Genomic DNA, 68,004 nt, shown 5'->3' with positions numbered 1-68,004 from the left:
AGTTCTGGGGCGGCCCCGTCTGTTAGCGGGCCGCTCCCATGGGGGCATAGATTTGTTTAGAGCCCAGTGAGGCTCCAACGAGGCGGGCATCCCGTATTTTGAGTCCAGAGGGGACTCCACCGCCAGCTCATATTATTACTTCAGAGCCGGGTGGCTCCAACACGTGGGCAAGTTTGTTTTAAGAGCCTAGAAGGCTCCAACGTTTGGCCCCCCTCATTTCCTTGAGAGCCAGGGAGGCTCTAGCCCAGCATTAGTTGCACAGAGAGCGCCAGTGCGCTCCACAGTACTTTGGGGCAAGCCCCTTTGCTATATTTGCGCACCATTATTTTAGGAGCCCGTGCGTTCCATGGGGACATGTCATTTTCGAGCCTAGGTGGCTCCAACGTTCTGGATATTTTTTCAGGGGCTAGTGAGAGCCCCTGCCTACTATGTGCCTTCCCCAGCTGCGCAGCACTTAGTGCCAGCTGCAGCGTTTAGGCCCTTTGCTTGTCCCCAGCTGCCCAGCAAGTAGTGGGCAGCTGCTACGTTTAGGTTCTGGCGCAACCTGGACTATAAGGTGATTTTGGTGCTAGGAAATGTACGGTGTAGTATGTTTTGCGCACCCTGTGTTCATGCTTATGGTGCTAGGAAATGTACTGTGTATAGTATGTTTTGCGCACCCTGTGTTGTGTACCTCTAAATGTGGTTAGTTCTGCCTAGGAGGTTGTTTTACCTTGTTTAGGTTGATGGTAGGGAGAATGTACTTCCCTGTGTTATGTACGCCCCTAGTGTAGGTATACTTAGGTGGCTAGGTCTAATACGTTAGACCAATGAGAATTGCATAATGTGATTTATGCCCCTGTGATAGATGCAGGATAGGTTTTATACCTGATGCTAGTGTGATGACGCTGAGGTCATTGTTGCGCCAGTAGAGACTGGTTGTGCTCTACAGTTACTTTGTGTTATGTTCTACGTTTACTATTGGTGATTTGTGCTATGTTCTAAGTGCTAATTCCTGACAGTGGTCCATGTGGCCCTGTCCCCTGTATATATAATCCCTTGTAAATTCTGCCCGTGCCTGTTGGCACATTGTAGAGTGTGTGTTTTTATCTAATGTGTTGTGTATAATACAAGGGCTATTTTTATAGAATACCTTGTGTGGAGTTTCCTTTGTGGTGGGCCTTGGGTGTTGTTGCTGGGTGCGCGCGCAAACGCTTTACACATCGCCTCAGGGATAAGCCTGTCTGCTTGTGCCAAGCTACCAAGGGGGTGAGCAGGGGTTATCTTTGGCGTGCAACTTCCTTGCCCTGACTAGAGTGGTGGTTTCTGCCTGGCTTTGGCGCAAGCCTCAGCCAACCAGAAATCCCATTTCTAACATTGGTGATCAGCGGTGGGATTTGGACTTGCGTTTGCGCTGTACCGCAGCAGCAACTGGCCGCACTACAAAACTCTGCATTTAGATAAATCACATGGTATAGGGATTATTGTTTTAAAGTTTGCTTTTAAATGTCATTTCTTTGGAAATGTGTTCTTGTGCACTGTGAGTTAGGTGTCCCTAGCTCGGGAGGGTAGATCATCCCCCTTAGTGCATTGTGTTTTCTGGATTCACCAGAGGGTGGGATCCAGTGGTGGCAGCAGATGTGTGTCCAGTGCATGTATTCCCATTCCCAGTTCCCGGGGTAGTGGTACCTGTGTCACGTGGTAGTCAGGTTGAGAAATCAGGGGCGGTAGAAACTGTCTTACCAGTCTTGGGAGGGGTTTGGGGATGAATGTGTAATGCGCTGGATGAATGTGAATGTCCCATTCCCAGTTCCCAGAGTAATAGTACCTGTGTCACGTGGTGGTCAGGTTGAGAAATCAGGGGCGGTAGAAACTGTCTTACTAGTCTGGGGGGTGTGTATGTGGATGAAGGGTGTGAGTTCTCTGAAATAAGGAGCTTGCTGGTTGATTGGGTGTGAGTTCTCTGGGATAGGGAACTTGCATTGGGGAGTGATTCCAAAAGTAGTGGCTGAGGTGTCTTCCAGCCCAGCGTGGTGGAAGAGGTTCAGAGTAGCCCAGCTAGGTCTCGGTGTAGGGGCTCACGGCCTGTCTCTGCGGAGAAGGAGTGGGTGGGACTGCGTGTCTCCAGGTGCCCGAAACCCAGTGTCAGGGCCTGGATGGTTTCTTTAGGGAACATCGGGTCGGGGGCCTAGGCTGTACCAATAGGTCATTTGAGGAGGATCTCCCAGTGTCTAGAGGACGTGGAGCGTCTGTAATCAGACCTCCAGTAGTCCTGGTGTCTGGCGGTACCGCTCCAGTTGGGAGGGTGCAGAAGTCCAGAGGGAGGGGTGAGAGGGGGAGGGATTTCCCAGTGGGAACCAGTAGGTCAGGGACCAGCCGGGAGGGCTGTGTCGCCACTGAGTGACCGTGGTGTCGCCACTTCTGTCCTGGGGGGTCTGCACGCACTGTCAGATGGACAGGAGGTCGTGAGATCAGCGCCAGGCAGACTGTCACACGACCCATTAGTTATGGGTCACCCTCGTTAAGTCCTGGTTCGCCAGGCATCTGACCAAAGGGTACGTCCCTCGGTTGGGGAGCCAGTAGTCGGTGTTTCCGGATCTGGACGTAAGGGCGGCTGTAGTCCTGAGGGCAGGTGGGGCTCATCTTAAGTGAAGAGACCCTGCTCTACAGTGGAAGGGGGTGCAGAGGGAGGGAGTCCTCGCCTCTGACCCCTTGGATCCCAGGTGGTAGACCAGTTGGTGGAGAGAGGTCCTGAACTGGTGGGAGAGTTGTGTTCTGGTGGGTGCTTCCCTGGGAGGGTGCGGAACCCCAGAAGTAGAGGTAGGGTGGGGCATTCTTGCTCGTGACCTCTGGTCAGCCTGTGGGTGCGGACCCTAGGTTGAAGGATCAGTGGTAGTTGGGAACTACACTGAGAGGGAGAGTGGAGAATGGCTTGTATGCCAGGGGTTACTACCCCCCACTCTGGGTTTGGCAAGGACCAGTGGTATCTGGGTGGCCTAGGGCCTGGTCCTGGCCGTGGACAACTAGGTAGTACCAGTGGGGTAGCCTAGTTGGGCCTGAGTTCTTTTCGGTTGTTTTATTTCAGATGGAACCATGTTGATTGAGAATGGCGTAGAACCGGAGAGTGTCCCTGCAGTGCGGGCCTGCGTCCGTGTTCTATCGCCCCAAGCAGGGAAGACCATCACGGTGGTGATTGGTCTGCCCTGCGTTTTGGCTGGAAGGGGGTTGTGTTGGACTTGGCCCTTCTGGCAGGTTCACCCCTGAACTTTTTGCTTTTTATTGGTAACTTGGTGTGGTGATTGATTTGGTTTCTGCGCACTTTCCCTGTGTCCCAGGGTAAAGTGCGTGCGTGCTGACTGCATGTGGTGAGATAGGCCTGCCCTCCCATAGGAATGCATGGGGAATGTATGTGTCCCTAGTAGTTCCTGATGCGTGGGGTGTGCAGGCCCGAGTTTGGTATGTGCGGACTCGTGTGAGTGAATGCTGCGCGATGATGTGTGCGGCTTGCATGTACCTAGTGTGGAAGTGCCACTTCTAGAAGTGGGCACTTCTGTGTGCAGTGTGTCTGGCGTGCGATTGGCTGGAGCTGGCTGGTGAGCCTGGCTCCAGGAGTCTGGTTGGGTCTGCCCCAGTGGTGAGTGTGAGATTAGCATGCTGATGGCTGGGGAGGAGTACACCCGGGTCCTGAATAGGGCAGGGTTTTCCCCACACAATGCTGGCTACACCCCCTGTGGTGCGACTGACGACCCTAGCCCTGCCAGTGAATAGAGTGAGGGGCTGAGCACATCAAGGGTGCTCCCCAACCAGCTGCGACTGGTTTTCCCCCTCACCCTGAACCCAGAACAAAGGGATTTGGTGTATAAAAAGGGGCTGTGTCCCCTTACAAAATGTTCTTGTTCTAACTCGAATCTACCAGGGGCGTGCTGCTGCTGGGGCCCAGGGGAAGGCTTGCCTCCCTGGGCCCTGCCCAGCCCCTGGATGCCAGATGGACTTACTGGACCTTTTTCCTTTGCTGGGAGCTGCTGTGCTCCAGTTTCTTGATGCCTCCAGGACTGCTGGGACCTTTGGCTCTTTTTGTTTTATTGCTTTTGCCCAGGGCTTTGCTATAGTCCTCCTGCGCCTGAGCGCTGTATTCTGCTTTTTAAACTGGCCCAGCGGAGGGAGAGCGTGGGCTTCGCAGCGCCTAGCTACAGCCCCTGTCGGAGGGAACCCCCGTGGTAGGGATTCCCCATGATACGAGACCAAGCGGGAGCCCACTCCGCTGGTTATGCTGCCAATTACTTTTTATTAATTAGCAGGTGCCCACCCTGCTTTATATTCCAATTCCGAGGGAGCCTACCCCTCATAGTGCCTGTTAGACCTGGCACCTTGGCGTGAGTCTCCCTTCCTCTTTTTGTCGCTGTGCCTCATGTGTTTTTATGGTGTTGGCCGCTCAGCGCGCTGTGCCACTGCCAACCAGTGTCGCGGTGCGAGTGCTCCCTATGTAAATTGTATATGTTGGTTGGATTCCATGATTGGATTGTTTGATTTACTGTCAGACCCCAGTAAAGTGCGCCGGGGGCGCCAGGGCATGTAAAGGCGAACACCGCTGGTGGGCTTGCAGCACTGGTTGTGCCACCCACAGAAGCGGCCGGTAAAATATGTCTGAGGTCTGCCATCGCAGAACCTGCGTGCAGTCTGGTACTGACATGCTGACCAGCAAGTGCCCACACTTGCCAGTCCCTAAAACCTTCCCTTAGCTGCATGTTAGTCACCCCTCTGGTAGGCCCACGGGCAGGGTGCGTTGTAAGCCTAAGGTAGGACAAGCCCGGATGCGTGGCATGTCCTAGTAGTGAATTACCGCCATCTTGTTGTTCACTACTGCAAGGCTACCCTGTTCTCATAGGCCAGTATGGGCGGCCTGGATTATTACACCCTATGATCCTAACCGACCCAGGGAACATGGTAGAAGATCGAGTTTAGTATGCCTGAACTCGGAATAATAAGGTACATCTTTTCGCAAGGTTTATTTTAATATTCCGGGTTTGCAAATGCCGCTTTTAGAAAGTTGGCCTTTGCTTGCCTAAACCTTTCAGCCGCCTCTGCATGATGTGTATCTGATGTCTGGCTGGTGTGAGTGACAGGGCTGGGGGAACCCAGATGGGCAGGGCTAGGTAGCCTGGTATGAATAGGACGATCGGCAGGTAGATGGGTGGGAGGAGTGCTCCTAGGCTCTGAATAGGACAGTGCTCTGCTACCTCAATGCCGGCTCCGCCCCCTGTGGAGCGTCTGATGACTCTGCCCTGCACTCTGAAAGGAGAAGCCTGCATCACGTAAACAAAGTGCTCAGAAACCGGACTGAACTAGGCAAGGGCCCCCCTGGCCTGGGAGAACAAAAGATTTGCTGTATAAATGGAGGAGCCCTGCTCCTGAGAAACTAGATCCGCTTTTGACCAAGAAGAATCTCTGCCTGAGGAGGAGGCACCGGGAAAGCTGTAGGAGGAAGACTGTCCCTATCCTGGGGGATTGGCCTGCAGTGGTGACCTTGCTGCCAAAGGAGAGAAGAGAAACTGTTGCTGAAGACTTTTACCTTACTTTTACTTTCAAGACTTGTGCTTTTCCAAAACGATCTCCAAGGGCTTGGAACTGAGCTTGCCCCCTGAACTGAGCCCCAGGACCATTGGGCTCTACCTGATCTTCACTCGCCTGCTGCTGGACTGTGGTGTCCTTTCCCTCGCCGGAGCTGTGACCCTCGTGCCCCAGTCCCTCCTTGAGCCGTGACCAGGTCTGCTTAGCCGCCCCCTCCTTGGGAAGAGCCTCGCTCGATCGGAGCCGCTGCCCCTACGCTGTGCTGGGCTGCCCCGTCACCTCGCTCGTTGGAGGCTCGCTGTGCACCTTCACCCTCCCGCCGGAATCGGCGTTTGTGAGCATCTCCAAGCCTCGGACGGCCCGGACGCATCTGCGTGCCCGGCTGCCCCGCTTTGTTCACCCGCCACCTGCAACACCCCGCTCTTGTCGTGAGCCTGAAGATCAGACCCCCCTCGTGAAGTGTGGGAGCCCCGGACGCCGCCTCGCTCTTCTGTCGAAGAGCCGCTGAAATCCCGCACCCGCCTTTGCGTCAAGAAACAAGGTACTGTACTTACGAACTCGACCGCGAGCTCGCATCGGATCCAGGGTCCGCAACGTTCTTATTTCCCTGTCATCTGCTGTGTGCTCCCTGGGCGCTGCCTCAGCCCGAAGTGCGCTGAGGCCTACAGTTACCTTGTGCCCGCCTAAAGAACTTTCCGTAACACAAAGAGAACTTTACCGTACTTCCAAGAATTGTGGCACCATCAGTTCAACGTTACTGGGCCTTGTATTTGAATCTGCTGAAAACTACATAAAAGCTTATTTTTATATACTTCCTGATTGGTGTCCGTTTGTGGTGCATGCAAGGGGTTTACTGTATGTGTAATTGCATTTGCTTAACCGTGTACGCCTGAGACTTAGCCTAGACTGCTCGCGCCACGCACCTAGAGGGTGAGCAGGGGTTATTCTGGGGAGTCATCCTTCGCCCTGACGAGAAGTAAGGGGTCCCTGCTTGTTGTGGGTTCTCACCTGCGTCAACCGGAGCCCCCTCATTTCTAACATTGGTGGCAGCGGTGAGGATTTACGGATTTGCATTTGTGGTTTGCGTATTGTGAATCACTGATCACCACGTAGTGAGAGCAGACCAGTAACACAGCCACAAGGCTAGCATTTGTTTTTGTTTTGCCAAGAGTCTCCGTAGCTAGAGCCATGCCTGGTTCACTTTCAGCCGGAAGGGCGGCTTCCATAATCTCTGGATTTGAAGACGTAGATTGGGAGGAAGACGCACTTCAGAATCGTACCAATGAAGACTTGAAAGGTCTTTGCTCCAAGTTCAGGATTGCCCAAACTGGATTGAAAAACAAGACCCAATTTGTGAAGGCGCTGAGGGCCTGGTATGAGTCAAAGGCACCAGAGAATCAGGTGGAAGTGGTTCCACCAGAAAGTGTCCATGAGTTTGGCAGATGTCTGTCACCAGAAGAGTTGGCGGACAGGGCAGCAACCCGGGCACACGAGGTGGAAATGGCCAAACTTCATGGGCAGATGGATATGGAAAAACAAAGATTAGCCATGGAAGAAAAGAAACTACAATTAGAGCATGACATGAAGCTGAGGGAGCTGGAGCTGAAAGCAAAAAGTTTGGAGCTTAATCCCTCTGGTGGCAGCACACCGCCAGTACCGGCGGAACCAAGAGTTTATATTCCCAAGGATGTAGTGAAGGAGTTCTTCAGGAATGACGACATCGGGCAGTGGTTCAGAGCCTACGAGGTAGCCATGTCTTCCCACCGGGTCCCTGAGAAAGATTGGGGAGCGGGGTTGTGGGGACAGTTCCTGAGTGAAGGGCGGGACACACTGTTAGATTTACCTGCTGATGTTCATAATTCTTATGCCCATATGAAGGAAGCGTTGATGGCTAGGTATGGGTTGACCCCTGAGTTATATAGACAGAGGTTTAGGGGTTGCACTAAGATTCCCAATAGTACATATGTGGAGTATGTGACTTTCTTTTGCAGAGCGCTGGATGGTTGGGTAAAGGGTAGTAAGGTAAATGATTATCAAGGGCTTCTTGATTTAATGGCATGGGAGCACTTGTCCAGTAATTGTTTTCCTGAGCTACGCCAGCACCTGATCGATAGTAGGCTGACTAACCCTAGGAAGCTTGCTGAGGAGGCGGACCGCTGGGTCAGTACCAGGGTCCACAAGGGTACCGTGGGAGATTCCGCCAAAGGTGGGCAGGGTCCCCAGCAGAAGAGTGGGGGGGACAGGGGTAAACAGAAGCAGTTCCAAAAAGGGCCCCAAAATAGTCCCCAAGGGAACCAAGGGAAGGGTTCTCAGCCTCCCCCACCCCAGAAACCGACCGGGGCCCCGACAGGTCCTCCTGTTCCAAAGGGGCCCGTAAGATGTTACAGGTGTAACAATTTGGGGCATTTTGCCTCTGATGTAAAGTGTCCATTGTTTGGTAAACCAGCACCCACTGGTGCTCCATCCCGGCAGGTGACTAGTGTAGCCTTGGGGGAGGAGAGGGATGTCCAAGGTGGGTGGGGTCCCGCAGAGATGTCCCTGGTCTCGCTAGGAGACCGTGAAGTGGTCCCTCCAACCCAGCTGCCTGAGAACACTAAGAAGTACAGGCAGTGGGTGACCATAAATGGCCATAGAGTGGAAGCTCTTAGAGATACAGGAGCCAGTGTGACAGCTGTCAGGTGTCACCTGGTGTCTCAGGAGCAGGTGGTCCCCAATGCATTCTATCCCGTTGTTGCCGCTGACAACACAGAGAGACACTGCAAGGTGGCTCAGGTTCCCTTTGAGTGGGGGGGGGTCTCTGGTACTCTTCATGTAGCTGTCAGGCCCGCCATGCCTGTAGACTGTTTGTTAGGGAACGATTTGGAGAGCTCACCTTGGGCTAAGGTGGAGCGGAGTGCTCACCTGGAGATGTTGGGTATGCCGGATTGGGCGTGTGTCACCACACGGTCCATGGCAGCCAGTAGAGGTACTCAAGAGGTCCTGGAGCCTGAGAGGGAGGCCCAGGAACCGGCCTCAGAGAGAAGGAGCAAGGGGCGCGGGAAGCCGGCCCCTGAAGTTCCCACGGTCCCGGAGGAAGCAGACCTTGAGGGGGATGCCCTGGAGCCTACAGGGGAGCAGGTAGCTGAACTGGGAGACCTGCCGGAGCTGACCCATTGGCAGCAGGAAGGGGGTCCCACCAGGGAGGACTTTTGCAAGGCACAGAAGGAGTGCCCTTCTCTCGTGGGTATGCGGCAGCAGGCTGCAGACCAGGCCGCAGGTGATCAGTCAGGATCACATTTCGTTTACTGGGAGAACGACCTCCTATATACAGAGCCTAAGGTTGCTGAGCCTGGGTCAGCCCGTGCGCTGGTGGTACCCCAGGACTTCAGAGCCTTCCTACTGGGGCTGGCTCACGATGTGCCATTGGCAGGGCATTTGGGGCAGGACAAGACCTTTGAAAGGCTTGTCACCCACTTTTATTGGCCTCAAATGCGCAGGAGTTCAGATACTCACTGCAGGACATGCCAGACTTGCCAGGCAAGTGGAAAGAGTGGAAGGAAGCAGAAGGCTCCACTCCAGCCATTCCCTGTGGTCGGTACCCCATTCCAGCGAGTGGGGATTGACATTGTAGGGCCACTGGACCCCAGGACAGCGATGGGCAATAGGTTCATCCTGGTCCTGGTGGACCATGCCACCCGGTACCCGGAAGCCATTCCTCTAAGGACAGTGACGGCCCCCGTGGTGGGACGGGCACTGATGGGAATTTTCTCCCGAGTGGGATTCCCTCTAGAAGTGGTGTCGGACCGAGGTACCAATTTCATGTCCAAGTACATGAAATCTCTTTGGCAAGAGTGTGGTGTAACCTACAAGTTCACCACCCCTTACCACCCCCAAGGAAACGGGTTGGTTGAGAGATTCAACCGAACCCTCAAAGGCATGATAATGGGCCTAGGAGGAGCCATGAGGCGTAAGTGGGACGTCCTCTTACCATGCCTTCTCTTCGCTTACCGTGAGGTGCCACAGAAGTCTCTGGGGTTCAGTCCCTTTGAGCTTCTGTATGGTCACCCAGTCAGAGGACCTCTAAGTCTGGTCAAAGAAGGCTGGGAGCAATCTCCCAGGAAGCCTCCCCAGAATGTATATAGTTACATGCTGGCCTTCAGGAATCAGACTAGGCGATTCAGGCAACTTGCTGAGGCAAATCTGGAAGCCAGCCAGGAGGAGATGAAGCGGTGGTACGACCAGAATGCCACTCTGGTAGAGCTTCAGCCTGGACAGAAAGTATGGGTCTTGGCCCCCGTGGAGCCGTGTGCGCTCCAGGATAAGTGGACCGGTCCCTTTGAGGTAATGGAGCGCAAGAGTCCTGTTACCTACGTGGTGGACCTGAAGTCTCCTAGGAACCCCTTAAGGGTCCTACATGTCAACCGCCTCAAGCCCCACTTGGAGAGGTCCCAAGTGGGCATGCTCTTGGCAACAGATGCTGGAATGGAAGAGGAGACGGAACCTCTTCCTGACCTCCTGTCAGCCAAGGAGCAAGATGGGTCAGTGGATGGTGTCATCCTCTCTTCCACCCTGACCCCTGAGCAACAGAATGATTGTCGCCAGTTGCTGGGACAGTTTTCTGACCTGTTTTCCCTGGTCCCTGGTGTCACTGATTGGTGCGTCCATGATGTGGACACTGGGGATAGTCCACCTGTGCGGCACAAGGCCTACAGGGTGACTGACAGGGTGAGGACCTGCATCAAGGAGGAAGTCTCCAAGATGTTTGCCCTCGGGGTAATTGAGTCTTCTATCAGTCCTTGGGCCAGCCCCGTGGTCTTGGTCCCAAAGGCTGCAGCGCCGGGAGCCACACCCGAACTCCGGTTCTGTGTGGACTACAGAGGACTCAATTCGGTCACTAGGACCGACGCACACCCCATCCCCAGAGCTGATGAGCTCATCGATCGGCTAGGGGCTGCCAACTACCTCAGTACGTTTGACTTAACGTCTGGGTATTGGCAGATCGCCTTAACCGAGGGGGCCAAAGAGAGGTCAGCATTTTCCACCCCAGATGGGCACTACCAGTTCCGGGTTATGCCATTTGGGATGAAGAATGCCCCTGCCACCTTCCAGAGATTGGTCAACCAGGTGTTGGCTGGGCTGGATTCGTTCAGTGCAGCCTACCTGGATGACATCGCAGTGTTCAGCTCCACTTGGGAGGAACACTTGCGTCACCTCTGGGAAGTGTTGATGGCGCTGCGCAAAGCAGGCCTCACGATCAAGGCGAGTAAGTGCCAGATCGGGCAGGGTTCCGTGGTGTACTTGGGACACCAAGTTGGGAGTGGCCAGGTGGCACCCCTTCAGCCCAAGATAGAAACCATCCTGAATTGGGAGGCGCCCAAAACCCAGACGGAGGTGAGAGCCTTCCTAGGTCTCACCGGATACTACAGGAGGTTTGTCAAGGGGTATGGCAACATGGTTGCCCCCTTGACAGCGCTGACTTCGAAGAAGCAGCCCAGGAAGGTGATCTGGACTGACACCTGTCAGAAAGCTTTTGAGGCCTTGAAAACTGCTATGTGCACGGCGCCCGTGCTCTTGGCTCCCAACTTCTCCAAAGAGTTTATCGTTCAGACAGACGCTTCAGAGCATGGTGTGGGGGCTGTTCTTTCACAGATTAATGAGGAGGGCCTAGATCAACCCGTAGCCTTTCTTAGCAGGAGGTTACTTCCACGGGAACAAAGGTGGAGTGCTATTGAGCGTGAGGCATTTGCTGTGGTCTGGGCGCTGAAGAAGCTAAGACCCTACTTGTTTGGGTCTCACTTCCGGGTTCAGACGGACCACAGGCCCCTCAGATGGTTGATGCATATGAGGGGTGAGAATCCAAAGCTGTTGAGGTGGTCCATTTCCCTACAGGGTATGGATTTCACGGTGGAACATCGCCCTGGTACAGATCCCGCCAATGCTGACGGTCTGTCCAGATTTTTCCGCCTTAGTGATGAGGAACTCCCTGGGGTAGGGTAGTTCTCCCCACTTTTCAGCTGGAGGGGACACGTGTTAGACCTGGCACCTTGGCGTGAGTCTCCCTTCCTCTTTTTGTCGCTGTGCCTCATGTGTTTTTATGGTGTTGGCCGCTCAGCGCGCTGTGCCACTGCCAACCAGTGTCGCGGTGCGAGTGCTCCCTATGTAAATTGTATATGTTGGTTGGATTCCATGATTGGATTGTTTGATTTACTGTCAGACCCCAGTAAAGTGCGCCGGGGGCGCCAGGGCATGTAAAGGCGAACACCGCTGGTGGGCTTGCAGCACTGGTTGTGCCACCCACAGAAGCGGCTGGTAAAATATGTCTGAGGTCTGCCATCGCAGAACCTGCGTGCAGTCTGGTACTGACATGCTGACCAGCAAGTGCCCACACTTGCCAGTCCCTAAAACCTTCCCTTAGCTGCATGTTAGTCACCCCTCTGGTAGGCCCACGGGCAGGGTGCGTTGTAAGCCTAAGGTAGGACGAGCCCGGATGCGTGGCATGTCCTAGTAGTGAATTACCGCCATCTTGTTGTTCACTACTGCAAGGCTACCCTGTTCTCATAGGCCAGTATGGGCGGCCTGGATTATTACACCCTATGATCCTAACCGACCCAGGGAACATGGTAGAAGATCGAGTTTAGTATGCCTGAACTCGGAATAATAAGGTACATCTTTTCGCAAGGTTTATTTTAATATTCCGGGTTTGCAAATGCCGCTTTTAGAAAGTTGGCCTTTGCTTGCCTAAACCTTTCAGCCGCCTCTGCATGATGTGTATCTGATGTCTGGCTGGTGTGAGTGACAGGGCTGGGGGAACCCAGATGGGCAGGGCTAGGTAGCCTGGTATGAATAGGACGATCGACAGGTAGATGGGTGGGAGGAGTGCTCCTAGGCTCTGAATAGGACAGTGCTCTGCTACCTCAATGCCGGCTCCGCCCCCTGTGGAGCGTCTGATGACTCTGCCCTGCACTCTGAAAGGAGAAGCCTGCATCACGTAAACAAAGTGCTCAGAAACCAGACTGAACTAGGCAAGGGCCCCCCTGGCCTGGGAGAACAAAAGATTTGCTGTATAAATGGAGGAGCCCTGCTCCTGAGAAACTAGATCCGCTTTTGACCAAGAAGAATCTCTGCCTGAGGAGGAGGCACCGGGAAAGCTGTAGGAGGAAGACTGTCCCTACCCTGGGGGATTGGCCTGCAGTGGTGACCTTGCTGCCAAAGGAGAGAAGAGAAACTGTTGCTGAAGACTTTTACCTTACTTTTACTTTCAAGACTTGTGCTTTTCCAAAACGATCTCCAAGGGCTTGGAACTGAGCTTGCCCCCTGAACTGAGCCCCAGGACCATTGGGCTCTACCTGATCTTCACTCGCCTGCTGCTGGACTGTGGTGTCCTTTCCCTCGCCGGAGCTGTGACCCTCGTGCCCCAGTCCCTCCTTGAGCCGTGACCAGGTCTGCTTAGCCGCCCCCGCCTTGGGAAGAGCCTCGCTCGATCGGAGCCGCTCCCCCTACGCTGTGCTGGGCTGCCCCGTCACCTCGCTCGTTGGAGGCTCGCTGTGCACCTTCACCCTCCCGCCGGAATCGGCGTTTGTGAGCATCTCCAAGCCTCGGACGGCCCGGACGCATCTGCGTGCCCGGCTGCCCCGCTTTGTTCACCCGCCACCTGCAACACCCCGCTCTTGTCGTGAGCCTGAAGATCAGACCCCCCTCGTGAAGTGTGGGAGCCCCGGACGCCGCCTCGCTCTTCTGTCGAAGAGCCGCTGAAATCCCGCACCCGCCTTTGCGTCAAGAAACAAGGTACTGTACTTACGAACTCGACCGCGAGCTCGCATCGGATCCAGGGTCCGCAACGTTCTTATTTCCCTGTCATCTGCTGTGTGCTCCCTGGGCGCTGCCTCAGCCCGAAGTGCGCTGAGGCCTACAGTTACCTTGTGCCCGCCTAAAGAACTTTCCGTAACACAAAGAGAACTTTACCGTACTTCCAAGAATTGTGGCCCCATCAGTTCAACGTTACTGGGCCTTGTATTTGAATCTGCTGAAAACTACATAAAAGCTTATTTTTATATACTTCCTGATTGGTGTCCGTTTGTGGTGCATGCAAGGGGTTTACTGTATGTGTAATTGCATTTGCTTAACCGTGTACGCCTGAGACTTAGCCTAGACTGCTCGCGCCACGCACCTAGAGGGTGAGCAGGGGTTATTCTGGGGAGTCATCCTTCGCCCTGACGAGAAGTAAGGGGTCCCTGCTTGTTGTGGGTTCTCACCTGCGTCAACCGGAGCCCCCTCATTTCTAACAGTGCCTGTTCGATGTTATAGCGGGAGCCAACCCCGCGTTTCACCGCCGCGGCCGGGGAGAACCGGAAGTCAGGTCGCGGGCTGCCTGACGTGGGGCGGGACTTCCGCTTTCCAAAGGAAGCCCCGCGCCCACGGAGTCCCCCGGAAGCCGGCCCAGAGAGGTGCGTCGATCCCCTCAGCGGAGCTCTCGTGAAGTGAGAGCCCCGCGTTCAGAGGAAGCGGAGCGTTGTATGCTCCATCGTCGGCCCCGCAGGAGTTGAGGCGGGAGCCTACCCCGCCGTGAGAGGCGCGTCCAAGAGAGACGGTGAGTGAGGGCTCTAAAGGGGTCCGGGCCGCCTTTCGCTCCCGCCGAGGAGGGAGCCGATACCATTCTAAAATGCCTGTAAAGGCACTGAGTGCAAAGTTCTGGGGCGGCCCCGTCTGTTAGCGGGCCGCTCCCATGGGGGCATAGATTTGTTTAGAGCCCAGTGAGGCTCCAACGAGGCGGGCATCCCGTATTTTGAGTCCAGAGGGGACTCCACCGCCAGCTCATATTATTACTTCAGCTCCAACACGTGGGCAAGTTTGTTTTAAGAGCCTAGAAGGCTCCAACGTTTGGCCCCCCTCATTTCCTTGAGAGCCAGGGAGGCTCTAGCCCAGCATTAGTTGCACAGAGAGCGCCAGTGCGCTCCACAGTACTTTGGGGCAAGCCCCTTTGCTATATTTGCGCACCATTATTTTAGGAGCCCGTGCGTTCCATGGGGACATGTCATTTTCGAGCCTAGGTGGCTCCAACGTTCTGGATATTGTTTCAGGGGCTAGTGAGAGCCCCTGTCTACTATGTGCCTTCCCCAGCTGCGCAGCACTTAGTGCCAGCTGCAGCGTTTAGGCCCTTTGCTTGTCCCCAGCTGCCCAGCAAGTAGTGGGCAGCTGCTACGTTTAGGTTCTGGCGCAACCTGGACTATAAGGTGATTTTGGTGCTAGGAAATGTACGGTGTAGTATGTTTTGCGCACCCTGTGTTCATGCTTATGGTGCTAGGAAATGTACTGTGTATAGTATGTTTTGCGCACCCTGTGTTGTGTACCTCTAAATGTGGTTAGTTCTGCCTAGGAGGTTGTTTTACCTTGTTTAGGTTGATGGTAGGGAGAATGTACTTCCCTGTGTTATGTACGCCCCTAGTGTAGGTATACTTAGGTGGCTAGGTCTAATACGTTAGACCAATGAGAATTGCATAATGTGATTTATGCCCCTGTGATAGATGCAGGATAGGTTTTATACCTGATGCTAGTGTGATGACGCTGAGGTCATTGTTGCGCCAGTAGAGACTGGTTGTGCTCTACAGTTACTTTGTGTTATGTTCTACGTTTACTATTGGTGATTTGTGCTATGTTCTAAGTGCTAATTCCTGACAGTGGTCCATGTGGCCCTGTCCCCTGTATATATAATCCCTTGTAAATTCTGCCCGTGCCTGTTGGCACATTGTAGAGTGTGTGTTTTTATCTAATGTGTTGTGTATAATACAAAGGCTATTTTTATAGAATACCTTGTGTGGAGTTTCCTTTGTGGTGGGCCTTGGGTGTTGTTGCTGGGTGCGCGCGCAAACGCTTTACACATCGCCTCAGGGATAAGCCTGTCTGCTCGTGCCAAGCTACCAAGGGGGTGAGCAGGGGTTATCTTTGGCGTGTAACTTCCTTGCCCTGACTAGAGTGGTGGTTTCTGCCTGGCTTTGGCGCAAGCCTCAGCCAACCAGAAATCCCATTTCTAACACTCTGGCTCTAGAGCAGCTCTGCTGACCTGGTTCTCTGGCTCTAAAGCAGTTCTGCTGACCCGGTTCTCTGCCTCTAGAGCAGCTCTGCTGACCTGGTTCTCTGGCTCTAAAGCGGCTCTGCTGACTTGGTTCAATGGCTCTAAAGCAGCTCTGCTGTTCTGGTTCTCTGGCTCTAGAGCAGGTCTACTGACATGGTTCTCTGGCTCTGGAGCTGCTCTGCTGACCTATTTCTTAGGCTACAGAGCAGCTCTGCTGATCTGGTTCTCTGGTTCTGCAACAGCTCTGCTGACCTTGTTCTCTGGCTCTACAGCAGCTCTGCTGACCCGGTTCTATGGCTCTAAAGCAGTTCTGCTGACATGGTTCTCTGGCTCTAGAGCAGCTCTGCTGACCTGGTTCTCTCCCTCTAGAGCAGCTCTGCTGACCTGGTTCTCTCCCTCTATAGCAGCTCTGTTGACCTGGTTTCTCTGGCTCTACAGCAGCTCTGCTGACCTGGTTCTCTGGCTCTAGAGCAGCTCTGCTGACCTGGTTCTTAGGCTCTAGAGCAGCTCTGCTATCCTGGTTCTCTGGCTCTAAAGCAGCTCTGCTGACTTGGTTCTCTGGCTCTAGAGCAGCTCTGCTGACCTGGTTCTCTGGCTCTAGAGCAGCTCTGCTGACCTGGTTCTCTGGCTCTAAAGCAGCTCTGCTGGCCTGGTTCTCTGGCTCTAAAGCAGCTCTGCTTACCTGTTTTCTCTGGCTCTAGAGCAGCTCTGCTGACCTGGTTCTATGGCTCTAAAGAAACTCTGCTGGCCTGGTTCTCTGGCTCTAGAGCAGCTCTGCTGACCTAGTTCTCTGGCTCTAAAGCAGCTCTACTGACCTGGTTCTCTCCCTCTAAAGCAGCTCTGCTGACCTGTTTTCTCTTGCTCTAGGGCACCTCAGCTGACCTGGTTCTCTGGCTCTAAAGCAGCTCTGCTGACCTGGTTCTCTCCCTCTAAAGCAGCACTGCTGACCTGGTTTCTCTGGCTCTACAGCAGCTCTGCTGACCTGGTTCTCTGGCTCTAGAGCAGCTCTGCTGACTTGGTTCTCTGGCTCTAGAGCAGCTCTGCTGACCTGGTTCTCTGGCTCTGAAGCAGCTCTGCTGGCCTGGTTCTTAGACTCTAGGGCAGCTCTGCTGAGCTGGTTCTCTGGCGCTAAAGCAGTTCTGCTGACCCGGTTCTCTGCCTCTAGAGCAGCTCTGCTGACCTGGTTCTCTGGCTCTAAACAGTTCTGCTGACCTGGTTCGATGGCTCTAAAGCAGCTCTGCTGTTCTGGTTCTCTGGCTCTAGAGCAGCTCTGCTGACCTGGTTTCCTCCCTCTAGAGCAGCTCTGCTGACCTGGTTCTCTCCCTCTAAAGCAGCTCTGCTGACCTGGTTTCTCTGGCTCTACAGCAGCACTGCTGACCTGGCTTTCTGGCTCTAGAGCAGCTCTGCTGACCTTGTTCTTCGGCTCTAGAGCAGCTCTGCTGGCCTGGTTCTCTGGCTCTAAAGCAGCTCTGATGACCTGGTTCTCTGCCTCTAGAGCAGCTCTGCTGACTTGGTTCTCTGGGTCTAGAGCAGCTCTGCTGACCTGGTTCTATGGCTCTAAAGCAACTCTGCTGGCCTGGTTCTCTGGCTCTAGAGCAGCTCTGCTGACCTAGTTCTCTGGCTCTAAAGCAGCTCTGCTGACCTGGTTCTCTCCCTCTAAAGCAGCTCTGCTGACCTGTTTTCTCTGGCTCTAGGGCACCACAGCTGACCTGGTTCTCTGGCTCTAAAGCAGCTCTGCTGACCTGGTTCTCTCCCTCTAAAGCAGCTCTGCTGACCTGGTTTCTCTGGCTCTACAGCAGCTCTGCTGACCTGGTTCTCTGGCTCTAGATCAGCTCTGCTGACTTGGTTCTCTGGCTCTAGAGCAGCTCTGCTGACCTGGTTCTCTGGCTCTGAAGCAGCTCTGCTGGCCTGGTTCTTAGGCTCTAGGGCAGCTCTGCAGGCCTGGTTCTCTGGCTCTAAAGCAGCTCTGCTGACTTGGTTCTCTGGCTCTAGAGCAGCTCTGCTGACCTGGTTCTCTGGCTCTGAAGCAGCTCTGCTGGCCTGGTTCTCTGGCTCTAAAGCAGCTCTGCTGACCTGGTTCTCACCCTCTAAAACAGCTCTGCTGTTCTGGTTCTCTGGCTCTAGAGCAGGTCTGCTGACCTGGTTCTCTGGCTCTGGAGATGCTCTGCTGACCTATTTCTTAGGCTACAGAGCAGCTCTGCTGATCTGGTTCTCTGGCTCTACAACAGCTCTGCTGACCTTGTTCTCTGGCTCTACAGCAGCTCTGCTGACCCAGTTCAATGGCTCTAAAGCAGTTCTGCTGACATGGTTCTCTGGCTCTAGAGCAGCTCTGCTGACCTGGTTCTCTCCCTCTAGAGCAGCTCTGCTGACCTGGTTCTCTCCCTCTAAAGCAGCTCTGCTGACCTGGGTTCTCTGGCTCTACAGCAGCTCTGCTGACCTGGTTCTCTGGCTCTAGAGCAGCTCTGCTGACCTGGTTCTCTGGCTCTGGAGCTGCTCTGCTGACCTATTTCTTAGGCTACAGAGCAGCTCTGCTGATCTGGTTCTCTGGTTCTACAACAGCTCTGCTGACCTTGTTCTCTGGCTCTACAGCAGCTCTGCTGACCCGGTTCTATGGCTCTAAAGCAGTTCTGCTGACATGGTTCTCTGGCTCTAGAGCAGCTCTGCTGACCTGGTTCTCTCCCTCTAGAGCAGCTCTGCTGACCTGGTTCTCTCCCTCTAAAGCAGCTCTGCTGACCTGGTTTCTCTGGCTCTACAGCAGCTCTGCTGACCTGGTTCTCTGGCTCTAGAGCAGCTCTGCTGACCTGGTTCTTAGGCTCTAGAGCAGCTCTGCTGGCCTGGTTCTCTGGCTCTAAAGCAGCTCTGCTGACTTGGTTCTCTGGCTCTAGAGCAGCTCTGCTGAGCTGGTTCTCTGGCTCTAAAGCAGCTCTGCTGACCTGGTTCTCTGGCTCTAAAACAGCTCTGCTGGCCTGGTTCTCTGGATCTAAAGCAGCTCTGCCGACCTGTTTTATCTGGCTCTAGAGCAGCTCTGCTGACCTGGTTGTATGGCTCTAAAGCAACTCTGCTGGCCTGGTTCTCTGGCTCTAGAGCAGCTCTGCTGACCTAGTTCTCTGGCTCTAAAGCAGCTCTGCTGACCTGGTTCTCTCCCTCTAAAGCAGCTCTGCTGACCTGTTTTCTCTGGCTCTAGGGCACCTCAGCTGACCTGGTTCTCTGGCTCTAAAGCAGCTCTGCTGACCTGGTTCTCTCCCTCTAAAGCAGCTCTGCTGACCTGGTTTCTCTGGCTCTACAGCAGCTCTGCTGACCTGGTTCTCTGGCTCTAGAGCAGCTCTGCTGACTTGGTTCTCTGGCTCTAAAGCAGCTCTGCTGACCTGGTTCTCTGGCTCTAAAGCAGCTCTGCTGGCCTGGTTCTCTGGATCTAAAGCAGCTCTGCCGACCTGTTTTATCTGGCTCTAGAGCAGCTCTGCTGACCTGGTTCTATGGCTCTAAAGCAACTCTGCTGGCCTGGTTCTCTGGCTCTAGAGCAGCTCTGCTGACCTAGTTCTCAGGCTCTAAAGCAGCTCTGCTGACCTGGTTCTCTCCCTCTAAAGCAGCTCTGCTGACCTGTTTTCTCTGGCTCTAGGGCACCTCAGCTGACCTGGTTCTCTGGCTCTAAAGCAGCTCTGCTGACCTGGTTCTCTCCCTCTAAAGCAGGTCTGCTGACCTGGTTTCTCTGGCTCTACAGCAGCTCTGCTGACCTGGTTCTCTGGCTCTAGAGCAGCTCTGCTGACTTGGTTCTCTGGCTCTAGAGCAGCTCTGTTGACCTGGTTCTATGGCTCTAAAGCAACTCTGCTGGCGTGGTTCTCTGGCTCTAGAGCAGCTCTGCTGACCTAGTTCTCTGGCTCTAAAGCAGCTCTGCTGACCTGGTTCTCTCCCTCTAAAGCAGCTCTGCTGACCTGTTTTCTCTGGCTCTAGAGCACCTCTGCTGACCTGGTTCTCTGGCTCTAAAGCAGCTCTGCTGACCTGGTTCTCTCCCTCTAAAGCAGCACTGCTGACCTGGTTTCTCTGGCTCTACAGCAGCTCTGCTGACCTGGTTCTCTGGCTCTAGAACAGCTCTGCTAACTTGGTTCTCTCACTCTAGAGCAGCTCTGCTGACCTGGTTCTCTGGCTCTGAAGCAGCTCTGCTGGCCTGGTTCTTAGGCTCTAGGGCAGCTCTGCAGGCCTGGTTCTCTGGCTCTAAAGCAGCTCTGCTGACTTGGTTCTCTGGCTCTAGAGCAGCTCTGCTGACCTGGTTCTCTGGCTCTGAAGCAGCTCTGCTGGCCTGGTTCTCTGGCTCTAAAGCAGCTCTGCTGACCTGGTTCTCACCCTCTAAAGCAGCTCTGCTGTTCTGGTTCTCTGGCTCTAGAGCAGGTCTGCTGACCTGGTTCTCTGGCTCTGGAGATGCTCTGCTGACCTATTTCTTAGGCTACAGAGCAGCTCTGCTGATCTGGTTCTCTGGCTCTACAACAGCTCTGCTGACCTTGTTCTCTGGCTCTACAGCAGCTCTGCTGACCCAGTTCTATGGCTCTAAAGCAGCTCTGCTGACCTGGGTTCTCTGGCTCTACAGCAGCTCTGCTGACCTGGTTCTCTGGCTCTAGAGCAGCTCTGCTGACCTGGTTCTCTGGCTCTGGAGCGGCTCTGCTGACCTATTTCTTAGGCTACAGAGCAGCTCTGCTGATCTGGTTCTCTGGTTCTACAACAGCTCTGCTGACCTTGTTCTCTGGCTCTACAGCAGCTCTGCTGACCCGGTTCTATGGCTCTAAAGCAGTTCTGCTGACATGGTTCTCTGGCTCTAGAGCAGCTCTGCTGACCTGGTTCTCTCCCTCTAGAGCAGCTCTGCTGACCTGGTTCTCTCCCTGTAAAGCAGCTCTGCTGACCTGGTTTCTCTGGCTCTACAGCAGCTCTGCTGACCTGGTTCTCTGGCTCTAGAGCAGCTCTGCTGACCTGGTTCTTAGGCTCTAGAGCAGCTCTGCTGGCCTGGTTCTCTGGCTCTAAAGCAGCTCTGCTGACTTGGTTCTCTGGCTCTAGAGCAGCTCTGCTGAGCTGGTTCTCTGGCTCTAAAGCAGATCTGCTGGCCTGGTTCTCTGGCTCTAAAGCAGCTCTGCTGGCCTGGTTCTCTGGCTCTAAAGCAGCTCTGCTGACCTGTTTTATCTGGCTCTAGAGCAGCTCTGCTGACCTGGTTCTATGGCTCTAAAGCAACTCTGCTGGCCTGGTTCTCTGGCTCTAGAGCAGCTCTGCTGACCTAGGTCTCTGGCTCTAAAGCAGCTCTGCTGACCTGGTTCTCTCCCTCTAAAGCAGCTCTGCTGACCTGTTTTCTCTGGCTCTAGGGCACCTCAGCTGACCTGGTTCTCTGGCTCTAAAGCAGCTCTGCTGACCTGGTTCTCTCCCTCTAAAGCAGCTCTGCTGACCTGGTTTCTCTGGCTCTACAGCAGCTCTGCTGACCTGGTTCTCTGGCTCTAGAGCAGCTCTGCTGACTTGTTTCTCTGGCTCTAGAGCAGCTCTGCTGACCTGGTTCTATGGCTCTAAAGCAACTCTGCTGGCCTGGTTCTCTGGCTCTAGAGCAGCTCTGCTGACCTAGTTCTCAGGCTCTAAAGCAGCTCTGCTGACCTGGTTCTCTCCCTCTAAAGCAGCTCTGCTGACCTGTTTTCTCTGGCTCTAGGGCACCTCAGCTGACCTGGTTCTCTGGCTCTAAAGCAGCTCTGCTGACCTGGTTCTCTCCCTCTAAAGCAGGTCTGCTGACCTGGTTTCTCTGGCTCTACAGCAGCTCTGCTGACCTGGTTCTCTGGCTCTAGAGCAGCTCTGCTGACTTGGTTCTCTGGCTCTAGAGCAGCTCTGTTGACCTGGTGCTATGGCTCTAAAGCAACTCTGCTGGCGTGGTTCTCTGGCTCTAGAGCAGCTCTGCTGACCTAGTTCTCTGGCTCTAAAGCAGCTCTGCTGACCTGGTTCTCTCCCTCTAAAGCAGCTCTGCTGACCTGTTTTCTCTGGCTCTAGAGCACCTCTGCTGACCTGGTTCTCTGGCTCTAAAGCAGCTCTGCTGACCTGGTTCTCTCCCTCTAAAGCAGCACTGCTGACCTGGTTTCTCTGGCTCTACAGCAGCTCTGATGACCTGGTTCTCTGGCTCTAGAACAGCTCTGCTAACTTGGTTCTCTCACTCTAGAGCAGCTCTGCTGACCTGGTTCTCTGGCTCTGAAGCAGCTCTGCTGGCCTGGTTCTTAGGCTCTAGGGCAGCTCTGCAGGCCTGGTTCTCTGGCTCTAAAGCAGCTCTGCTGACTTGGTTCTCTGGCTCTAGAGCAGCTCTGCTGACCTAGTTCTCTGGCTCTAAAGCAGCTCTGCTGACCTGGTTCTCTCCCTCTAAAGCAGCTCTGCTGACTTGTTTTCTCTGGCTCTAGGGCACCTCAGCTGACCTGGTTCTCTGGCTCTAAAGCAGCTCTGCTGACCTGGTTCTCTCCCTCTAAAGCAGCTCTGCTGACCTGGTTTCTCTGGCTCTACAGCAGCTCTGCTGACCTGGTTCTCTGGCTCTATAGCAGCTCTGCTGACTTGGTTCTCTGGCTCTAGAGCAGCTCTGCTGACCTGGTTCTATGGCTCTAAAGCAACTCTGCTGGCCTGGTTCTCTGGCTCTAGAGCAGCTCTGCTGACCTAGTTCTCAGGCTCTAAAGCAGCTCTGCTGACCTGGTTCTCTCCCTCTAAAGCAGGTCTGCTGACCTGGTTTCTCTGGCTCTACAGCAGCTCTGCTGACCTGGTTCTCTGGCTCTAGAGCAGCTCTGCTGACTTGGTTCTCTGGCTCTAGAGCAGCTCTGTTGACCTGGTTCTATGGCTCTAAAGCAACTCTGCTGGCGTGGTTCTCTGGCTCTAGAGCAGCTCTGCTGACCTAGTTCTCTGGCTCTAAAGCAGCTCTGCTGACCTGGTTCTCTCCCTCTAAAGCAGCTCTGCTGACCTGTTTTCTCTGGCTCTAGAGCACCTCTGCTGACCTGGTTCTCTGGCTCTAAAGCAGCTCTGCTGACCTGGTTCTCTCCCTCTAAAGCAGCACTGCTGACCTGGTTTCTCTGGCTCTACAGCAGCTCTGCTGACCTGGTTCTCTGGCTCTAGAACAGCTCTGCTAACTTGGTTCTCTCACTCTAGAGCAGCTCTGCTGACCTGGTTCTCTGGCTCTGAAGCAGCTCTGCTGGCCTGGTTCTTAGGCTCTAGGGCAGCTCTGCAGGCCTGGTTCTCTGGCTCTAAAGCAGCTCTGCTGACTTGGTTCTCTGGCTCTAGAGCAGCTCTGCTGACCTGGTTCTCTGGCTCTGAAGCAGCTCTGCTGGCCTGGTTCTCTGGCTCTAAAGCAGCTCTGCTGACCTGGTTCTCACCCTCTAAAGCAGCTCTGCTGTTCTGGTTCTCTGGCTCTAGAGCAGGTCAGCTGACCTGGTTCTCTGGCTCTGGAGATGCTCTGCTGACCTATTTCTTAGGCTACAGAGCAGCTCTGCTGATCTGGTTCTCTGGCTCTACAACAGCTCTGCTGACCTTGTTCTCTGGCTCTACAGCAGCTCTGCTGACCCAGTTCTATGGCTCTAAAGCAGTTCTGCTGACATGGTTCTCTGGCTCTAGAGCAGCTCTGCTGACCTGGTTCTCTCCCTCTAGAGCAGCTCTGCTGACCTGGTTCTCTCCCTCTAAAGCAGCTCTGCTGACCTGGGTTCTCTGGCTCTACAGCAGCTCTGCTGACCTGGTTCTCTGGCTCTAGAGCAGCTCTGCTGACCTGGTTCTCTGGCTCTGGAGCGGCTCTGCTGACCTATTTCTTAGGCTACAGAGCAGCTCTGCTGATCTGGTTCTCTGGTTCTACAACAGCTCTGCTGACCTTGTTCTCTGGCTCTACAGCAGCTCTGCTGACCCGGTTCTATGGCTCTAAAGCAGTTCTGCTGACATGGTTCTCTGGCTCTAGAGCAGCTCTGCTGACCTGGTTCTCTCCCTCTAGAGCAGCTCTGCTGACCTGGTTCTCTCCCTCTAAAGCAGCTCTGCTGACCTGGTTTCTCTGGCTCTACAGCAGCTCTGCTGACCTGGTTCTCTGGCTCTAGAGCAGCTCTGCTGACCTGGTTCTTAGGCTCTAGAGCAGATCTGCTGGCCTGGTTCTCTGGCTCTAAAGCAGCTCTGCTGACTTGGTTCTCTGGCTCTAGAGCAGCTCTGCTGAGCTGGTTCTCTGGCTCTAAAGCAGCTCTGCTGGCCTGGTTCTCTGGCTCTAAAGCAGCTCTGCTGGCCTGGTTCTCTGGCTCTAAAGCAGCTCTGCTGACCTGTTTTATCTGGCTCTAGAGCAGCTCTGCTGACCTGGTTCTATGGCTCTAAAGCAACTCTGCTGGCCTGGTTCTCTGGCTCTAGAGCAGCTCTGCTGACCTAGTTCTCTGGCTCTAAAGCAGCTCTGCTGACCTGGTTCTCTCCCTCTAAAGCAGCTCTGCTGACCTGTTTTCTCTGGCTCTAGGGCACCTCAGCTGACCTGGTTCTCTGGCTCTAAAGCAGCTCTGCTGACCTGGTTCTCTCCCTCTAAAGCAGCTCTGCTGACCTGGTTTCTCTGGCTCTACAGCAGCTCTTATGACCTGGTTCTCTGGCTCTAGAGCAGCTCTGCTGACTTGGTTCTCTGGCTCTAGAGCAGCTCTGCTGACCTGGTTCTATGGCTCTAAAGCAACTCTGCTGGCGTGGTTCGCTGGCTCTAGAGCAGCTCTGCTGACCTAGTTCTCTGGCTCTAAAGCAGCTCTGCTGACCTGGTTCTCTCCCTCTAAAGCAGCTCTGCTGACCTGTTTTCTCTGGCTCTAGAGCACCTCTGCTGACCTGGTTCTCTGGCTCTAGAGCAGCTCTGCTGACCTAGTTCTCTGGCTCTAAAGCAGCTCTGCTGACCTGGTTCTCTCCCTCTAAAGCAGCTCTGCTGACCTGTTTTCTCTCCCTCTAGAGCAGCTCTGCTGACCTGGTTCTCTCCCTCTAAAGCAGCTCTGCTGACCTGGGTTCTCTGGCTCTACAGCAGCTCTGCTGACCTGGTTCTCTGGCTCTAGAGCAGCTCTGCTGACCTGGTTCTCTGGCTCTGGAGCGGCTCTGCTGACCTATTTCTTAGGCTACAGAGCAGCTCTGCTGATCTGGTTCTCTGGTTCTACAACAGCTCTGCTGACCTTGTTCTCTGGCTCTACAGCAGCTCTGCTGACCCGGTTCTCTGGCTCTAAAGCAGCTCTGCTGACTTGGTTCTCTGGCTCTAGAGCAGCTCTGCTGAGCTGGTTCTCTGGCTCTAAAGCAGCTCTGCTGACCTGGTTCTCTGGCTCTAAAGCAGCTCTGCTGGCCTGGTTCTCTGGCTCTAAAGCAGCTCTGCTGGCCTGGTTCTCTGGCTCTAAAGCAGCTCTGCTGACCTGTTTTATCTGGCTCTAGAGCAGCTCTGCTGACCTGGTTCTATGGCTCTAAAGCAACTCTGCTGGCCTGGTTCTCTGGCTCTAGAGCAGCTCTGCTGACCTAGTTCTCTGGCTCTAAAGCAGCTCTGCTGACCTGGTTCTCTCCCTCTAAAGCAGCTCTGCTGACCTGTTTTCTCTGGCTCTAGGGCACCTCAGCTGACCTGGTTCTCTGGCTCTAAAGCAGCTCTGCTGACCTGGTTCTCTCCCTCTAAAGCAGCTCTGCTGACCTGGTTTCTCTGGCTCTACAGCAGCTCTGCTGACCTGGTTCTCTGGCTCTAGAGCAGCTCTGCTGACTTGGTTCTCTGGCTCTAGAGCAGCTCTGCTGACCTGGTTCTATGGCTCTAAAGTAACTCTGCTGGCCTGGTTCTCTGGCTCTAGAGCAGCTCTGCTGACCTAGTTCTCAGGCTCTAAAGCAGCTCTGCTGACCTGGTTCTCTCCCTCTAAAGCAGGTCTGCTGACCTGGTTTCTCTGGCTCTACAGCAGCTCTGCTGACCTGGTTCTCTGGCTCTAGAGCAGCTCTGCTGACTTGGTTCTCTGGCTCTAGAGCAGCTCTGTTGACCTGGTTCTATGGCTCTAAAGCAACTCTGCTGACCTGGTTCTCTCCCTCTAAAGCAGCACTGCTGACCTGGTTTCTCTGGCTCTACAGCAGCTCTGCTGACCTGGTTCTCTGGCTCTAGAACAGCTCTGCTAACTTGGTTCTCTCACTCTAGAGCAGCTCTGCTGACCTGGTTCTCTGGCTCTGAAGCAGCTCTGCTGGCCTGGTTCTTAGGCTCTAGGGCAGCTCTGCAGGCCTGGTTCTCTGGCTCTAAAGCAGCTCTGCTGACTTGGTTCTCTGGCTCTAGAGCAGCTCTGCTGACCTGGTTCTCTGGCTCTGAAGCAGCTCTGCTGGCCTGGTTCTCTGGCTCTAAAGCAGCTCTGCTGACCTGGTTCTCACCCTCTAAAGCAGCTCTGCTGTTCTGGTTCTCTGGCTCTAGAGCAGGTCAGCTGACCTGGTTCTCTGGCTCTGGAGATGCTCTGCTGACCTATTTCTTAGGCTACAGAGCAGCTCTGCTGATCTGGTTCTCTGGCTCTACAACAGCTCTGCTGACCTTGTTCTCTGGCTCTACAGCAGCTCTGCTGACCCAGTTCTATGGCTCTAAAGCAGTTCTGCTGACATGGTTCTCTGGCTCTAGAGCAGCTCTGCTGACCTGGTTCTCTCCCTCTAGAGCAGCTCTGCTGACCTGGTTCTCTCCCTCTAAAGCAGCTCTGCTGACCTGGGTTCTCTGGCTCTACAGCAGCTCTGCTGACCTGGTTCTCTGGCTCTAGAGCAGCTCTGCTGACCTGGTTCTCTGGCTCTGGAGCGGCTCTGCTGACCTATTTCTTAGGCTACAGAGCAGCTCTGCTGATCTGGTTCTCTGGTTCTACAACAGCTCTGCTGACCTTGTTCTCTGGCTCTACAGCAGCTCTGCTGACCCGGTTCTATGGCTCTAAAGCAGTTCTGCTGACATGGTTCTCTGGCTCTAGAGCAGCTCTGCTGACCTGGTTCTCTCCCTCTAGAGCAGCTCTGCTGACCTGGTTCTCTCCCTCTAAAGCAGCTCTGCTGACCTGGTTTCTCTGGCTCTACAGCAGCTCTGCTGACCTGGTTCTCTGGCTCTAGAGCAGCTCTGCTGACCTGGTTCTTAGGCTCTAGAGCAGCTCTGCTGGCCTGGTTCTCTGGCTCTAAAGCAGCTCTGCTGACTTGGTTCTCTGGCTCTAGAGCAGCTCTGCTGAGCTGGTTCTCTGGCTCTAAAGCAGCTCTGCTGGCCTGGTTCTCTGGCTCTAAAGCAGCTCTGCTGGCCTGGTTCTCTGGCTCTAAAGCAGCTCTGCTGACCTGTTTTATCTGGCTCTAGAGCAGCTCTGCTGACCTGGTTCTATGGCTCTAAAGCAACTCTGCTGGCCTGGTTCTCTGGCTCTAGAGCAGCTCTGCTGACCTAGTTCTCTGGCTCTAAAGCAGCTCTGCTGACCTGGTTCTCTCCCTCTAAAGCAGCTCTGCTGACCTGTTTTCTCTGGCTCTAGGGCACCTCAGCTGACCTGGTTCTCTGGCTCTAAAGCAGCTCTGCTGACCTGGTTCTCTCCCTCTAAAGCAGCTCTGCTGACCTGGTTTCTCTGGCTCTACAGCAGCTCTTATGACCTGGTTCTCTGGCTCTAGAGCAGCTCTGCTGACTTGGTTCTCTGGCTCTAGAGCAGCTCTGCTGACCTGGTTCTATGGCTCTAAAGCAACTCTGCTGGCGTGGTTCGCTGGCTCTAGAGCAGCTCTGCTGACCTAGTTCTCTGGCTCTAAAGCAGCTCTGCTGACCTGGTTCTCTCCCTCTAAAGCAGCTCTGCTGACCTGTTTTCTCTGGCTCTAGAGCACCTCTGCTGACCTGGTTCTCTGGCTCTAGAGCAGCTCTGCTGACCTAGTTCTCTGGCTCTAAAGCAGCTCTGCTGACCTGGTTCTCTCCCTCTAAAGCAGCTCTGCTGACCTGTTTTCTCTCCCTCTAGAGCAGCTCTGCTGACCTGGTTCTCTCCCTCTAAAGCAGCTCTGCTGACCTGGGTTCTCTGGCTCTACAGCAGCTCTGCTGACCTGGTTCTCTGGCTCTAGAGCAGCTCTGCTGACCTGGTTCTCTGGCTCTGGAGCGGCTCTGCTGACCTATTTCTTAGGCTACAGAGCAGCTCTGCTGATCTGGTTCTCTGGTTCTACAACAGCTCTGCTGACCTTGTTCTCTGGCTCTACAGCAGCTCTGCTGACCCGGTTCTCTGGCTCTAAAGCAGCTCTGCTGACTTGGTTCTCTGGCTCTAGAGCAGCTCTGCTGAGCTGGTTCTCTGGCTCTAAAGCAGCTCTGCTGACCTGGTTCTCTGGCTCTAAAGCAGCTCTGCTGGCCTGGTTCTCTGGCTCTAAAGCAGCTCTGCTGACCTGTTTTATCTGGCTCTAGAGCAGCTCTGCTGACCTGGTTCTATGGCTCTAAAGCAACTCTGCTGGCCTGGTTCTCTGGCTCTAGAGCAGCTCTGCTGACCTAGTTCTCTGGCTCTAAAGCAGCTCTGCTGACCTGGTTCTCTCCCTCTAAAGCAGCTCTGCTGACCTGTTTTCTCTGGCTCTAGGGCACCTCAGCTGACCTGGTTCTCTGGCTCTAAAGCAGCTCTGCTGACCTGGTTCTCTCCCTCTAAAGCAGCTCTGCTGACCTGGTTTCTCTGGCTCTACAGCAGCTCTGCTGACCTGGTTCTCTGGCTCTAGAGCAGCTCTGCTGACTTGGTTCTCTGGCTCTAGAGCAGCTCTGCTGACCTGGTTCTATGGCTCTAAAGCAACTCTGCTGGCGTGGTTCTCTGGCTCTAGAGCAGCTCTGCTGACCTAGTTCTCTGGCTCTAAAGCAGCTCTGCTGACCTGGTTCTCTGGCGCTAAAGCAGTTCTGCTGACCCGGTTCTCTGCCTCTAGAGCAGCTCTGCTGACCTGGTTCTCTGGCTCTAAACAGTTCTGCTGACCTGGTTCGATGGCTCTAAAGCAGCTCTGCTGTTCTGGTTCTCTGGCTCTAGAGCAGCTCTGCTGACCTGGTTTCCTCCCTCTAGAGCAGCTCTGCTGACCTGGTTCTCTCCCTCTAAAGCAGCTCTGCTGACCTGGTTTCTCTGGCTCTACAGCAGCACTGCTGACCTGGCTTTCTGGCTCTAGAGCAGCTCTGCTGACCTTGTTCTTCGGCTCTAGAGCAGCTCTGCTGGCCTGGTTCTCTGGCTCTAAAGCAGCTCTGATGACCTGGTTCTCTGCCTCTAGAGCAGCTCTGCTGACTTGGTTCTCTGGGTCTAGAGCAGCTCTGCTGACCTGGTTCTATGGCTCTAAAGCAACTCTGCTGGCCTGGTTCTCTGGCTCTAGAGCAGCTCTGCTGACCTAGTTCTCTGGCTCTAAAGCAGCTCTGCTGACCTGGTTCTCTCCCTCTAAAGCAGCTCTGCTGACCTGTTTTCTCTGGCTCTAGGGCACCACAGCTGACCTGGTTCTCTGGCTCTAAAGCAGCTCTGCTGACCTGGTTCTCTCCCTCTAAAGCAGCTCTGCTGACCTGGTTTCTCTGGCTCTACAGCAGCTCTGCTGACCTGGTTCTCTGGCTCTAGAGCAGCTCTGCTGACTTGGTTCTCTGGCTCTGAAGCAGCTCTGCTGGCCTGGTTCTTAGGCTCTAGGGCAGCTCTGCAGGCCTGGTTCTCTGGCTCTAAAGCAGCTCTGCTGACTTGGTTCTCTGGCTCTAGAGCAGCTCTGCTGACCTGGTTCTCTGGCTCTGAAGCAGCTCTGCTGGCCTGGTTCTCTGGCTCTAAAGCAGCTCTGCTGACCTGGTTCTCACCCTCTAAAACAGCTCTGCTGTTCTGGTTCTCTGGCTCTAGAGCAGGTCTGCTGACCTGGTTCTCTGGCTCTGGAGATGCTCTGCTGACCTATTTCTTAGGCTACAGAGCAGCTCTGCTGATCTGGTTCTCTGGCTCTACAACAGCTCTGCTGACCTTGTTCTCTGGCTCTACAGCAGCTCTGCTGACCCAGTTCAATGGCTCTAAAGCAGTTCTGCTGACATGGTTCTCTGGCTCTAGAGCAGCTCTGCTGACCTGGTTCTCTCCCTCTAGAGCAGCTCTGCTGACCTGGTTCTCTCCCTCTAAAGCAGCTCTGCTGACCTGGGTTCTCTGGCTCTACAGCAGCTCTGCTGACCTGGTTCTCTGGCTCTAGAGCAGCTCTGCTGACCTGGTTCTCTGGCTCTGGAGCTGCTCTGCTGACCTATTTCTTAGGCTACAGAGCAGCTCTGCTGATCTGGTTCTCTGGTTCTACAACAGCTCTGCTGACCTTGTTCTCTGGCTCTACAGCAGCTCTGCTGACCCGGTTCTATGGCTCTAAAGCAGTTCTGCTGACATGGTTCTCTGGCTCTAGAGCAGCTCTGCTGACCTGGTTCTCTCCCTCTAGAGCAGCTCTGCTGACCTGGTTCTCTCCCTCTAAAGCAGCTCTGCTGACCTGGTTTCTCTGGCTCTACAGCAGCTCTGCTGACCTGGTTCTCTGGCTCTAGAGCAGCTCTGCTGACCTGGTTCTTAGGCTCTAGAGCAGCTCTGCTGGCCTGGTTCTCTGGCTCTAAAGCAGATCTGCTGACTTGGTTCTCTGGCTCTAGAGCAGCTCTGCTGAGCTGGTTCTCTGGCTCTAAAGCAACTCTGCTGGCCTGGTTCTCTGGCTCTAGAGCAGCTCTGCTGACCTAGTTCTCTGGCTCTAAAGCAGCTCTGCTGACCTGGTTCTCTCTCTCTAAAGCAGCTCTGCTGACCTGTTTTCTCTGGCTCTAGGGCACCTCAGCTGACCTGGTTCTCTGGCTCTAAAGCAGCTCTGCTGACCTGGTTCTCTCCCTCTAAAGCAGGTCTGCTGACCTGGTTTCTCTGGCTCTACAGCAGCTCTGCTGACCTGGTTCTCTGGCTCTAGAGCAGCTCTGCTGACTTGGTTCTCTGGCTCTAAAGCAGCTCTGCTGACCTGGTTCTCTGGCTCTAAAGCAGCTCTGCTGGCCTGGTTCTCTGGATCTAAAGCAGCTCTGCCGACCTGTTTTATCTGGCTCTAGAGCAGCTCTGCTGACCTGGTTCTATGGCTCTAAAGCAACTCTGCTGGCCTGGTTCTCTGGCTCTAGAGCAGCTCTGCTGACCTAGTTCTCAGGCTCTAAAGCAGCTCTGCTGACCTGGTTCTCTCCCTCTAAAGCAGCTCTGCTGACCTGTTTTCTCTGGCTCTAGGGCACCTCAGCTGACCTGGTTCTCTGGCTCTAAAGCAGTTCTGCTGACCTGGTTCTCTCCCTCTAAAGCAGGTCTGCTGACCTGGTTTCTCTGGCTCTACAGCAGCTCTGCTGACCTGGTTCTCTGGCTCTAGAGCAGCTCTGCTGACTTGGTTCTCTGGCTCCAGAGCAGCTCTGTTGACCTGGTTCTATGGCTCTAAAGCAACTCTGCTGGCGTGGTTCTCTGGCTCTAGAGCAGCTCTGCTGACCTAGTTCTCTGGCTCTAAAGCAGCTCTGCTGACCTGGTTCTCTACCTCTAAAGCAGCTCTGCTGACCTATTTTCTCTGGCTCTAGAGCACCTCTGCTGACCTGGTTCTCTGGCTCTAAAGCAGCTCTGCTGACCTGGTTCTCTCCCTCTAAAGCAGCACTGCTGACCTGGTTTCTCTGGCTCTACAGCAGCTCTGCTGACCTGGTTCTCTGGCTCTAGAACAGCTCTGCTAACTTGGTTCTCTCACTCTAGAGCAGCTCTGCTGACCTGGTTCTCTGGCTCTGAAGCAGCTCTGCTGGCCTGGTTCTTAGGCTCTAGGGCAGCTCTGCAGGCCTGGTTCTCTGGCTCTAAAGCAGCTCTGCTGACTTGGTTCTCTGGCTCTAGAGCAGCTCTGCTGACCTGGTTCTCTGGCTCTGAAGCAGCTCTGCTGGCCTGGTTCTCTGGCTCTAAAGCAGCTCTGCTGACCTGGTTCTCACCCTCTAAAGCAGCTCTGCTGTTCTGGTTCTCTGGCTCTAGAGCAGGTCTGCTGACCTGGTTCTCTGGCTCTGGAGATGCTCTGCTGACCTATTTCTTAGGCTACAGAGCAGCTCTGCTGATCTGGTTCTCTGGCTCTACAACAGCTCTGCTGACCTTGTTCTCTGGCTCTACAGCAGCTCTGCTGACCCAGTTCTATGGCTCTAAAGCAGTTCTGCTGACATGGTTCTCTGGCTCTAGAGCAGCTCTGCTGACCTGGTTCTCTCCCTCTAGAGCAGCTCTGCTGACCTGGTTCTCTCCCTCTAAAGCAGCTCTGCTGACCTGGGTTCTCTGGCTCTACAGCAGCTCTGCTGACCTGGTTCTCTGGCTCTAGAGCAGCTCTGCTGACCTGGTTCTCTGGCTCTGGAGCGGCTCTGCTGACCTATTTCTTAGGCTACAGAGCAGCTCTGCTCATCTGGTTCTCTGGTTCTACAACAGCTCTGCTGACCTTGTTCTCTGGCTCTACAGCAGCTCTGCTGACCCGGTTCTATGGCTCTAAAGCAGTTCTGCTGACATGGTTCTCTGGCTCTAGAGCAGCTCTGCTGACCTGGTTCTCTCCCTCTAGAGCAGCTCTGCTGACCTGGTTCTCTCCCTGTAAAGCAGCTCTGCTGACCTGGTTTCTCTGGCTCTACAGCAGCTCTGCTGACCTGGTTCTCTGGCTCTAGAGCAGCTCTGCTGACCTGGTTCTTAGGCTCTAGAGCAGCTCTGCTGGTCTGGTTCTCTGGCTCTAAAGCAGCTCTGCTGACTTGGTTCTCTGGCTCTAGAGCAGCTCTGCTGAGCTGGTTCTCTGGCTCTAAAGCAGATCTGCTGGCCTGGTTCTCTGGCTCTAAAGCAGCTCTGCTGGCCTGGTTCTCTGGCTCTAAAGCAGCTCTGCTGACCTGTTTTATCTGGCTCTAGAGCAGCTCTGCTGACCTGGTTCTATGGCTCTAAAGCAACTCTGCTGGCCTGGTTCTCTGGCTCTAGAGCAGCTCTGCTGACCTAGGTCTCTGGCTCTAAAGCAGCTCTGCTGACCTGGTTCTCTCCCTCTAAAGCAGCTCTGCTGACCTGTTTTCTCTGGCTCTAGGGCACCTCAGCTGACCTGGTTCTCTGGCTCTAAAGCAGCTCTGCTGACCTGGTTCTCTCCCTCTAAAGCAGCTCTGCTGACCTGGTTTCTCTGGCTCTACAGCAGCTCTGCTGACCTGGTTCTCTGGCTCTAGAGCAGCTCTGCTGACTTGGTTCTCTGGCTCTAGAGCAGCTCTGCTGACCTGGTTCTATGGCTCTAAAGCAACTCTGCTGGCCTGGTTCTCTGGCTCTAGAGCAGCTCTGCTGACCTAGTTCTCAGGCTCTAAAGCAGCTCTGCTGACCTGGTTCTCTCGCTCTAAAGCAGCTCTGCTGAACTGTTTTCTCTGGCTCAAGGCACCTCAGCTGACCTGGTTCCCTGGCTCTAAAGCAGCTCTGCTGACCTGGTTCTCTCCCTCTAAAGCAGGTCTGCTGACCTGGTTTCTATGGCTCTACAGCAGCTCTGCTGACCTGGTTCTCTGGCTCTAGAGCAGCTCTGCTGACTTGGTTCTCTGGCTCTAGAGCAGCTCTGTTGACCTGGTTCTATGGCTCTAAAGCAACTCTGCTGGCGTGGTTCTCTGGCTCTAGAGCAGCTCTGCTGACCTAGTTCTCTGGCTCTAAAGCAGCTCTGCTGACCTGGTTCTCTCCCTCTAAAGCAGCTCTGCTGACCAGTTTTCTCTGGCTCTAGAGCACCTCTGCTGACCTGGTTCTCTGGCTCTAAAGCAGCTCTGCTGACCTGGTTCTCTCCCTCTAAAGCAGCACTGCTGACCTGGTTTCTCTGGCTCTACAGCAGCTCTGCTGACCTGGTTCTCTGGCTCTAGAACAGCTCTGCTAACTTGGTTCTCTCACTCTAGAGCAGCTCTGCTGACCTGGTTCTCTGGCTCTGAAGCAGCTCTGCTGGCCTGGTTCTTAGGCTCTAGGGCAGCTCTGCAGGCCTGGTTCTCTGGCTCTAAAGCAGCTCTGCTGACTTGGTTCTCTGGCTCTAGAGCAGCTCTGCTGACCTAGTTCTCTGGCTCTAAAGCAGCTCTGCTGACCTGGTTCTCTCCCTCTAAAGCAGCTCTGCTGACTTGTTTTCTCTGGCTCTAGGGCACCTCAGCTGACCTGGTTCTCTGGCTCTAAAGCAGCTCTGCTGACCTGGTTCTCTCCCTCTAAAGCAGCTCTGCTGACCTGGTTTCTCTGGCTCTACAGCAGCTCTGCTGACCTGGTTCTCTGGCTCTAGAGCAGCTCTGCTGACTTGGTTCTCTGGCTCTAGAGCAGCTCTGCTGACCTGGTTCTATGGCTCTAAAGTAACTCTGCTGGCCTGGTTCTCTGGCTCTAGAGCAGCTCTGCTGACCTAGTTCTCAGGCTCTAAAGCAGCTCTGCTGACCTGGTTCTCTCCCTCTAAAGCAGGTCTGCTGACCTGGTTTCTCTGGCTCTACAGCAGCTCTGCTGACCTGGTTCTCTGGCTCTAGAGCAGCTCTGCTGACTTGGTTCTCTGGCTCTAGAGCAGCTCTGTTGACCTGGTTCTATGGCTCTAAAGCAACTCTGCTGGCGTGGTTCTCTGGCTCTAGAGCAGCTCTGCTGACCTAGTTCTCTGGCTCTAAAGCAGCTCTGCTGACCTGGTTCTCTCCCTCTAAAGCAGCTCTGCTGACCTGTTTTCTCTGGCTCTAGAGCACCTCTGCTGACCTGGTTCTCTGGCTCTAAAGCAGCTCTGCTGACCTGGTTCTCTCCCTCTAAAGCAGCACTGCTGACCTGGTTTCTCTGGCTCTACAGCAGCTCTGCTGACCTGGTTCTCTGGCTCTAGAACAGCTCTGCTAACTTGGTTCTCTCACTCTAGAGCAGCTCTGCTGACCTGGTTCTCTGGCTCTGAAGCAGCTCTGCTGGCCTGGTTCTTAGGCTCTAGGGCAGCTCTGCAGGCCTGGTTCTCTGGCTCTAAAGCAGCTCTGCTGACTTGGTTCTCTGGCTCTAGAGCAGCTCTGCTGACCTGGTTCTCTGGCTCTGAAGCAGCTCTGCTGGCCTGGTTCTCTGGCTCTAAAGCAGCTCTGCTGACCTGGTTCTCACCCTCTAAAGCAGCTCTGCTGTTCTGGTTCTCTGGCTCTAGAGCAGGTCAGCTGACCTGGTTCTCTGGCTCTGGAGATGCTCTGCTGACCTATTTCTTAGGCTACAGATCAGCTCTGCTGATCTGGTTCTCTGGCTCTACAACAGCTCTGCTGACCTTGTTCTCTGGCTCTACAGCAGCTCTGCTGACCCAGTTCTATGGCTCTAAAGCAGTTCTGCTGACATGGTTCTCTGGCTCTAGAGCAGCTCTGCTGACCTGGTTCTCTCCCTCTAGAGCAGCTCTGCTGACCTGGTTCTCTCCCTCTAAAGCAGCTCTGCTGACCTGGGTTCTCTGGCTCTACAGCAGCTCTGCTGACCTGGTTCTCTGGCTCTAGAGCAGCTCTGCTGACCTGGTTCTCTGGCTCTGGAGCGGCTCTGCTGACCTATTTCTTAGGCTACAGAGCAGCTCTGCTGATCTGGTTCTCTGGTTCTACAACAGCTCTGCTGACCTTGTTCTCTGGCTCTACAGCAGCTCTGCTGACCCGGTTCTATGGCTCTAAAGCAGTTCTGCTGACATGGTTCTCTGGCTCTAGAGCAGCTCTGCTGACCTGGTTCTCTGGCTCTGGAGCGGCTCTGCTGACCTATTTCTTAGGCTACAGAGCAGCTCTGCTGATCTGGTTCTCTGGTTCTACAACAGCTCTGCTGACCTTGTTCTCTGGCTCTACAGCAGCTCTGCTGACCCGGTTCTCTGGCTCTAAAGCAGCTCTGCTGACTTGGTTCTCTGGCTCTAGAGCAGCTCTGCTGAGCTGGTTCACTGGCTCTAAAGCAGCTCTGCTGACCTGGTTCTCTGGCTCTAAAGCAGCTCTGCTGGCCTGGTTCTCTGGCTCTAAAGCAGCTCTGCTGACCTGTTTTATCTGGCTCTAGAGCAGCTCTGCTGACCTGGTTCTATGGCTCTAAAGCAACTCTGCTGGCCTGGTTCTCTGGCTCTAGAGCAGCTCTGCTGACCTAGTTCTCTGGCTCTAAAGCAGCTCTGCTGACCTGGTTCTCTCCCTCTAAAGCAGCTCTGCTGACCTGTTTTCTCTGGCTCTAGGGCACCTCAGCTGACCTGGTTCTCTGGCTCTAAAGCAGCTCTGCTGACCTGGTTCTCTCCCTCTAAAGCAGCTCTGCTGACCTGGTTTCTCTGGCTCTACAGCAGCTCTGCTGACCTGGTTCTCTGGCTCTAGAGCAGCTCTGCTGACTTGGTTCTCTGGCTCTAGAGCAGCTCTGCTGACCTAGTTCTATGGCTCTAAAGCAACTCTGCTGGCGTGGTTCTCTGGCTCTAGAGCAGCTCTGCTGACCTAGTTCTCTGGCTCTAAAGCAGCTCTGCTGACCTGGTTCTCTCCCTCTAAAGCAGCTCTGCTGACCTGTTTTCTCTGGCTCTAGAGCACCTCTGCTGACCTGGTTCTCTGGCTCTAAAGCAGCTCTGCTGACCTGGTTCTCTCCCTCTAAAGCAGCTCTGCTGACCTGGTTTCTCTGGCTCTACAGCAGCTCTGCTGACCTGGTTCTCTGGCTCTAGAATTTGTAACTGTAATTTGTAACTGGGTTTTGTATCGCGCCAACTCACCGACAGGTCTCAAAGCGCTACTGACCAAGTACAGCAGCAAAGATGAAATAAGAAAATAGAGGTGTCTGATCTAATAACCGACTATTTAGATGGGAATGCGTCTTTAAAGAGTAAGGTTTTCAAGGACTTCCTAAAATGGAGAAGATTGGGTTATCTGCGAAGTGCCTCCGGTAGCTTATTCCAGATGGTAGGAGCCTGAACTGAAAAAGATCTGCCTCCTTTTGTTGTTAACTTGAAACGTGGACAGGATAGCAGAAAATATCCGGACGATCGCAGGGCGCGCTTAGGTTCGTATATTTCTAGCCTTTCTTTTATGTAGGCTGGCGCCTGTCCGTGGATTGCTTTGTGGCAGATACACATACTCTTAAATTCGACTCTCTGCACCATAGGCAGCCAATGTAGCCTATGGAGCAGAGGGGAGGCATGAGTCCTCCTCGGCATTCCAAAAATCAGACGTGCTGCGTCATTTAGGATAATCTGAAGACGGTTGATGGAGTTCTTTGGAAGGCCAAGGTACAACGCATTGCCATAGTCTATTCTAGACACTATTGTGGCTGAGACAATGGTTCGCAGCATATTCCTCGAGAGCAGGGGGGCGAGTTTACGCAGTTGCCTGATCAGATTGGTGCAGGAACCAACTACAGCGGATACTTGGTTGGCCATCGAGAGTTCCTGATCGATTTTCATCCCAAGACTCTTGACACTAGGGCATGGTTTTGGGGTAGGTCCTAGTTCTTGTGGCCAAAACAAATCATTCCAGGGGGAGGTAGAGGTTGAGATTACGAGGACTTCCATTTTGTCTGGATTGATTTTCATCAAATTGGACGACATCCAGTTCACTGTAAATCGTAGTATGTCTTGGGCCATGGACTGAGCCGATGGTGTATTATCGATACTCAGCAACAGCTGAGTATCGTCGGCATAGTTAAAAACTTTACAATTCATGTTTGCCAGGGACTCTATCAATGGTTGTAGGTAAAGATTAAATAGGAGCGGAGAGAGCGCTGATCCCTGCGGGACTCCACAGGCTAACATGCCCACGTCTGAGACCTGGTCTGCCAACTGGATCTTCTGCGTCCTTCTTGTTAAGAAGGCTGTTAACCATTTGAGGGCTTGCTCTCCTATCCCAAACCTAGCCATTCTGTCCAGGAGCAGTGCATGGCTGACAGTATCAAACGCCGCTGAAAGGTCTAATAATATCAGGGCGCTTGGCTTTTTACTGTCAGCCATGCATCTTAGCTCATCCAGTACCGACAGCATTACTAGTTCTGTGCTATGGTGGGCACGAAAACCAGCTTGCCGCTCCTGGAGAAGGTGGTGAGATTCCAGGAGGGATGACAGGGATATTAGTACGTGCTGTTCTAGTACCTTTGACAGAAATGGCAGCTGGGAGATTGGCCTGTAGTTCTTCAGGCTAGTTGGATCAGCTCCAGGCTTTTTTATCAGGGGTCTGACGCGTGCCTCTTTGAAGGTAGATGGTAATGATCCAGTGGCTAGTGAGGTGTTTAAAAGATCTAAAATCTGGTCTTCTAGAATCGGTATTGCTAGCCGAAGGATGTCGGGCGGGCAGGGATCAGCGGGGGAACCTGATTTGGTGGATACTACAAGTTGTCTCAGAATGGTGGAATCAATTTCGGGGAAGCTGGTAAAGATAGGGATTGAAGAGTTTGAAAGAGGCAGTTGTTCGATGTAGGGGACTGGGTTATCCTTCTTGATATCAGACAAGATGGTCGCTACTTTTTCGAGGAAATATCCTTGAAAGGTATCGCAGTCAATCAAGATATCTGCCTTTTCCTCCTTCTTACTCAGCTCTTTCAGGATTTGGAAGGTCTCTCTCTGAATGTTAGTAGCGTTGTTAATGCGTGTCTCATAATAATCCTTCTTGGCTGATATAATAAGCTTTTTGTATAATTGAAACGATGTTCTATATGATTCCCTGTCGGTATCCTTTTTGGATTTCCTCCAGCATCTTTCGAGGTAGCGAAGCTTTCTTTTTTGTTCACGTAGTCCTTCGGTGAACCAGGGGGCTCCTTTCTCTGCACCTTTTATTTTTTGTGTCTTTTCAGGAGCTAGCTCATCGATTGATTGCCTAAGGGTGGTTATTATCATATCATACTTTGAGTCTAGGTCAGTACTATCAGAAGGGGTTGTAAAATTCTGTTTGTATTTGGGCAGGGCTTTGGCTAGGGTCTCAGAATTCACTTTTTTCCATTGGCGCACTTTTTTTGTTTTTAACGGTAGTTTGGCCTGGTAGATATTTTGCGGTAAGTCATACGAGATAAGATGGTGATCCGACCAAATACAGTGTGAAATACTTGTGATGACCGCTTTTGGTGTCGAGGACCAAATGAGATCTAAAATATGGCCTTTTATGTGGGTTGGAGCTTCCACAAGTTGTGTCAATCCAAGGGCGGTCATGATGGTCTGTAATTTCTGGACTGACGGATCTTGATCACTTTTATCCCAGTGGACATTGAAGTCACCAGTTACCAGGATGTTTTTATAACGTGTGCATAGGTCTGATATAATGGGAAAAAAGAGATCATTGAACATGGGGGTACTTTGGGGTGGGCAATATACTGTTAAGATAGTAAGACAGGAGTTGTTCATGGTAATTTTTATCCCCAGTAGGTCAACGGTATTTATGGTCTCTGATAAGATTTTGGTTACCATATATTGCCTTTTAAAGATCGTTGCTACACCCCCACCTTGGGCCCCCTCTGGTCGATTATGCAAGATCATATCATACCCACTGGGAATGGCGGCGATGATATCCGGGGAAGAGGCATCACTCAACCAGGTTTCGGTGAGTGTCAGGATATCGATAGTCTCGTCCTGTAGAAGGGTGAAGATTTCCAAGTGGTGTTTCTGCAGTGACCTGGTGTTGAGGGTAGCTAGCTTTAAGGGGGTTGAACGGCTTAAGTTCTTACAGCTAGAGATGTGCAAGATGTGATTTTCCTTGAGAGTGGCACATATAATAGGAGATAGGCTATACCTGTCAGATTTCAGTGCTAGGAGATCCGCTGAGGTATAGCAGGTGCGTGTGCCAGAGTCCCTAAGCCCTGAGCCCGGTCGTGCGCGGACGAGCACAGACGGGCAGGACTCTGGCACGACTCCGGCGCAGGTCCGGCGCGTCCGCTGGTCGCGTCCGCTGCGCGGAGCCATCACTGTCTGTTTTTATAGCGCTGTCGATGGCCTCACTAACCCAGCCCGACCCAAGATGGCCGCCAAAACCGGCGCCCAGCGCTCTCGGCGTCAACAGAACAGCTCTGCTAACTTGGTTCTCTCACTCTAGAGCCGCTCTGCTGACCTGGTTCTCTGGCTCTGAAGCAGCTCTGCTGGCCTGGTTCTTAGGATCTAGGGCAGGTCTGCAGGCCTGGTTCTCTGGCTCTAAAGCAGCTCTGCTGACTTGGTTCTCTGCCTCTAGAGCAGCTCTGCTGACCTGGTTCTCTGGCTCTGAAGCAGCTCTGCTGGCCTGGTTCTCTGGCTCTAAAGCAGCTCTGCTGACCTGGTTCTCACCCTCTAAAGCAGCTCTGCTGTTCTGGTTCTCTGGCTCTAGAGCAGGTCTGCTGACCTGGTTCTCTGGCTCTGGAGATGCTCTGCTGACCTATTTCTTAGGCTACAGAGCAGCTCTGCTGATCTGGTTCTCTGGCTCTACAACAGCTCTGCTGACCTTGTTCTCTGGCTCTACAGCAGCTCTGCTGACCCGGTTCTATGGCTCTAAAGCAGTTCTGCTGACATGGTTCTCTGGCTCTAGAGCAGCTCTGCTGACCTGGTTCTCTCCCTCTAGAGCAGCTCTGCTGACCTGGTTCTCTCCCTCTAAAGCAGCTCTGCTGACCTGGTTTCTCTGGCTCTACAGCAGCTCTGCTGACCTGGTTCTCTGGCTCTAGAGCAGCTCTGCTGACCTGGTTATTAGTCTCTAGAGCAGCTCTGCTGGCCTGGTTCTCTGGCTCTAAAGCAGCTCTGCTGACTTGGTTCTCTGGCTCTAGAGCAGCTCTGCTGACCTGGTTCTCTGGCTCTAAAGCAGCTCTGCTGACCTGGTTCTCTGGCTCTAAAGCAGCTCTACTGGCCTGGTTCTCTGGCTCTAAAACAGCTCTGCTGACTTGTTTTCTCTGGCTCTAGAGCAGCTCTGCTGACCTAGTTCTCTAGCTCTAAAGCAGCTCTGCTGACCTGGTTCTCCCCTTCTAAAACAGCTCTGCTGACCTGTTTTCTCTGGCTCTAGAGCAGCTCTGCTGACCTGGTTCTCTGGCTCTAAAGCAGTTCTGCTGACCCGGTTCTCTGCCTCTAGAGCAGCTCTGCTGACCTGGTTCTCTGGCTCTAAAGCGGCTCTGCTGACTTGGTTCAATGGCTCTAAAGCAGCTCTGCTGTTCTGGTTCTCTGGCTCTAGAGCAGGTCTACTGACCTGGTTCTCTGGATCTGGAGCTGCTCTGCTGACCTATTTCTTAGGCTACAGAGCAGCTCTGCTGATCTGGTTCTCTGGTTCTACAACAGCTCTGCTGACCTTGTTCTCTGGCTCTACAGCAGCTCTGCTGACCCGGTTCTATGGCTCTAAAGCAGTTCTGCTGACATGGGTCTCTGGCTCTAGAGCAGCTCTGCTGACCTGGTTCTCTCCCTCTAGAGCAGCTCTGCTGACCTGGTTCTCTCCCTCTAAAGCAGCTCTGCTGACCTGGTTTCTCTGGCTCTACAGCAACTCTGCTGACCTGGTTCTCTGGCTCTAGAGCAGCTCTGCTGACCTGGTTTTTAGGCTCTAGAGCAGCTCTGCTGGCCTGGTTCTCTGGCTCTAAAGCAGCTCTGCTGACTTGGTTCTCTGGCTCTAGAGCAGCTCTGCTGACCTGGTTCTCTGGCTCTAAAGCAGCTCTGCTGACCTGGTTCTCTGGCTCTAAAGCAGCTCTGCTGGCCTGGTTCTCTGGCTCTAAAGCAGCTCTGCTGACCTGTTTTCTCTGGCTCTAGAGCAGCTCTGCTGACCTGGTTCTATGGCTCTAAAGCAACTCTGCTGGCCTGGTTCTCTGGCTCTAGAGCAGCTCTGCTGACCTAGTTCTCTGGCTCTAAAGCAGCTCTGCTGACCTGGTTCTCTCCCTCTAAAGCAGCTCTGCTGACCTGTTTTCTCTGGCTCTAGGGCACCTCAGCTGACCTGGTTCTCTGGCTCTAAAGCAGCTCTGCTGACCTGGTTCTCTCCCTCTAAAGCAGCTCTGCTGACCTGGTTTATCTGGCTCTACAGCAGCTCTGCTGACCTGGTTCTCTGGCTCTAGAGCAGCTCTGCTGACTTGGTTCTCTGGCTCTAGAGCAGCTCTGCTGACCTGGTTCTCTGGCTCTGAAGCAGCTCTGCTGGCCTGGTTCTTAGGCTCTAGGGCAGCTCTGCTGACCTGGTTCTCTGGCTCTAAAGCAGTTCTGCTGATCCGGTTCTCTGCCTCTAGAGCAGCTCTGCTGACCTGGTTCTCTGGCTCTAAAGCAGTTCTGCTGACCTGGTTCGATGGCTCTAAAGCAGCTCTGCCGTTCTGGTTCTCTGGCTCTAGAGCAGTTCTGCTGACCCGGTTCTCTGCCTCTAGAGCAGCTCTGCTGACCTGGTTCTCTGGCTCTAAAGCAGTTCTGCTGACCTGGTTCGATGGCTCTAAAGCAGCTCTGCTGACCTGGTTCTCTGGCTCTGGAGCTGCTCTGCTGACCTATTTCTTAGGCTACAGAGCAGCTCTGCTGATCTGGTTCTCTGGCTCTACAACAGCTCTGCTGACCTTGTTCTCTGGCTCAACGGCAGCTCTGCTGACCCGTTTCTATGGCTCTAAAGCAGTTCTGCTGACATGGTTCTCTGGCTCTAGAGTAGCTCTGCTGACCTGGTTCTCTCCCTCTAGAGCAGCTCTGCTGACCTGGTTCTCTCCCTCTAAAGCAGCTCAGCTGACCTGGTTTCTCTGGCTCTACAGCAGCTCTGCTGACCTGGCTCTCTGGCTCTAGAGCAGCTCTGCTGACCTGGTTCTTAGGCTCTAGAGCAGCTCTACTGGCCTGGTTCTCTGGCTCTAAAGCAGCTCTGCTGACTTGGTTCTCTGGCTCTAGAGCAGCTCTGTTGACCTGGTTCTCTGGCTCTAAAGCAGTTCTGCTGACCTGGTTCTCTGGCTCTAAAGCAGCTCTGCTGGCCTGGTTCTCTGGCTCTAAAGCAGCTCTGCTGACCTGTTTTCTCTGGCTCTAGAGCAGCTCTGTTGACTTGGTTCTATGGCTCTAAAGCAACTCTGCTGGCGTGGTTCTCTGGCTCTAGAGCAGCTCTGCTGACCTAGTTCTCTGGCTCTAAAGCAGCTCTGCTGACCTGGTTCTCTCCCTCCAAAGCAGCTCTGCTGACCTGTTTTCTCTGGCTCTAGAGCACCTCTGCTGACCTGGTTCTCTGGCTCTAAAGCAGCTCTGCTGACCTGGTTCTCTCCCTCTAAAGCAGCTCTGCTGACCTGTTTTCTCTGGCTCTAGGGCACCTCAGCTGACCTGGTTCTCTGGCTCTAAAGCAGCTCTGCTGACCTGGTTCTCTCCCTCTAAAGCAGCTCTGCTGACCTGGTTTCTCTGGCTCTACAGCAGCTCTGCTGACCTGGTTCTCTGGCTCTAGAGCAGCTCTGCTGACTTGGTTCTCTGGCTCTAGAGCAGCTCTGCTGACCTGGTTCTCTGGCTCTGAAGCAGCTCTGCTGGCCTGGTTCTTAGGCTCTAGGGCAGCTCTGCTGACCTGGTTCTCTGGCTCTAAAGCAGTTCTGCTGATCCGGTTCTCTGCCTCTAGAGCAGGTCTGCTGACCTGGTTCTCTGGCTCTAAAGCAGTTCTGCTGACCTGGTTCGATGGCTCTAAAGCAGCTCTGCCGTTCTGGTTCTCTGGCTCTAGAGCAGTTCTGCTGACCCGTTTCTCTGCCTCTAGAGCAGCTCTGCTGACCTGGTTCTCTGGCTCTAAAGCAGTTCTGCTGACCTGGTTCGATGGCTCTAAAGCAGCTCTGCTGACCTGGTTCTCTGGCTCTGGAGCTGCTCTGCTGACCTATTTCTTAGGCTACAGAGCAGCTCTGCTGATCTGGTTCTCTGGCTCTACAACAGCTCTGCTGACCTTGTTCTCTGGCTCAACGGCAGCTCTGCTGACCCGTTTCTATGGCTCTAAAGCAGTTCTGCTGACATGGTTCTCTGGCTCTAGAGCAGCTCTGCTGACCTGGTTCTCTCCCTCTAGAGCAGCTATGCTGACCTGGTTCTCTCCCTCTAAAGCAGCTCAGCTGACCTGGTTTCTCTGGCTCTACAGCAGCTCTGCTGACCTGGCTCTCTGGCTCTAGAGCAGCTCTGCTGACCTGGTTCTTAGGCTCTAGAGCAGCTCTGCTGGCCTGGTTCTCTGGCTCTAAAGCAGCTCTGCTGACTTGGTTCTCTGGCTCTAGAGCAGCTCTGCTGACCTGGTTCTCTGGCTCTAAAGCAGTTCTGCTGACCTGGTTCTCTGGCTCTAAAGCAGCTCTGCTGGCCTGGTTCTCTGGCTCTAAAGCAGCTCTGCTGACCTGTTTTCTCTGGCTCTAGAGCAGCTCTGTTGACCTGGTTCTATGGCTCTAAAGCAACTCTGCTGGCGTGGTTCTCTGGCTCTAGAGCAGCTCTGCTGACCTAGTTCTCTGGCTCTAAAGCAGCTCTGCTGACCTGGTTCACTCCCTCCAAAGCAGCTCTGCTGACCTGTTTTCTCTGGCTCTAGAGCACCTCTGCCGACCTGGTTCTCTGGCTCTAAAGCAGCTCTGCTGACCTGGTTCTCTCCCTCTAAAGCAGCTCTGCTGACCTGTTTTCTCTGGCTCTAGGGCACCTCAGCTGACCTGGTTCTCTGGCTCTAAAGCAGCTCTGCTGACCTGGTTCTCTCCCTCTAAAGCAGCTCTGCTGACCTGGTTTCTCTGGCTCTACAGCAGCTCTGCTGACCTGGTTCTCTGGCTCTAGATCAGCTCTGCTGACTTGGTTCTCTGGCTCTAGAGCAGCTCTGCTGACCTGGTTCTCTGGCTCTGAAGCAGCTCTGCTGGCCTGGTTCTTAGGCTCTAGGGCAGCTCTGCTGACCTGGTTCTCTGGCTCTAAAGCAGTTCTGCTGATCCGGTTCTCTGCCTCTAGAGCAGCTCTGCTGACCTGGTTCACTGGCTCTAAAGCAGTTCTGCTGACCTGGTTCGATGGCTCTAAAGCAGCTCTGCTGTTCTGGTTCTCTGGCTCTAGAGCAGTTCTGCTGACCCGGTTCTCTGCCTCTAGAGCAGCTCTGCTGACCTGGTTCTCTGGCTCTAAAGCAGTTCTGCAGACCTGGTTCGATGGCTCTAAAGCAGCTCTGCTGACCTGGTTCTCTGGCTCTGGAGCTGCTCTGCTGACCTATTTCTTAGGCTACAGAGCAGCTCTGCTGATCTGGTTCTCTGGCTCTACAACAGCTCTGCTGACCTTGTTCTCTGGCTCAACGGCAGCTCTGCTGACCCGTTTCTATGGCTCTAAAGCAGTTCTGCTGACATGGTTCTCTGGCTCTAGAGCAGCTCTGCTGACCTGGTTCTCTCCCTCTAAAGCAGCTCAGCTGACCTGGTTTCTCTGGCTCTACAGCAGCTCTGCTGACCTGGCTCTCTGGCTCTAGAGCAGCTCTGCTGACCTGGTTCTTAGGCTCTAGAGCAGCTCTGCTGGCCTGGTTCTCTGGCTCTAAAGCAGCTCTGCTGACTTGGTTCTCTGGCTCTAGAGCAGCTCTGCTGACCTGGTTCTCTGGCTCTAAAGCAGTTCTGCTGACCTGGTTCTCTGGCTCTAAAGCAGCTCTGCTGACCTGTTTTCTCTGGCTCTAGAGCAGCTCTGTTGACTTGGTTCTATGGCTCTAAAGCAACTCTGCTGGCGTGGTTCTCTGGCTCTAGAGCAGCTCTGCTGACCTAGTTCTCTGGCTCTAAAGCAGCTCTGCTGACCTGGTTCTCTCCCTCCAAAGCAGCTCTGCTGACCTGTTTTCTCTGGCTCTAGAGCACCTCTGCTGACCTGGTTCTCTGGCTCTAAAGCAGCTCTGCTGACCTGGTTCTCTCCCTCTAAAGCAGCTCTGCTGACCTGTTTTCTCTGGCTCTAGGGCACCTCAGCTGACCTGGTTCTCTGGCTCTAAAGCAGCTCTGCTGACCTGGTTCTCTCCCTCTAAAGCAGCTCTGCTGACCTGGTTTCTCTGGCTCTACAGCAGCTCTGCTGACCTGGTTCTCTGGCTCTAGAGCAGCTCTGCTGACTTGGTTCTCTGGCTCTAGAGCAGCTCTGCTGACCTGGTTCTCTGGCTCTGAAGCAGCTCTGCTGGCCTGGTTCTTAGGCTCTAGGGCAGCTCTGCTGACCTGGTTCTCTGGCTCTAAAGCAGTTCTGCTGATCCGGTTCTCTGCCTCTAGAGCAGCTCTGCTGACCTGGTTCTCTGGCTCTAAAGCAGTTCTGCTGACCTGGTTCGATGGCTCTAAAGCAGCTCTGCCGTTCTGGTTCTCTGGCTCTAGAGCAGTTCTGCTGACCCGTTTCTCTGCCTCTAGAGCAGCTCTGCTGACCTGGTTCTCTGGCTCTAAAGCAGTTCTGCTGACCTGGTTCGATGGCTCTAAAGCAGCTCTGCTGACCTGGTTCTCTGGCTCTGGAGCTGCTCTGCTGACCTATTTCTTAGGCTACAGAGCAGCTCTGCTGATCTGGTTCTCTGGCTCTACAACAGCTCTGCTGACCTTGTTCTCTGGCTCAACGGCAGCTCTGCTGACCCGTTTCTATGGCTCTAAAGCAGTTCTGCTGACATGGTTCTCTCCCTCTAAAGCAGCTCAGCTGACCTGGTTTCTCTGGCTCTACAGCAGCTCTGCTGACCTGGCTCTCTGGCTCTAGAGCAGCTCTGCTGACCTGGTTCTTAGGCTCTAGAGCAGCTCTGCTGGCCTGGTTCTCTGGCTCTAAAGCAGCTCTGCTGACTTGGTTCTCTGGCTCTAGAGCAGCTCTGCTGACCTGGTTCTCTGGCTCTAAAGCAGTTCTGCTGACCTGGTTCTCTGGCTCTAAAGCAGCTCTGCTGGCCTGGTTCTCTGGCTCTAAAGCAGCTCTGCTGACCTGTTTTCTCTGGCTCTAGAGCAGCTCTGTTGACCTGGTTCTATGGCTCTAAAGCAACTCTGCTGGCGTGGTTCTCTGGCTCTAGAGCAGCTCTGCTGACCTAGTTCTCTGGCTCTAAAGCAGCTCTGCTGACCTGGTTCTCTCCCTCCAAAGCAGCTCTGCTGACCTGTTTTCTCTGGCTCTAGAGCACCTCTGCCGACCTGGTTCTCTGGCTCTAAAGCAGCTCTGCTGACCTGGTTCTCTCCCTCTAAAGCAGCTCTGCTGACCTGTTTTCTCTGGCTCTAGGGCACCTCAGCTGACCTGGTTCTCTGGCTCTAAAGCAGCTCTGCTGACCTGGTTCTCTCCCTCTAAAGCAGCTCTGCTGACCTGGTTTCTCTGGCTCTACAGCAGCTCTGCTGACCTGGTTCTCTGGCTCTAGAGCAGCTCTGCTGACTTGGTTCTCTGGCTCTAGAGCAGCTCTGCTGACCTGGTTCTCTGGCTCTGAAGCAGCTCTGCTGGCCTGGTTCTTAGGCTCTAGGGCAGCTCTGCTGACCTGGTTCTCTGGCTCTAAAGCAGTTCTGCTGATCCGGTTCTCTGCCTCTAGAGCAGCTCTGCTGACCTGGTTCTCTGGCTCTAAATCAGTTCTGCTGACCTGGTTCGATGGCTCTAAAGCAGCTCTGCCGTTCTGGTTCTCTGGCTCTAGAGCAGTTCTGCTGACCCGGTTCTCTGCCTCTAGAGCAGCTCTGCTGACCTGGTTCTCTGTCTCTAAAGCAGTTCTGCTGACCTGGTTCGATGGCTCTAAAGCAGCTCTGCTGATCTGGTTCTCTGGCTCTGGAGCTGCTCTGCTGAGCTATTTCTTAGGCTACAGAGCAGCTCTGCTGATCTGGTTCTCTGGCTCTACAACAGCTCTGCTGACCTTGTTCTCTGGCTCAACGGCAGCTCTGCTGACCCGTTTCTATGGCTCTAAAGCAGTTCTGCTGACATGGTTCTCTGGCTCTAGAGCAGCTCTGCTGACCTGGTTCTCTCCCTCTAGAGCAGCTCTGCTGACCTGGTTCTCTCCCTCTAAAGCAGCTCAGCTGACCTGGTTTCTCTGGCTCTACAGCAGCTCTGCTGACCTGGCTCTCTGGCTCTAGAGCAGCTCTGCTGACCTGGTTCTTAGGCTCTAGAGCAGCTCTGCTGGCCTGGTTCTCTGGCTCTAAAGCAGCTCTGCTGACTTGGTTCTCTGGCTCTAGAGCAGCTCTGCTGACCTGGTTCTCTGGCTCTAAAGCAGTTCTGCTGACCTGGTTCTCTGGCTCTAAAGCAGCTCTGCTGGCCTGGTTCTCTGGCTCTAAAGCAGCTCTGCTGACCTGTTTTCTCTGGCTCTAGAGCAGCTCTGTTGACCTGGTTCTATGGCTCTAAAGCAACTCTGCTGGCGTGGTTCTCTGGCTCTAGAGCAGCTCTGCTGACCTAGTTCTCTGGCTCTAAAGCAGCTCTGCTGACCTGGTTCTCTCCCTCCAAAGCAGCTCTGCTGACCTGTTTTCTCTGGCTCTAGAGCACCTCTGCTGACCTGGTTCTCTGGCTCTAAAGCAGCTCTGCTGACCTGGTTCTCTCCCTCTAAAGCAGCTCTGCTGACCTGTTTTCTCTGGCTCTAGGGCACCTCAGCTGACCTGGTTCTCTGGCTCTAAAGCAGCTCTGCTGACCTGGTTCTCTCCCTCTAAAGCAGCTCTGCTGACCTGGTTTCTCTGGCTCTACAGCAGCTCTGCTGACCTGGTTCTCTGGCTCTAGAGCAGCTCTGCTGACTTGGTTCTCTGGCTCTAGAGCAGCTCTGCTGACCTGGTTCTCTGGCTCTGAAGCAGCTCTGCTGGCCTGGTTCTTAGGCTCTAGGGCAGCTCTGCTGACCTGGTTCTCTGGCTCTAAAGCAGTTCTGCTGATCCGGTTCTCTGCCTCTAGAGCAGCTCTGCTGACCTGGTTCTCTGGCTCTAAAGCAGTTCTGCTGACCTGGTTCGATGGCTCTAAAGCAGCTCTGCTGTTCTGGTTCACTGGCTCTAGAGCAGTTCTGCTGACCCGGTTCTCTGCCTCTAGAGCAGCTCTGCTGACCTGGTTCTCTGGCTCTAAAGCAGTTCTGCTGACCTGGTTCGATGGCTCTAAAGCAGCTCTGCTGACCTGGTTCTCTGGCTCTGGAGCTGCTCTGCTGACCTATTTCTTAGGCTACAGAGCAGCTCTGCTGATCTGGTTCTCTGGCTCTACAACAGCTCTGCTGACCTTGTTCTCTGGCTCAACGGCAGCTCTGCTGACCCGTTTCTATGGCTCTAAAGCAGTTCTGCTGACATGGTTCTCTGGCTCTAGAGCAGCTCTGCTGACCTGGTTCTCTCCCTCTAGAGCAGCTCTGCTGACCTGGTTCTCTCCCTCTAAAGCAGCTCTGCTGACCTGGTTTCTCTGGCTCTACAGCAGCTCTGCTGACCTGGCTCTCTGGCTCTAGAGCAGCTCTGCTGACCTGGTTCTTAGGCTCTAGAGCAGCTCTGCTGGCCTGGTTCTCTGGCTCTAAAGCAGCTCTGCTGACTTGGTTCTCTGGCTCTAGAGCAGCTCTGCTGACCTGGTTCTCTGTCTCTTAAGCAGTTCTGCTGACCTGGTTCTCTGGCTCTAAAGCAGCTCTGCTGGCCTGGTTCTCTGGCTCTAAAGCAGCTCTGCTGACTTGTTTTCTCTGGCTCTAGAGCAGCTCTGTTGACCTGGTTCTATGGCTCTAAAGCAACTCTGCTGGCGTGGTTCTCTGGCTCTAGAGCAGCTCTGCTGACCTAGTTCTCTGGCTCTAAAGCAGCTCTGCTGACCTGGTTCTCTCCCTCCAAAGCAGCTCTGCTGACCTATTTTCTCTGGCTCTAGAGCACCTCTGCTGACCTGGTTCTCTGGCTCTAAAGCAGCTCTGCTGACCTGGTTCCCTCCCTCTGAAGCAGCTCTGCTGACCTGGTTTCTCTGGCTCTACAGCAGCTCTGCTGACCTGGTTCTCTGGCTCTAGAACAGCTCTGCTAACTTGGTTCTCTGGCTCTAGAGCAGCTCTGCTGACGTGGTTCTCTGGCTCTGAAGCAGCTCTGCTGGCCTGGTTCTTAGGCTCTAGGGCAGCTCTGCAGGCCTGGTTCTCTGGCTCTAAAGCAGCTCTGCTGACTTGGTTCTCTGGCTCTAAAGCAGCTCTGCTGACCTGGTTCTCTGGCTCTGAAGCAGCTCTGATGGCCTGGTTCTCTGGCTCTAAAGCAGCTCTGCTGACCTGGTTCTCACCCACTAAAGCAGCTCTGCTGTTCTGGTTCTCTGGCTCTAGAGCAGGTCTGCTGACCTGGTTCTCTGGCTCTGGAGATGCTCTGCTAACCTATTTCTTAGGCTACAGAGCAGCTCTGCTGATCTGGTTCTCTGACTCTACAACAGCTCTGCTGACCTTGTTCTCTGGCTCTACAGCAGCTCTGCTGACCCGGTTCTATGGCTCTAAAGCAGTTCTGCTGACATGGTTCTCTGGCTCTAGAGCAGCTCTGCTGACCTGGTTCTCTCCCTCTAGAGCAGCTCTGCTGACCTGGATCTCTCCCTCTAAAGCAGCTCTGCTGACTTGGTTTCTCTGGCTCTACAGCAGCTCTGCTGACCTGGTTCTCTGGTACTAGAGCAGCTCTGCTGACCTGGTTATTAGGCTCTAGAGCAGCTCTGCTGGCCTGGTTCTCTGGCTCTAAAGCAGCTCTGCTGACTTGGTTCTCTGGCTCTAGAGCAGCTCTGCTGACCTGGTTCTCTGGCTCTAAAGCAGCTCTGCTGACCTGGTTCTCTGGCTCTAAAGCAGCTCTACTGGCCTGGTTCTCTGGCTCTAAAGCAGCTCTGCTGACTTGTTTTCTCTGGCTCTAGAGCAGCTCTGCTGACCAAGTTCTCTGGCTCTAAAGCAGCTCTGCTGACCTGGTTCTCTCCTTCTAAAACAGCTCTGCTGACCTGTTTTCTCTGGCTCTAGAGCTGCTCTGCTGACCTGGTTCTCTGGCTCTAAAGCAGTTCTGCTGACCCGGTTCTCTGCCTCTAGAGCAGCTCTGCTGACCTGGTTCTCTGGCTCTAAAGCGGCTCTGCTGACTTGGTTCAATGGCTCTAAAGCAGCTCTGCTGTTCTGGTTCTCTGGCTCTAGAGCAGGTCTACTGACCTTGTTCTCTGGCTCTGGAGCTGCTCTGCTGACCTATTTCTTAGGCTACAGAGCAGCTCTGCTGATCTGGTTCTCTGACTCTACAGCAGCTCTGCTGACCCGGTTCTATGGCTCTAAAGCAGTTCTGCTGACATGGTTCTCTGGCTCTAGAGCAGCTCTGCTGACCTGGTTCTCTCCCTCTAGAGCAGCTCTGCTGACCTGGTTCTCTCCCTCTAAAGCAGCTCTGCTGACCTGGTTTCTCTGGCTCTACAGCAGCTCTGCTGACCTGGTTCTCTGGCTCTAGAGCAGCTCTGCTGACCTGGTTATTAGGCTCTAGAGCAGCTCTGCTGGCCTGGTTCTCTGGCTCTAAAGCAGCTCTGCTGACTTGGTTCTCTGGCTCTAGAGCAGCTCTGCTGACCTGGTTCTCTGGTTCTGAAGCAGCTCTGCTGGCCTGGTTCTAAGCTCTAATGCAGCTCTGCTGACCTAGCTCTCTCCTTCTAAAGCAGCTCTGCTGACCTGGTTCTATGGCTCTAAAGCAGCTCTGCTGACCTGGTTCTCTGGCTCTAGAGCAGCTCTGCTGACCTAGTTCTCTGGCTCTAAAGCAGCTCTGCTGACCTGGTTCTCTCCTTCTAAAACAGCTCTGCTGACCTGTTTTCTCTGGCTCTAGAGCAGCTCTGCTGACCTGGTTCTCTGGCTCTAAAGCAGTTCTGCTGACCCAGTTCTCTGCCTCTAGAGCAGCTCTGCTGACCTGGTTCTCTGGCACTAAAGCAGCTCTGCTGACCTGGTTCGATGGCTCTAAAGCAGCTCTGCTGTCCTGGTTCTCTGGCTCTAGAGCAGCTCTGCTGACCTAGTTCTCTGGCTCTAAAGCAGCTCTGCTGACCTGGTTCTCTCCTTCTAAAACAGCTCTGCTGACCTGGTTTCTCTGGCTCTACAGCAGCTCCGCTGACCTGGTTCTCTGGCTCTAGAGCAGCTCTGCTGACCTGGTTCTTAGGCTCTAGAGCAGCTCTGCTGGCCTGGTTCTCTGGCTCTAAAGCAGCTCTGCTGACTTGGTTCTCTGGCTCTAGAGCAGCTCTGCTGACCTGGTTCTCTGGCTCTAAAGCAGCTCTGCTGACCTGTTTCTCTGGCTCTAAAGCAGCTCTGCTGGCCTGGTTCTCTGGCTCTAAAGCAGCTCTGCTGACCTGTTTTCTCTGGCTCTAGAGCAGCTCTGCTGACCTGGTTCTATGGCTCTAAAGCAACTCTGCTGGCCTGGTTCTCTGGCTCTAGAGCAGCTCTGCTGACCTAGTTCTCTGGCTCTAAAGCAGCTCTGCTGACCTGGTTCTCTCCCTCTAAAGCAGCTCTGCTGACCTGCTTTCTCTGGCTCTAGGGCACCTCAGCTGACCTGGTTCTCTGGCTCTAAAGCAGCTCTGCTGACCTGGTTCTCTCCCTCTAAAGCAGCCCTGCTGACCTGGTTTCTCTGGCTCTACAGCAGCTCTGCTGACCTGGTTCTCTGGCTCTAGAGCAGCTCTGCTGACTTGGTTCTCTGGCTCTAGAGGTGCTCTGCTGACCTGGTTCTCTGGCTCTAAAGCAGTTCTGCTGACCTGGTTCGATGGCTCTAAAGCAGCTCTGCTGTTCTGGTTCTCTGGCTCTAGAGCAGGTCTGCTGACCTGGTTCTCTGGCTCTGGAGCTGCTCTGCTGACCTATTTTTTAGGCTACAGAGCAGCTCTGCTGGTCTGGTTCTCTGGCTCTACAACAGCTCTGCTGACCTTGTTCTCTGGCTCAACAGCATCTCTGCTGACCCGTTTCTATGGCTCTAAAGCAGTTCTGCTGACATGGTTCTCTGGCTCTAGAGCAGCTCTGCTGACCTGGTTCTCTCCCTCTAGAGCAGCTCTGCTGACCTGGTTCTCTCCCTCTAAAGCAGCTCTGCTGACCTGTTTTCTCTGGCTCTAGGGCACCTCAGCTGACCTGGTTCTCTGGCTCTGAAGCAGCTCTGCTGGCCTGGTTCTTAGGCTCTAGGGCAGCTCTGCTGACCTGGTTTCTCTGGCTCTACAGCAACTCTGCTGACCTGGTTCTCTGGCTCTAGAGCAGCTCTGCTGACCTGGTTTTTAGGCTCTACAGCAGCTCCGCTGACCTGGTTCTCTGGCTCTAGAGCAGCTCTGCTGACCTGGTTCTTAGGCTCTAGAGCAGCTCTGCTGGCCTGGTTTCTCTGGCTCTACAGCAGCTCTGCTGACCTGGTTCTCTGGCTCTAGAGCAGCTCTGCTGACTTGGTTCTCTGGCTCTAGAGCAGCTCTGCTGACCTGGTTCTCTGGCTCTAAAGCAGTTCTGCTGACCTGGTTCGATGGCTCTAAAGCAGCTCTGCTGTTCTGGTTCTCTGGCTCTAGAGCAGGTCTGCTGACCTGGTTCTCTGGCTCTGGAGCTGCTCTGCTGAACTATTTCTTAGGCTACAGAGCAGCTCTGCTGGTCTGGTTCTCTGGCTCTACAACAGCTCTGCTGACCTTGTTCTCTGGCTCAACAGCATCTCTGCTGACCCGTTTCTATGGCTCTAAAGCAGTTCTGCTGACATGGTTCTCTGGCTCTAGAGCAGCTCTGCTGACCTGGTTCTCTCCCTCTAGAGCAGCTCTGCTGACCTGGTTCTCTCCCTCTAAAGCAGCTCTGCTGACCTGTTTTCTCTGGCTCTAGGGCACCTCAGCTGACCTGGTTCTCTGGCTCTGAAGCAGCTCTGCTGGCCTGGTTCTTAGGCTCTAGGGCAGCTCTGCTGACCTGGTTCGATGGCTCTAAAGCAGCTCTGCTGTTCTGGTTCTCTGGCTCTAGAGCAGGTCTGCTGACCTGGTTCTCTGGCTCTGGAGCTGCTCTGCTGACCTATTTCTTAGGCTACAGAGCAGCTCTGCTGATCTGGTTCTCTAGCTCTACAACAGCTCTGCTGACCTTGTTCTCTGGCTCAACAGCATCTCTGCTGACCCGTTTCTATGGCTCTAAAGCAGTTCTGCTGACATGGTTCTCTGGCTCTAGAGCAGCTATGCTGACCTGGTTCTCTCCCTCTAGAGCAGCTCTGCTGACCTGGTTCTCTCCCTCTAAAGCAGCTCTGCTGACCTGGTTTCTCTGGCTCTACAGCAGCTCTGCTGACCTGCCTCTCTGGCTCTAGAGCAGCTCTGCTGACCTGGTTCTTAGGCTCTAGAGCAGCTCTGCTGGCCTGGTTCTCTGGCTCTAAAGCAGCTCTGCTGACTTGGTTCTCTGGCTCTAGAGCAGCTCTGCTGACCTGGTTCTCTGGCTCTAAAGCAGTTCTGCTGACCTGGTTCTCTGGCTCTAAAGCAGCTCTGCTGACCTGTTTTCTCTGGCTTTAGAGCAGCTCTGCTGACCTGGTTCTATGGCTCTAAAGCAACTCTGCTGGCGTGGTTCTCTTGCTCTAGAGCAGCTCTGCTGACCTAGTTCTCTGGCTCTAAAGCAGCTCTGCTGACCTTGTTCTCTCCCTCTAAAGCAGCTCTGCTGACCTGTTTTCCCTGGCTCTAGAGCACCTATGCTGACCTGGTTCTCTGGCTCTAAAGCAGCTCTGCTGACCTGGTTCTCTCCCACTAAAGCAGCTCTGCTGACCTGGTTTCTCTGACTCTACAGCAGCTCTGCTGACCTGGTTCTCTGGCTCTAGAACAGCTCTGCTAACTTGGTTCTCTGGCTCTAGAGCAGCTCTGCTGACCTGGTTCTCTGGCTCTGAAGCAGCTCTGCTGGCCTGGTTCTTAGGCTCTAGGGCAGCTCTGCAGGCCTGGTTCTCTGGCTCTAAAGCAGCTCTGCTGACTTGGTTCTCTGGCTCTAGAGCAGCTCTGCTGACCTGGTTCTCTGGCTCTGAAGCAGCTCTGCTGGCCTGGTTCTCTGGCTCTAAAGCAGCTCTGCTGACCTGGTTCTCACCCTCTAAAGCAGCTCTGCTGATCTGGTTCTCCGGCTCTACAACAGCTCTGCTGACCTTGTTCTCTGGCTCTACAGCAGCTCTGCTGACCCAGTTCTATGGCTCTAAAGCAGTTCTGCTGACATGGTTCTCTGGCTCTAGAGCAGCTCTGCTGACCTGGTTCTCTCCCTCTAGAGCAGCTCTGCTGACCTGGTTCTCTCCCTCTAAAGCAGCTCTGCTGACCTGGTTTCTCTGGCTCTACAGCAGCTCTGCTGACCTGGTTCTCTGGCTCTAGAGCAGCTCTGCTGACCTGGTTCTCTGGCTCTAAAGCAGTTCTGCTGACCCGGTTCTCTGCCTCTAGAGCAGCTCTGCTGACCTGGTTCTCTGGCTCTAAAGCGGCTCTTCTGACCTGGTTCAATGGCTCTAAAGCAGCTCTGCTGTTCTGGTTCTCTGGCTCTAGAGCAGCTCTGCTGACCTGGTTTCTCTGGCTCTACAGCAGCTCTGCTGACCTGGTTCTCTGGCTCTAGAGCAGCTCTGCTGACTTGGTTCTCTGGCTCTAGAGCAGCTCTGCTGACCTGGTTCTCTGGCTCTGAAGCAGCTCTGCTGGCCTGGTTCTTAGGCTCTAGGGCAGCTCTGCTGACCTGGTTCTCTGGCTCTAAAGCAGTTCTGCTGATCCGGTTCTCTGCCTCTAGAGCAGCTCTGCTGACCTGGTTCTCTGGCTCTAAAGCAGTTCTGCTGACCTGGTTCGATGGCTCTAAAGCAGATCTGCCGTTCTGGTTCTCTGGCTCTAGAGCAGTTCTGCTGACCCGGTTCTCTGCCTCTAGAGCAGCTCTGCTGACCTGGTTCTCTGGCTCTAAAGCAGTTCTGCTGACCTGGTTCGATGGCTCTAAAGCAGCTCTGCTGATCTGGTTCTCTGGCTCTGGAGCTGCTCTGCTGACCTATTTCTTAGGCTACAGAGCAGCTCTGCTGATCTGGTTCTCTGGCTCTACAACAGCTCTGCTGACCTTGTTCTCTGGCTCAACGGCAGCTCTGCTGACCCGTTTCTATGGCTCTAAAGCAGTTCTGCTGACATGGTTCTCTGGCTCTAGAGCAGCTCTGCTGACCTGGTTCTCTCCCTCTAGAGCAGCTCTGCTGACCTGGTTCTCTCCCTCTAAAGCAGCTCAGCTGACCTGGTTTCTCTGGCTCTACAGCAGCTCTGCTGACCTGGCTCTCTGGCTCTAGAGCAGCTCTGCTGACCTGGTTCTTAGGCTCTAGAGCAGCTCTGCTGGCCTGGTTCTCTGGCTCTAAAGCAGCTCTGCTGACTTGGTTCTCTGGCTCTAGAGCAGCTCTGCTGACCTGGTTCTCTGGCTCTAAAGCAGTTCTGCTGACCTGGTTCTCTGGCTCTAAAGCAGCTCTGCTGGCCTGGTTCTCTGGCTCTAAAGCAGCTCTGCTGACCTGTTTTCTCTGGCTCTAGAGCAGCTCTGTTGACCTGGTTCTATGGCTCTAAAGCAACTCTGCTGGCGTGGTTCTCTGGCTCTAGAGCAGCTCTGCTGACCTAGTTCTCTGGCTCTAAAGCAGCTCTGCTGACCTGGTTCTCTCCCTCCAAAGCAGCTCTGCTGACCTGTTTTCTCTGGCTCTAGAGCACCTCTGCTGACCTGGTTCTCTGGCTCTAAAGCAGCTCTGCTGACCTGGTTCTCTCCCTCTAAAGCAGCTCTGCTGACCTGTTTTCTCTGGCTCTAGGGCACCTCAGCTGACCTGGTTCTCTGGCTCTAAAGCAGCTCTGCTGACCTGGTTCTCTCCCTCTAAAGCAGCTCTGCTGACCTGGTTTCTCTGGCTCTACAGCAGCTCTGCTGACCTGGTTCTCTGGCTCTAGAGCAGCTCTGCTGACTTGGTTCTCTGGCTCTAGAGCAGCTCTGCTGACCTGGTTCTCTGGCTCTGAAGCAGCTCTGCTGGCCTGGTTCTTAGGCTCTAGGGCAGCTCTGCTGACCTGGTTCTCTGGCTCTAAAGCAGTTCTGCTGATCCGGTTCTCTGCCTCTAGAGCAGCTCTGCTGACCTGGTTCTCTGGCTCTAAAGCAGCTCTGCTGTTCTGGTTCTCTGGCTCTAGAGCAGTTCTGCTGACCCGGTTCTCTGCCTCTAGAGCAGCTCTGCTGACCTGGTTCTCTGGCTCTAAAGCAGTTCTGCTGACCTGGTTCGATGGCTCTAAAGCAGCTCTGCTGACCTGGTTCTCTGGCTCTGGAGCTGCTCTGCTGACCTATTTCTTAGGCTACAGAGCAGCTCTGCTGATCTGGTTCTCTGGCTCTATAACAGCTCTGCTGACCTTGTTCTCTGGCTCAACGGCAGCTCTGCTGACCCGTTTCTATGGCTCTAAAGCAGTTCTGCTGACATGGTTCTCTGGCTCTAGAGCAGCTCTGCTGACCTGGTTCTCTCCCTCTAGAGCAGCTCTGCTGACCTGGTTCTCTCCCTCTAAAGCAGCTCTGCTGACCTGGTTTCTCTGGCTCTACAGCAGCTCTGCTGACCTGGCTCTCTGGCTCTAGAGCAGCTCTGCTGACCTGGTTCTTAGGCTCTAGAGCAGCTCTGCTGGCCTGGTTCTCTGGCTCTAAAGCAGCTCTGCTGACTTGGTTCTCTGGCTCTAGAGCAGCTCTGCTGACCTGGTTCTCTGTCTCTTAAGCAGTTCTGCTGACCTGGTTCTCTGGCTCTAAAGCAGCTCTGCTGGCCTGGTTCTCTGGCTCTAAAGCAGCTCTGCTGACCTGTTTTCTCTGGCTCTAGAGCAGCTCTGTTGACCTGGTTCTATGGCTCTAAAGCAACTCTGCTGGCGTGGTTCTCTGGCTCTAGAGCAGCTCTGCTGACCTAGTTCTCTGGCTCTAAAGCAGCTCTGCTGACCTGGTTCTCTCCCTCCAAAGCAGCTCTGCTGACCTATTTTCTCTGGCTCTAGAGCACCTCTGCTGACCTGGTTCTCTGGCTCTAAAGCAGCTCTGCTGACCTGGTTCTCTCCCTCTGAAGCAGCTCTGCTGACCTGGTTTCTCTGGCTCTACAGCAGCTCTGCTGACCTGGTTCTCTGGCTCTAGAACAGCTCTGCTAACTTGGTTCTCTGGCTCTAGAGCAGCTCTGCTGACGTGGTTCTCTGGCTCTGAAGCAGCTCTGCTGGCCTGGTTCTTAGGCTCTAGGGCAGCTCTGCAGGCCTGGTTCTCTGGCTCTAAAGCAGCTCTGCTGACCTGGTTCTCTGGCTCTGAAGCAGCTCTGATGGCCTGGTTCTCTGGCTCTAAAGCAGCTCTGCTGACCTGGTTCTCACCCACTAAAGCAGCTCTGCTGTTCTGGTTCTCTGGCTCTAGAGCAGGTCTGCTGACCTGGTTCTCTGGCTCTGGAGATGCTCTGCTAACCTATTTCTTAGGCTACAGAGCAGCTCTGCTGATCTGGTTCTCTGACTCTACAACAGCTCTGCTGACCTTGTTCTCTGGCTCTACAGCAGCTCTGCTGACCCGGTTCTATGGCTCTAAAGCAGTTCTGCTGACATGGTTCTCTGGCTCTAGAGCAGCTCTGCTGACCTGGTTCTCTCCCTCTAGAGCAGCTCTGCTGACCTGGTTCTCTCCCTCTAAAGCAGCTCTGCTGACCTGGTTTCTCTGGCTCTACAGCAGCTCTGCTGACCTGGTTCTCTGGCTCTAGAGCAGCTCTGCTGACCTGGTTATTAGGCTCTAGAGCAGCTCTGCTGGCCTGGTTCTCTGGCTCTAAAGCAGCTCTGCTGACTTGGTTCTCTGGCTCTAGAGCAGCTCTGCTGACCTGGTTCTCTGGCTCTAAAGCAGCTCTGCTGACCTGGTTCTCTGGCTCTAAAGCAGCTCTACTGGCCTGGTTCTCTGGCTCTAAAGCAGCTCTGCTGACTTGTTTTCTCTGGCTCTAGAGCAGCTCTGCTGACCTAGTTCTCTGGCTCTAAAGCAGCTCTGCTGGCCTGGTTCTCTCCTTCTAAAACAGCTCTGCTGACCTGTTTTCTCTGGCTCTAGAGCTGCTCTGCTGACCTGGTTCTCTGGCTCTAAAGCAGTTCTGCTGACCCGGTTCTCTGCCTCTAGAGCAGCTCTGCTGACCTGGTTCTCTGGCTCTAAAGCGGCTCTGCTGATTGGTTCAATGGCTCTAAAGCAGCTCTGCTGTTCTGGTTCTCTGGCTCTAGAGCAGGTCTACTGACCTGGTTCTCTGGCTCTGGAGCTGCTCTGCTGACCTATTTCTTAGGCTACAGAGCAGCTCTGCTGATCTGGTTCTCTGACTCTACAACAGCTCTGCTGACCTTGTTCTCTGGCTCTACAGCAGCTCTGCTGACCCGGTTCTATGGCTCTAAAGCAGTTCTGCTGACATGGTTCTCTGGCTCTAGAGCAGCTCTGCTGACCTGGTTCTCTCCCTCTAGAGCAGCTCTGCTGACCTGGTTCTCTCCCTCTAAAGCAGCTCTGCTGACCTGGTTTCTCTGGCTCTACAGCAGCTCTGCTGACCTGGTTCTCTGGCTCTAGAGCAGCTCTGCTGACCTGGTTATTAGGCTCTAGAGCAGCTCTGCTGGCCTGGTTCTCTGGCTCTAAAGCAGCTCTGCTGACTTGGTTCTCTGGCTCTAGAGCAGCTCTGCTGACCTGGTTCTCTGGTTCTGAAGCAGCTCTGCTGGCCTGGTTCTAAGCTTTAATGCAGCTCTGCTGACCTAGCTCTCTCCTTCTAAAGCAGCTCTGCTGACCTGGTTCTATGGCTCTAAAGCAGCTCTGCTGTCCTGGTTCTCTGTCTCTAGAGCAGCTCTGCTGAACTAGTTCTCTGGCTCTAAAGCAGCTCTGCTGACCTGGTTCTCTCCTTCTAAAACAGCTCTGCTGACCTGTTTTCTCTCGCTCTAGAGCAGCTCTGCTGACCTGGTTCTCTGGCTCTAAAGCAGTTCTGCTGACCCAGTTCTCTGCCTCTAGAGCAGCTCTGCTGACCTGGTTCTCTGGCACTAAAGCAGCTCTGCTGACCTGGTTCGATGGCTCTAAAGCAGCTCTGCTGTCCTGGTTCTCTGGCTCTAGAGCAGCTCTGCTGACCTAGTTCTCTGGCTCTAAAGCAGCTCTGCTGACTTGGTTCTCTCCTTCTAAAACAGCTCTGCTGACCTGGTTTCTCTGGCTCTACAGCAGCTCCGCTGACCTGGTTCTCTGGCTCTAGAGCAGCTCTGCTGACCTGGTTCTTAGGCTCTAGAGCAGCTCTGCTGGCCTGGTTCTCTGGCTCTAAAGCAGCTCTGCTGACTTGGTTCTCTGGCTCTAGAGCAGCTCTGCTGACCTGGTTCTCTGGCTCTAAAGCAGCTCTGCTGACCTGTTTCTCTGGCTCTAAAGCAGCTCTGCTGGCCTGGTTCTCTGGCTCTAAAGCAGCTCTGCTGACCTGTTTTCTCTGGCTCTAGAGCAGCTCTGCTGACCTGGTTCTATGGCTCTAAAGCAACTCTGCTGGCCTGGTTCTCTGGCTCTAGAGCAGCTCTGCTGACCTGGTTCTATGGCTCTAAAGCAACTCTGCTGGCCTGGTTCTCTCCCTCTAAAGCAGCTCTGCTGACCTGTTTTCTCTGGCTCTAGGGCACCTCAGCTGACCTGGTTCTCTGGCTCTGAAGCAGCTCTGCTGACCTGTTTTCTCTGGCTTTAGAGCAGCTCTGCTGACCTGGTTCTATGGCTCTAAAGCAACTCTGCTGGCGTGGTTCTCTGGCTCTAAAGCAGCTCTGCTGACCTGTTTTCTCTGGCTTTAGAGCAGCTCTGCTGACCTGGTTCTATGGCTCTAAAGCAACTCTGCTGGCGTGGTTCTCTTGCTCTAGAGCAGCTCTGCTGACCTAGTTCTCTGGCTCTAAAGCAGCTCTGCTGACCTTGTTCTCTCCCTCTAAAGCAGCTCTGCTGACCTGTTTTCCCTGGCTCTAGAGCACCTATGCTGACCTGGTTCTCTGGCTCTAAAGCAGCTCTGCTGACCTGGTTCTCTCCCACTAAAGCAGCTCTGCTGACCTGGTTTCTCTGACTCTACAGCAGCTCTGCTGACCTGGTTCTCTGGCTCTAGAACAGCTCTGCTAACTTGGTTCTCTGGCTCTAGAGCAGCTCTGCTGACCTGGTTCTCTGGCTCTGAAGCAGCTCTGCTGGCCTGGTTCTTAGGCTCTAGGGCAGCTCTGCAGGCCTGGTTCTCTGGCTCTAAAGCAGCTCTGCTGACTTGGTTCTCTGGCTCTAGAGCAGCTCTGCTGACCTGGTTCTCTGGCTCTGAAGCAGCTCTGCTGGCCTGGTTCTCTGGCTCTAAAGCAGCTCTGCTGACCTGGTTCTCACCCTCTAAAGCAGCTCTGCTGATCTGGTTCTCCGGCTCTACAACAGCTCTGCTGACCTTGTTCTCTGGCTCTACAGCAGCTCTGCTGACCCAGTTCTATGGCTCTAAAGCAGTTCTGCTGACATGGTTCTCTGGCTCTAGAGCAGCTCTGCTGACCTGGTTCTCTCCCTCTAGAGCAGCTCTGCTGACCTGGTTCTCTCCCTCTAAAGCAGCTCTGCTGACCTGGTTTCTCTGGCTCTACAGCAGCTCTGCTGACCTGGTTCTCTGGCTCTAGAGCAGCTCTGCTGACCTGGTTCTCTGGCTCTAAAGCAGTTCTGCTGACCCGGTTCTCTGCCTCTAGAGCAGCTCTGCTGACCTGGTTCTCTGGCTCTAAAGCGGCTCTTCTGACCTGGTTCAATGGCTCTAAAGCAGCTCTGCTGTTCTGGTTCTCTGGCTCTAGAGCAGCTCTGCTTACCTGGTTTCTCTGGCTCTACAGCAGCTCTGCTGACCTGGTTCTCTGGCTCTAGAGCAGCTCTGCTGACTTGGTTCTCTGGCTCTAGAGCAGCTCTGCTGACCTGGTTCTCTGGCTCTGAAGCAGCTCTGCTGGCCTGGTTCTTAGGCTCTAGGGCAGCTCTGCTGACCTGGTTCTCTGGCTCTAAAGCAGTTCTGCTGATCCGGTTCTCTGCCTCTAGAGCAGCTCTGCTGACCTGGTTCTCTGGCTCTAAAGCAGTTCTGCTGACCTGGTTCGATGGCTCTAAAGCAGATCTGCCGTTCTGGTTCTCTGGCTCTAGAGCAGTTCTGCTGACCCGGTTCTCTGCCTCTAGAGCAGCTCTGCTGACCTGGTTCTCTGGCTCTAAAGCAGTTCTGCTGACCTGGTTCGATGGCTCTAAAGCAGCTCTGCTGATCTGGTTCTCTGGCTCTGGAGCTGCTCTGCTGACCTATTTCTTAGGCTACAGAGCAGCTCTGCTGATCTGGTTCTCTGGCTCTACAACAGCTCTGCTGACCTTGTTCTCTGGCTCAACGGCAGCTCTGCTGACCCGTTTCTATGGCTCTAAAGCAGTTCTGCTGACATGGTTCTCTGGCTCTAGAGCAGCTCTGCTGACCTGGTTCTCTCCCTCTAGAGCAGCTCTGCTGACCTGGTTCTCTCCCTCTAAAGCAGCTCAGCTGACCTGGTTTCTCTGGCTCTACAGCAGCTCTGCTGACCTGGCTCTCTGGCTCTAGAGCAGCTCTGCTGACCTGGTTCTTAGGCTCTAGAGCAGCTCTGCTGGCCTGGTTCTCTGGCTCTAAAGCAGCTCTGCTGACTTGGTTCTCTGGCTCTAGAGCAGCTCTGCTGACCTGGTTCTCTGGCTCTAAAGCAGTTCTGCTGACCTGGTTCTCTGGCTCTAAAGCAGCTCTGCTGGCCTGGTTCTCTGGCTCTAAAGCAGCTCTGCTGACCTGTTTTCTCTGGCTCTAGAGCAGCTCTGTTGACCTGGTTCTATGGCTCTAAAGCAACTCTGCTGGCGTGGTTCTCTGGCTCTAGAGCAGCTCTGCTGACCTAGTTCTCTGGCTCTAAAGCAGCTCTGCTGACCTGGTTCTCTCCCTCCAAAGCAGCTCTGCTGACCTGTTTTCTCTGGCTCTAGAGCACCTCTGCTGACCTGGTTCTCTGGCTCTAAAGCAGCTCTGCTGACCTGGTTCTCTCCCTCTAAAGCAGCTCTGCTGACCTGTTTTCTCTGGCTCTAGGGCACCTCAGCTGACCTGGTTCTCTGGCTCTAAAGCAGCTCTGCTGACCTGGTTCTCTCCCTCTAAAGCAGCTCTGCTGACCTGGTTTCTCTGGCTCTACAGCAGCTCTGCTGACCTGGTTCTCTGGCTCTAGAGCAGCTCTGCTGACTTGGTTCTCTGGCTCTAGAGCAGCTCTGCTGACCTGGTTCTCTGGCTCTGAAGCAGCTCTGCTGGCCTGGTTCTTAGGCTCTAGGGCAGCTCTGCTGACCTGGTTCTCTGGCTCTAAAGCAGTTCTGCTGATCCGGTTCTCTGCCTCTAGAGCAGCTCTGCTGACCTGGTTCTCTGGCTCTAAAGCAGCTCTGCTGTTCTGGTTCTCTGGCTCTAGAGCAGTTCTGCTGACCCGGTTCTCTGCCTCTAGAGCAGCTCTGCTGACCTGGTTCTCTGGCTCTAAAGCAGTTCTGCTGACCTGGTTCGATGGCTCTAAAGCAGCTCTGCTGACCTGGTTCTCTGGCTCTGGAGCTGCTCTGCTGACCTATTTCTTAGGCTACAGAGCAGCTCTGCTGATCTGGTTCTCTGGCTCTATAACAGCTCTGCTGACCTTGTTCTCTGGCTCAACGGCAGCTCTGCTGACCCGTTTCTATGGCTCTAAAGCAGTTCTGCTGACATGGTTCTCTGGCTCTAGAGCAGCTCTGCTGACCTGGTTCTCTCCCTCTAGAGCAGCTCTGCTGACCTGGTTCTCTCCCTCTAAAGCAGCTCTGCTGACCTGGTTTCTCTGGCTCTACAGCAGCTCTGCTGACCTGGCTCTCTGGCTCTAGAGCAGCTCTGCTGACCTGGTTCTTAGGCTCTAGAGCAGCTCTGCTGGCCTGGTTCTCTGGCTCTAAAGCAGCTCTGCTGACTTGGTTCTCTGGCTCTAGAGCAGCTCTGCTGACCTGGTTCTCTGTCTCTTAAGCAGTTCTGCTGACCTGGTTCTCTGGCTCTAAAGCAGCTCTGCTGGCCTGGTTCTCTGGCTCTAAAGCAGCTCTGCTGACCTGTTTTCTCTGGCTCTAGAGCAGCTCTGTTGACCTGGTTCTATGGCTCTAAAGCAACTCTGCTGGCGTGGTTCTCTGGCTCTAGAGCAGCTCTGCTGACCTAGTTCTCTGGCTCTAAAGCAGCTCTGCTGACCTGGTTCTCTCCCTCCAAAGCAGCTCTGCTGACCTATTTTCTCTGGCTCTAGAGCACCTCTGCTGACCTGGTTCTCTGGCTCTAAAGCAGCTCTGCTGACCTGGTTCTCTCCCTCTGAAGCAGCTCTGCTGACCTGGTTTCTCTGGCTCTACAGCAGCTCTGCTGACCTGGTTCTCTGGCTCTAGAACAGCTCTGCTAACTTGGTTCTCTGGCTCTAGAGCAGCTCTGCTGACGTGGTTCTCTGGCTCTGAAGCAGCTCTGCTGGCCTGGTTCTTAGGCTCTAGGGCAGCTCTGCAGGCCTGGTTCTCTGGCTCTAAAGCAGCTCTGCTGACCTGGTTCTCTGGCTCTGAAGCAGCTCTGATGGCCTGGTTCTCTGGCTCTAAAGCAGCTCTGCTGACCTGGTTCTCACCCACTAAAGCAGCTCTGCTGTTCTGGTTCTCTGGCTCTAGAGCAGGTCTGCTGACCTGGTTCTCTGGCTCTGGAGATGCTCTGCTAACCTATTTCTTAGGCTACAGAGCAGCTCTGCTGATCTGGTTCTCTGACTCTACAACAGCTCTGCTGACCTTGTTCTCTGGCTCTACAGCAGCTCTGCTGACCCGGTTCTATGGCTCTAAAGCAGTTCTGCTGACATGGTTCTCTGGCTCTAGAGCAGCTCTGCTGACCTGGTTCTCTCCCTCTAGAGCAGCTCTGCTGACCTGGTTCTCTCCCTCTAAAGCAGCTCTGCTGACCTGGTTTCTCTGGCTCTACAGCAGCTCTGCTGACCTGGTTCTCTGGCTCTAGAGCAGCTCTGCTGACCTGGTTATTAGGCTCTAGAGCAGCTCTGCTGGCCTGGTTCTCTGGCTCTAAAGCAGCTCTGCTGACTTGGTTCTCTGGCTCTAGAGCAGCTCTGCTGACCTGGTTCTCTGGCTCTAAAGCAGCTCTGCTGACCTGGTTCTCTGGCTCTAAAGCAGCTCTACTGGCCTGGTTCTCTGGCTCTAAAGCAGCTCTGCTGACTTGTTTTCTCTGGCTCTAGAGCAGCTCTGCTGACCTAGTTCTCTGGCTCTAAAGCAGCTCTGCTGGCCTGGTTCTCTCCTTCTAAAACAGCTCTGCTGACCTGTTTTCTCTGGCTCTAGAGCTGCTCTGCTGACCTGGTTCTCTGGCTCTAAAGCAGTTCTGCTGACCCGGTTCTCTGCCTCTAGAGCAGCTCTGCTGACCTGGTTCTCTGGCTCTAAAGCGGCTCTGCTGACTTGGTTCAATGGCTCTAAAGCAGCTCTGCTGTTCTGGTTCTCTGGCTCTAGAGCAGGTCTACTGACCTGGTTCTCTGGCTCTGGAGCTGCTCTGCTGACCTATTTCTTAGGCTACAGAGCAGCTCTGCTGATCTGGTTCTCTGACTCTACAACAGCTCTGCTGACCTTGTTCTCTGGCTCTACAGCAGCTCTGCTGACCCGGTTCTATGGCTCTAAAGCAGTTCTGCTGACATGGTTCTCTGGCTCTAGAGCAGCTCTGCTGACCTGGTTCTCTCCCTCTAGAGCAGCTCTGCTGACCTGGTTCTCTCCCTCTAAAGCAGCTCTGCTGACCTGGTTTCTCTGGCTCTACAGCAGCTCTGCTGACCTGGTTCTCTGGCTCTAGAGCAGCTCTGCTGACCTGGTTATTAGGCTCTAGAGCAGCTCTGCTGGCCTGGTTCTCTGGCTCTAAAGCAGCTCTGCTGACTTGGTTCTCTGGCTCTAGAGCAGCTCTGCTGACCTGGTTCTCTGGTTCTGAAGCAGCTCTGCTGGCCTGGTTCTAAGCTTTAATGCAGCTCTGCTGACCTAGCTCTCTCCTTCTAAAGCAGCTCTGCTGACCTGGTTCTATGGCTCTAAAGCAGCTCTGCTGTCCTGGTTCTCTGTCTCTAGAGCAGCTCTGCTGAACTAGTTCTCTGGCTCTAAAGCAGCTCTGCTGACCTGGTTCTCTCCTTCTAAAACAGCTCTGCTGACCTGTTTTCTCTGGCTCTAGAGCAGCTCTGCTGACCTGGTTCTCTGGCTCTAAAGCAGTTCTGCTGACCCAGTTCTCTGCCTCTAGAGCAGCTCTGCTGACCTGGTTCTCTGGCACTAAAGCAGCTCTGCTGACCTGGTTCGATGGCTCTAAAGCAGCTCTGCTGTCCTGGTTCTCTGGCTCTAGAGCAGCTCTGCTGACCTAGTTCTCTGGCTCTAAAGCAGCTCTGCTGACTTGGTTCTCTCCTTCTAAAACAGCTCTGCTGACCTGGTTTCTCTGGCTCTACAGCAGCTCCGCTGACCTGGTTCTCTGGCTCTAGAGCAGCTCTGCTGACCTGGTTCTTAGGCTCTAGAGCAGCTCTGCTGGCCTGGTTCTCTGGCTCTAAAGCAGCTCTGCTGACTTGGTTCTCTGGCTCTAGAGCAGCTCTGCTGACCTGGTTCTCTGGCTCTAAAGCAGCTCTGCTGACCTGTTTCTCTGGCTCTAAAGCAGCTCTGCTGGCCTGGTTCTCTGGCTCTAAAGCAGCTCTGCTGACCTGTTTTCTCTGGCTCTAGAGCAGCTCTGCTGACCTGGTTCTATGGCTCTAAAGCAACTCTGCTGGCCTGGTTCTCTGGCTCTAGAGCAGCTCTGCTGACCTAGTTCTCTGGCTCTAAAGCAGCTCTGCTGACCTGGTTCTCTCCCTCTAAAGCAGCTCTGCTGACCTGTTTTCTCTGGCTCTAGGGCACCTCAGCTGACCTGGTTCTCTGGCTCTAAAGCAGCTCTGCTGACCTGGTTCTCTCCCTCTAAAGCAGCTCTGCTGACCTGGTTTCTCTGGCTCTACAGCAGCTCTGCTAACCTGGTTCTCTGGCTCTAGAGCAGCTCTGCTGACTTGGTTCTCTGGCTCTAGAGCAGCTCTGCTGACCTGGTTCTCTGGCTCTAAAGCAGTTCTGCTGACCTGGTTCGATGGCTCTAAAGCAGCTCTGCTGTTCTGGTTCTCTGGCTCTAGAGCAGGTCTGCTGACCTGGTTCTCTGGCTCTGGAGCTGCTCTGCTGACCTATTTCTTAGGCTACAGAGCAGCTCTGCTGGTCTGGTTCTCTGGCTCTACAACAGCTCTGCTGACCTTGTTCTCTGGCTCAACAGCATCTCTGCTGACCCGTTTCTATGGCTCTAAAGCAGTTCTGTTGACATGGTTCTCTGGCTCTAGAGCAGCTCTGCTGACCTGGTTCTCTCCCTCTAGAGCAGCTCTGCTGACCTGGTTCTCTCCCTCTAAAGCAGCTCTGCTGACCTGTTTTCTCTGGCTCTAGGGCACCTCAGCTGACCTGGTTCTCTGGCTCTGAAGCAGCTCTGCTGGCCTGGTTCTTAGGCTCTAGGGCAGCTCTGCTGACCTGGTTCTCTGGCTCTAAAGCAGTTCTGCTGACCTGGTTCGATGGCTCTAAAGCAGCTCTGCTGTTCTGGTTCTCTGGCTCTAGAGCAGGTCTGCTGACCTGGTTCTCTGGCTCTGGAGCTGCTCTGCTGACCTATTTCTTAGGCTACAGAGCAGCTCTGCTGATCTGGTTCTCTGGCTCTACAACAGCTCTGCTGACCTTGTTCTCTGGCTCAACAGCATCTCTGCTGACCCGTTTCTATGGCTCTAAAGCAGTTCTGCTGACATGGTTCTCTGGCTCTAGAGCAGCTCTGCTGACCTGGTTCTCTCCCTCTAGAGCAGCTCTGCTGACCTGGTTCTCTCCCTCTAAAGCAGCTCTGCTGACCTGGTTTCTCTGGCTCTACAGCAGCTCTGCTGACCTGCCTCTCTGGCTCTAGAGCAGCTCTGCTGACCTGGTTCTTAGGCTCTAGAGCAGCTCTGCTGGCCTGGTTCTCTGGCTCTAAAGCAGCTCTGCTGACTTGGTTCTCTGGCTCTAGAGCAGCTCTGCTGACCTGGTTCTCTGGCTCTAAAGCAGTTCTGCTGACCTGGTTCTCTGGCTCTAAAGCAGCTCTGCTGGCCTGGTTCTCTGGCTCTAAAGCAGCTCTGCTGACCTGTTTTCTCTGGCTCTAGAGCAGCTCTGCTGACCTGGTTCTATGGCTCTAAAGCAACTCTGCTGGCGTGGTTCTCTGGCTCTAGAGCAGCTCTGCTGACCTAGTTCTCTGGCTCTAAAGCAGCTCTGCTGACCTTGTTCTCTCCCTCTAAAGCAGCTCTGCTGACCTGTTTTCCCTGGCTCTAGAGCACCTATGCTGACCTGGTTCTCTGGCTCTAAAGCAGCTCTGCTGACCTGGTTCTCTCCCACTAAAGCAGCTCTGCTGACCTGGTTTCTCTGACTCTACAGCAGCTCTGCTGACCTGGTTCTCTGGCTCTAGAACAGCTCTGCTAACTTGGTTCTCTGGCTCTAGAGCAGCTCTGCTGACCTGGTTCTCTGGCTCTGAAGCAGCTCTGCTGGCCTGGTTCTTAGGCTCTAGGGCAGCTCTGCAGGCCTGGTTCTCTGGCTCTAAAGCAGCTCTGCTGACTTGGTTCTCTGGCTCTAGAGCAGCTCTGCTGACCTGGTTCTCTGGCTCTGAAGCAGCTCTGCTGGCCTGGTTCGCTGGCTCTAAAGCAGCTCTGCTGACCTGGTTCTCACCCTCTAAAGCAGCTCTGCTGATCTGGTTCTCCGGCTCTACAACAGCTCTGCTGACCTTGTTCTCTGGCTCTACAGCAGCTCTGCTGACCCAGTTCTATGGCTCTAAAGCAGTTCTGCTGACATGGTTCTCTGGCTCTAGAGCAGCTCTGCTGACCTGGTTCTCTCCCTCTAGAGCAGCTCTGCTGACCTGGTTCTCTCCCTCTAAAGCAGCTCTGCTGACCTGGTTTCTCTGGCTCTACAGCAGCTCTGCTGACCTGGTTCTCTGGCTCTAGAGCAGCTCTGCTGACCTGGTTCTCTGGCTCTAAAGCAGTTCTGCTGACCCGGTTCTCTGCCTCTAGAGCAG

The sequence above is a fragment of the Triturus cristatus genome, chromosome 6 (genome assembly GCF_964204655.1).
Source record: "Triturus cristatus chromosome 6, aTriCri1.1, whole genome shotgun sequence".
NCBI lineage: Eukaryota > Metazoa > Chordata > Amphibia > Caudata > Salamandridae > Triturus > Triturus cristatus.
Note: the sequence above shows the minus strand (reverse complement) of the source record.